At 34.3% G+C, this 66,970-nt stretch overlaps 7 protein-coding genes and 1 pseudogene across 21 annotated transcripts; 2 read left to right on the plus strand and 6 right to left on the minus strand.

Annotated features, from left to right (window-relative positions):
* The first annotated feature begins 504 nt into the window (after positions 1 to 504).
* Positions 505 to 4,549, plus strand: LOC118050071 (uncharacterized; annotated as a pseudogene).
* A 184-nt stretch (positions 4,550 to 4,733) lies between these two features.
* Positions 4,734 to 9,733, minus strand: LOC118050072 (cellulose synthase A catalytic subunit 4 [UDP-forming]). The gene is made up of 12 exons (XM_035060298.2): positions 9,574 to 9,733; positions 9,279 to 9,480; positions 9,072 to 9,196; positions 8,710 to 8,776; positions 8,463 to 8,613; positions 7,771 to 8,383; positions 7,461 to 7,598; positions 7,243 to 7,368; positions 6,942 to 7,154; positions 6,306 to 6,815; positions 5,661 to 6,011; positions 4,734 to 5,528 (listed from the first exon to the last, which is right to left on the minus strand). The coding sequence occupies exons 1-12, from the start codon at positions 9,622 to 9,624 to the stop codon at positions 4,947 to 4,949; spliced, it is 3,129 nt and encodes a 1,042-aa protein (XP_034916189.1). The 5' UTR covers positions 9,625 to 9,733; the 3' UTR covers positions 4,734 to 4,946.
* Positions 9,734 to 11,694: 1,961 nt separating this feature from the next.
* LOC118050010 (protein PHOSPHATE STARVATION RESPONSE 1) lies at positions 11,695 to 18,730 on the minus strand. 4 transcript variants are annotated; one of them, XM_073407480.1, is made up of 9 exons: positions 18,530 to 18,730; positions 16,883 to 16,949; positions 16,140 to 16,798; positions 15,838 to 16,039; positions 15,666 to 15,742; positions 15,503 to 15,542; positions 14,771 to 14,828; positions 13,254 to 13,323; positions 11,695 to 12,349 (listed from the first exon to the last, which is right to left on the minus strand). In XM_073407480.1, exons 2-9 carry the CDS (start codon positions 16,935 to 16,937, stop codon positions 11,981 to 11,983), a joined length of 1,530 nt encoding a protein of 509 aa, XP_073263581.1. In that variant the 5' UTR covers positions 16,938 to 16,949; positions 18,530 to 18,730; the 3' UTR covers positions 11,695 to 11,980. The 4 variants fall into 4 exon arrangements, with proteins under 4 accessions (XP_073263581.1, XP_073263580.1, XP_073263582.1 ...); XM_073407479.1 differs by having other exon boundaries at positions 15,829 to 16,039; positions 18,530 to 18,729; XM_073407481.1 differs by having other exon boundaries at positions 15,829 to 16,039; positions 16,140 to 16,803; positions 18,530 to 18,729.
* A 2,858-nt stretch (positions 18,731 to 21,588) lies between these two features.
* Positions 21,589 to 23,136, minus strand: LOC118050062 (acid phosphatase 1). The gene is made up of 3 exons (XM_035060289.2): positions 22,601 to 23,136; positions 22,017 to 22,226; positions 21,589 to 21,866 (listed from the first exon to the last, which is right to left on the minus strand). The coding sequence occupies exons 1-3, from the start codon at positions 23,089 to 23,091 to the stop codon at positions 21,689 to 21,691; spliced, it is 879 nt and encodes a 292-aa protein (XP_034916180.1). The 5' UTR covers positions 23,092 to 23,136; the 3' UTR covers positions 21,589 to 21,688.
* Positions 23,137 to 27,867: 4,731 nt separating this feature from the next.
* On the minus strand, positions 27,868 to 29,590 carry LOC118050015 (large ribosomal subunit protein uL14). Of its 2 annotated transcripts, XR_012169011.1 has the most exons (5): positions 29,436 to 29,590; positions 29,064 to 29,348; positions 28,940 to 28,981; positions 28,613 to 28,855; positions 27,868 to 28,106 (listed from the first exon to the last, which is right to left on the minus strand). XR_012169011.1 is itself a non-coding variant. In XM_035060215.2 (4 exons), exons 1-4 carry the CDS (start codon positions 29,446 to 29,448, stop codon positions 28,024 to 28,026), a joined length of 423 nt encoding a protein of 140 aa, XP_034916106.1. In that variant the 5' UTR covers positions 29,449 to 29,590; the 3' UTR covers positions 27,868 to 28,023. The 2 variants fall into 2 exon arrangements, 1 of the variants encoding a protein (XP_034916106.1); XM_035060215.2 differs by lacking the exon at positions 28,613 to 28,855.
* Positions 29,591 to 31,424: 1,834 nt separating this feature from the next.
* LOC118049991 (probable inactive histone-lysine N-methyltransferase SUVR2) lies at positions 31,425 to 39,224 on the minus strand. Of its 8 annotated transcripts, none has more exons than XR_012169224.1 (11): positions 39,024 to 39,223; positions 38,597 to 38,786; positions 38,476 to 38,502; positions 37,857 to 38,391; positions 36,404 to 37,632; positions 33,913 to 34,187; positions 33,595 to 33,661; positions 33,443 to 33,493; positions 32,908 to 33,030; positions 31,750 to 32,049; positions 31,425 to 31,644 (listed from the first exon to the last, which is right to left on the minus strand). XR_012169224.1 is itself a non-coding variant. In XM_073407595.1 (11 exons), exons 2-11 carry the CDS (start codon positions 38,777 to 38,779, stop codon positions 32,011 to 32,013), a joined length of 2,442 nt encoding a protein of 813 aa, XP_073263696.1. In that variant the 5' UTR covers positions 38,780 to 38,786; positions 39,024 to 39,223; the 3' UTR covers positions 31,425 to 32,010. The 8 variants fall into 8 exon arrangements, 5 of the variants coding, with proteins under 5 accessions (XP_073263696.1, XP_034916083.1, XP_034916082.1 ...); XM_073407595.1 differs by having other exon boundaries at positions 31,425 to 32,049; positions 36,404 to 37,333; positions 37,421 to 37,632; XM_035060192.2 differs by having other exon boundaries at positions 31,425 to 32,049; positions 36,404 to 37,216; positions 37,421 to 37,632; positions 39,024 to 39,222.
* A 17,876-nt stretch (positions 39,225 to 57,100) lies between these two features.
* LOC118050056 (plasmodesmata-located protein 2) lies at positions 57,101 to 59,398 on the plus strand. Of its 3 annotated transcripts, XR_004687800.2 has the most exons (3): positions 57,111 to 58,202; positions 58,698 to 59,118; positions 59,237 to 59,398. XR_004687800.2 is itself a non-coding variant. In XM_035060283.2 (2 exons), exons 1-2 carry the CDS (start codon positions 57,446 to 57,448, stop codon positions 58,394 to 58,396), a joined length of 780 nt encoding a protein of 259 aa, XP_034916174.1. In that variant the 5' UTR covers positions 57,101 to 57,445; the 3' UTR covers positions 58,397 to 58,682. The 3 variants fall into 3 exon arrangements, 2 of the variants coding, with proteins under 2 accessions (XP_034916174.1, XP_034916173.1); XM_035060283.2 differs by lacking the exons at positions 58,698 to 59,118; positions 59,237 to 59,398 and adding an exon at positions 58,374 to 58,682 and having other exon boundaries at positions 57,101 to 58,202; XM_035060282.2 differs by having other exon boundaries at positions 58,698 to 59,398.
* Positions 59,399 to 60,049: 651 nt separating this feature from the next.
* On the minus strand, positions 60,050 to 64,016 carry LOC118050064 (mitochondrial import receptor subunit TOM9-1). Of its 2 annotated transcripts, XM_073407369.1 has the most exons (3): positions 63,526 to 64,016; positions 60,781 to 60,814; positions 60,050 to 60,366 (listed from the first exon to the last, which is right to left on the minus strand). In XM_073407369.1, exon 1 carries the CDS (start codon positions 63,919 to 63,921, stop codon positions 63,595 to 63,597), a length of 327 nt encoding a protein of 108 aa, XP_073263470.1. In that variant the 5' UTR covers positions 63,922 to 64,016; the 3' UTR covers positions 60,050 to 60,366; positions 60,781 to 60,814; positions 63,526 to 63,594. The 2 variants fall into 2 exon arrangements, with proteins under 2 accessions (XP_073263470.1, XP_034916181.1); XM_035060290.2 differs by lacking the exon at positions 60,781 to 60,814.
* Between the last annotated feature and the right edge of the window lie 2,954 nt (positions 64,017 to 66,970).

Genomic DNA, 66,970 nt, shown 5'->3' on the forward strand with positions numbered 1-66,970 from the left:
CTACATAAGATTTATTTAATCCACATTATTTTTCTTTGTGATTTTTAACAAAGAATCCAAGGCCAAAATATATTCCTCCGAGGCCAAAAAAACATAGAAAATATTTTTAAAAATCATAAAAGAGTGCCTAATAAAGTTTTTGTTCTGCATAACTTGAAATGACAATACCTTTGAAAAAAATTAATAATTTTCTGCAAATGATATACATAAATAGAGGTATTTTACCAATATTTTATAATTTTAAAAAAATCATTCATAAATTAATTTAAGGCGACCATCATCATCAAAGAGAAGTCTTGGTCATCATGTCTGAAAAATCGACGAGCCTTAACTATATTCTCACACATCTACCGGCCCATGGAGGCCTATAATATAGACTTTTCAAAGTCAATTCTTCAGTCTTGAGAAAGTGAAAATAGATATTAATGTGGTTGTTGTTTTTTAAAACATTTTAATTTAAAATATATCTCCGCAGACTTAACTATAAGATCACTGCCCAGATCATGTCCAGCTTGCATAACCCAAGCATGGCAGCTTCTCAAAAGCTTTATGCTGCTCTCTTCCATGTTCTCCTTCTTTCCTTGTTTCCTTTGAATGCCAAATCATCTGCAAGAACTCAAGCTGAAGCTCTCCTCCAATGGAAAAGCACCTTGTCTTTCTCACCTCCTCCTCTTAGTTCATGGTCTCGTTCAAACCTCAACAACCTCTGCAAGTGGACTGCTGTTTCCTGCTGCTCCACCTCTCAAACAGTCTCTCAAATAAACCTCCGCAGCCTAAACATAACTGGAACACTCGCCCATTTCAACTTCACCCCTTTTACTGATCTCACCAGGTTTGACATCCAGAATAACATCGTCAATGGAGCGATACCATCAGCCATTGGCAGCCTCTCCAAGCTCACTCACTTGGACCTCAGTGTCAACCTCTTCGAGGGCAGCATACCTGTGGAGATATCTCAGCTGACAGAGCTTCAGTATCTTAGTCTTTACAACAACAATCTCAACGGTATCATCCCCTTTCAACTTGCTAATCTTCCCAAGGTAAGACACTTGGACCTTGGAGCAAACTACCTGGAAAACCCTGACTGGTCCAAATTTTCCATGCCTTCTTTGGAATATCTTAGTTTTTCTCTCAATGAACTCACTGCAGAATTCCCCCATTTTATAACCAATTGCCGGAACTTGACGTTTCTGGATTTGTCACTCAATAAATTCACAGGCCAAATACCAGAATTGGTCTTTACCAATCTGGGAAAGCTTGAGACCTTGAATCTCTATAACAATTCATTCCAAGGAAATATCCCATCTTCTATAGGCCAACTTAAGCATCTTGAAAAACTTGATCTCCGGAATAATGCCTTGAACTCAACGATCCCTCCTGAGCTTGGTCTCTGTACTAACCTCACCTACTTGGCCTTGGCTGGTAATCATCTAAGTGGGGAATTGCCTTTGTCTTTGTCCAATCTAGCTAAAATAGCAGATATGGGTTTATCTGACAATTCTCTCTCAGGTGAGATCTCACCTACCCTTATATCCAACTGGACTAAATTGATCTCGCTTCAGGTTCAAAACAATTCGTTTTCTGGAAATATTCCTCCAGAAATTGGGAAATTGACAATGCTTCAATACCTTTTTCTGTATAAGAACACATTCTCTGGTTCAATTCCCCCGGAGATAGGAAACTTGAAGGAGTTATTAAGTCTAGACCTTTCAGAAAACCAGCTTTCAGGCCCCCTTCCTCCACCATTATGGAATCTCACAAATCTTCAAACCCTGAATCTTTTCTCAAATAACATCAACGGTAAAATTCCACCAGAAGTTGGAAATTTGACGATGCTGCAAATTCTTGATCTCAACACCAACCAGCTCCATGGGGAGTTGCCACAGACCATTTCAAATATTACTTCTTTAACTTCCATCAATCTGTTTGGCAATAACCTCTCTGGTAGCATTCCGAGTGATTTTGGGAAGTACATGCGTTCTCTGGAGTATGCTAGCTTTTCATACAATAGTTTCTCTGGAGAATTGCCGCCTGAATTGTGTAGAGGTCTGAGTCTTCAACAATTTACTGTCACCAGCAACAGTTTTACAGGGTCACTGCCAACCTGCTTGAGGAATTGTTCGGAGCTAACACGAGTTCGGCTTGAAGAGAACCGATTCACTGGAAACATCACTGATGCATTTGGTGTCCTTCCAAATCTTGTTTTTGTTGCCCTCAGTGACAATCAATTTATTGGTGAAATCTCATCAGATTGGGGAGAATGTAAAAACCTCACCAATTTACAGATGAACGGAAACAGAATTTCTGGTGAAATCCCCGCTGAGCTTGGGAAGTTGCCCCGGCTGCGAGTTCTAAGTCTGGGCTCCAATGACCTGACTGGGAGGATTCCTGCTGAACTGGGAAATCTGAGCATGTTATTCAAGCTCAATTTGAGCAACAATCACTTGACAGGGGAGGTACCTCAGAGTCTAACCAGCTTGAAAGGCCTTGAATATCTCGACTTTTCTGATAACAAGCTGACTGGAAACATATCAAAAGAGCTTGGGAGTTATGAGAAGCTATCAAGCTTGGACTTGAGCCACAACAACCTTGCTGGTGAAATACCTTTTGAACTGGGCAACTTAAACTCGTTGCAGTACCTGTTGGATCTTAGCAGCAACTCACTCTCAGGAGCCATACCTCAAAATTTTGAAAAGCTATCGCGGTTGGAGACTCTGAATGTCTCACATAACCATCTGTCAGGAAGAATCCCAGAGTCGCTGTCTTCCATGGTTAGCCTCACTTAATTTGATTTCTCATACAATGAGTTGACAGGTCCTATACCAACTGGAAGCGTTTTCAAAAATAAATCCGCAAGAGCTTTTGATGGCAATTCAGGATTGTGCGGTGAAGGAGGAGGACTATCACAATGCCCAACAACTGACAGTAGCAAGTCCTCAAAGGATAACAAAAAGGTTCTTATTGGTGTTATCGTTCCGGTTTGTGGCTTATTAGTAATAGCAACTATCTTTGCTGTTCTGCTATGTTTCCGAAAAAACAAACTGCTTGATGAAGAGGCCAAAATTGCCAACAATGGTGAGAGTTCCAAGTCAGTGATATGGGAAAGAGAAAGCAAATTCACATTTGGGGATATTGTCCAGGCCACTGATGACTTCAACGAGAAGTACTGCATTGGAAGAGGAGGATTTGGTAGTGTTTACGAAGCAGTGTTGTCTACAGGTCAAGTAGTTGCAGTCAAGAAACTCAACATGTCAGACTCCAGTGACATCCCAGCAACCAATCGCCAGAGTTTCGAGAATGAGATTAAAATGCTGACAGAAGTTAGGCACCGGAACATCATAAAGCTTTATGGGTTTTGCTCCAGGAGGGGCTGCTTGTACCTGGTTTACGAGCATGTTGAAAGAGGAAGTCTGGGAAAAGTGTTGTATGGGATAGAAGGGGAAGCGGAGCTTGGTTGGGGCAGGAGAGTGAATACAGTGCGAGGAGTTGCTCATGCAATTGCCTACTTGCACCATGACTGTTCTCCGCCCATTGTGCACCGTGACATATCATTGAACAACATTTTGCTAGAGACAGATTTTGAGCCTCGTCTCGCGGATTTTGGCACAGCAAGACTCTTGAATACAGATTCCTCCAACTGGACTGCAGTTGCTGGGTCTTATGGCTACATGGCTCCAGGTAAGACAACAATCCTATGTTCTTGATTTTTGTTCTTGTCATTTGAGTATCTGCTCTAAGATTATAAAAGCTATAACATGTGTAGAACAAGGAAATGGGAAACATGGCATGTTGTTAAAAACTTTCATAGTGGATGTTTCAAATGTTCATTTTGATTGCCTGGTGATTTCAGAACTGGCACAAACAATGCGGGTCACAGACAAATGCGATGTGTATAGCTTTGGGGTGGTGGCTTTGGAAGTCATGATGGGAAGGCACCCGGGAGACCTCTTATCTTCATTGTCATCAACAAAACCACCATTGTCGAGCGATCCAGAGCTGTTTCTAAAGGATGTGCTAGACCCGCGGCTCGAAGCTCCCACAGGCCAAGTAGCAGAGGAAGTTGTTTTCGTAGTTACAGTGGCCTTAGCATGCACACAAACCAAGCCAGAGGCACGACCCACCATGCATTTTGTGGCACAAGAATTATCAGCAAGGACTCAAGCTTACCTGGCTGAGCCACTGAACTCGATAACTATCAGCAAGTTGAGAGGTTTTCAAAAATAGAACAAGATGGGCCTCGTAGGATAGGCTACTTTTGGTTTGACAGAATTCCATGGCTTTCACAAATTACAATTCAAGGAGGTGGGCATTACTTCCTCGTGGCTGTAGTAGTATAAAGATTATAGTACTGAGTTTTATATTTTCTTTGATAATCCTTCTGTGTAATTAGTTGCCAGAGTACGGATGCATGTTCCGTATCATGTATTGCTTTTGGTTAGTGTATAAAGACAAATACAAAAGAGACAGAAACATGTCTGGTTGGTGACGCAAAGATGAGAACATCAAATAAATCTGTCTCTGAGACAGTTTTACAGTGAATTTAATCTAATGTTTTTGTCAAAGATGATGGACACTTCCAATTTCGAAACAATCTACCATGTTTGGTTGACTTCGATCCAGAGGGATAGATTCCTTGCCTTGACCTGGAAAATATATACATATATAGTCTGTGGATGGTACATTTGTAATTGTAAGGATTCCTCCCTCAAGAGGGAACGTTTGGAACAGCATGATTTTTAAGTAATTCTTAATTAATAAAATTCATAAAGTTTGCGTGCATACGCTTGCTTGCTAACAGAAAAATCTCACTGATAATCCATACAATGACCACTCCACTCCCCCACTAAAAAGGAAAAACAACTTAGCAAAAGTGGGATAACCTCTGAAAGACTCAAAAGACAGAACAGAACAGGAGCAGACCTCAAAATTCAAAAGGCATTGACTAGCTAGCACTCCACTCCACATTGTTTGAGAATTGGGCCAGTTTGCTTGGGCAAGAAGGGATCAATTCTAACCCAAATCAATGAGAAAATAGATGCAAGAAGTACAGACCAGAGGACAACAATTGTAGGAGTCCTGTTTTGCCTTCCCATCAGACCTTTGAGGAAAGGATAGAGATGGACAATAACCCAGAAAGCGAAAAATAGCTTCCCAAATAAAGGTCCCCATGATCCATATCCGTTGTTTATTGCATCGGATACTCCTGCTACAACTCCAACCATATTCAAGATGATTAGAGTGGTGGGTGGGATGAGGAGGGTGGTCCATTTGAAGAGGTACAGCTCTCCAAACTCGGCATCGTCTGCTGATTTTGATGTAACAGTGAAGTTAGTGTCAACTCCTCCAAGGACCTTGAGGAGGCCTTGGAAGACAGCAAAAAGATGAGCTGAGACACCGCCGATAACCCAAAATTGCTCATTACGCCACAAGTCCTGGATGCTGACTCCACTCCATCGAAGTTCTAACACAGATGTTGCTATGATTGAGATGAAAAGGGCCAGGAACCATATGCTAGCAAGGTTGTTCAGCTGCAAAGAAAGAAAAATAAATTTGGTTAAAATTAATACTATTGGAAGAAGATAAAAAGGAATAGATGTGGATGGAGGAATGACATTGTTTTCAATGTGTTAGTCTCTGCAATACAATTCAGTATCACTTACAGTAGGAATGATAAATTTTCCTGTCAGAAGGCAGACTGCTGGAATAGTACAGTAGGCAAGTAAGGGAATGGAGGTGAAAGGGTAAACGATGGTGTTGATGTAAGCAAGCCTCTCCAGCAACTTCAACTTTCCCCCATAGCCATACCATAGAGGACAGTGATGACTAAGGAAAATCTCAATAGAGCCTAGTGCCCATCGCAGAACTTGGTGCAACCTATCTGATAGATTAATGGGAGCAGATCCCTTAAAAGCTGGTCTCTGGGGAGAACAGTAGACAGACCTCCACCCTCTACAATGCATCTTGAAGCCTGTCAGGATATCTTCTGTAACAGAACCATAAATCCAACCAACCTGCGATTAAGAAAATTCTTCATTCAGTAATCATTCAACTCACCCAGTTATGATGGTGATATGAACATTGACTTTGCTTGTACATTAATGCTTCAGCCTTTGAGCAGATAAGTAAAAGGAACGTAACTTTGGCCATTTATAAACAAAAACAACAGGAAATTTGTCAAAATGCTGATGCTCTTCAGACTTCATAAGTATACGATTTTTCAATAAATGAAAATTGAAGCCAATGTTGCAAGTCTTGAAAGATTCGTTGAAAACAAAGGGCCTTTCGAAATGCTACTCAGTACTCACCTCTTTACCCCATTCGGTTTTTTCTTCATACCCGCAACTTATAACATGAATGGCTTCCTTGATGTGTGATTGAGAGTTAGTTCCTTCAGGCACGCCACCATTTTCCATGAGGGTAGAGGCAATAAATACCGGTGATTGCCCAAACCGTTTCTCGAAACTTTTTTGTGACATGAGTGATGATTTCTCCAACTCTTCGTAGCCTTCAAGCCCTTCTTCAATCTCTTCAAGATCAAAGACTGGTGCAGATGCTTTCCTTGTGTACTTCTTCCCCATCATTTTCTTTTTCATGGGGTATAGTCCTCCAAGAAGACTTCTTTGCCCCTTCTTCTTGGACTTTTTCCTTGAACCACCACAACAGCAGCAACACCATGAAGGCCAGCAATCGCATGTCATCTTGGGTCTCTTCTCGGACACTGGAGGATCATAGCCATACAAGGACTGCCTGTTGAAGACACATCCAGTACCAACATATACTGGCCCTTGAACCCCATCTAGACCTTTCATGTTTATCTGTCACAGAAAATTAAATGAATGCATCACTCACAAATTCGTTAGATTGAATAATCAGAAATTGCTGCTATGTTATTTTCTTAACATCAGAGAATATGAGATTTTTTTTAATCCAGCACAACTTACATCAAAGAACACAACATTGCGATTAGCATATCTATCATGGCGATCGATACCATCAAACCTCTGCGGAAACTGGACATAGCAGAGCTTCTTCCCAAGTTGGGGATCCATCAAAAAGCACATGGCTTCTCTTACAGCCTTGCTGTTATTGATGTAATGGTCACAATCCAAATTCAACATAAAAGGTGCATTGGTGAGCACTGCTGAGACTCGAATCTAGAAATGGCATACAATGATTAATTCCATTAGTTACTTGAATCTCTCTAGGATCAGAAAACTTGAGATTTAGTCAAGTTTTACTCACCAGAGCATTCATGGCACCTGCTTTCTTGTGGTGGTTATATCCAGGTCGTTTCTCACGGGAAACATACACAAGCCTCGGAAGCTCCTTGCCTTCCACGTCGAGCGCACCCTCACTTCCTAGATATACCTGCAAAGCAAATCAGCTTTCAGTTGTACGGTAATATGATATCAATTCTGAGGCTAAAAACAATGAGACATATACGGATGATGTTGTTAAACCTGAATCATTCCAGGATGATCACGTGTGATGTTTCCAGGCCATGGGGTACCATCCTGCATCACCCATCCTTCTTCTGGTTTCTTTTGGGCCTTTGACACCAAGGCGTTGATCCTTACTTTGAATTCTTCATATTCTCTCTACAATACCACACGATCAATCCCTTAAAACAACATCTAATGATCATAGAACTTCCACTACATGTTTCATGCAGTAGAGTTAAGGAAAGGATTATATCTGTTGGAAGAGTGAAAAGCAACACTAGTTATAGAAATATGCAAAGGCGACTATTTGGAAGTTGGTTCTGCTTACTTTCATAGCTCTGCGCTCCTTCACAAAGTTGGGATGCACTTTGTCTTTCAAGTAGTCAATCTTCTGAGTGAAGTAGAACTCAGGAGCCCTTGGCTCAATGTTATGCTTCTTGCAAAATGGAACCCATCTTCTAGCAAACTCAGCAGTTTCTGCGAGGGAGTCGAAAAGGAGCATGGATGCACCATCATCTGATACATAACAACTGACCTTGTCGACAGGATAATCAACGGATAGGATTGAAAGGACTGTATTTGCAGTTATGATTGGTGGTTCCTTGAGAGGATCCACAGTACTCACAAACACATCTACTGGGCCCAGACGATTAGGCTCACCCTCACGCTCAAACCTCATGGATAGGCGATCGAGATAAGTTTCACGTTCAATGGGGTTCCATTTTGGGAACTGGTCAAGGATCCAGGAGAGGCCAAACCATACCTCACATATTACAGAGATAAGCCACAATGCATAAGCATCAGATGCTGGAGTTAAGATCCGAAAACGGAAAAAGAAGCAAAGAATGATAAGTCGAAGGACAATGACAATTCGATACGGGTTGATTCTGCTTGAGGGAATTGGGATTTTTCTCCATAGTGGTTGCCTGGCTTCAGCCATGCTGTAAAAGTATGTTGTTAGTATCGATAGCAGAATCATCTTAATGCAAAGAAGAAGTTGAGGATGCAAAAAACACTCACAGGTACTCATCTTCTTCTCCTTGATCATTTCCTCCATCATCTTTGCTCACCAAACCTCTCTTTTCTTGCCTAACTTTCCATTTCTCCACCCTCTCTTGCCATTCTGCATTGCTATAACCCTCTTTCTCGCCTTCAAGATCCTTACCAGCAACTGATCAATCCATACGAACATGAATATGAATGAACAAATAAAAAGCTTCTTCCAAAGAGATCCTAATGTGAAATCATATCATCAAAATTCGCATACCACTTCCTGCTGACGAAAAGGCCGGACGAATGGGGTGCATTTCCTGCTCATTGTAGTGCTCAATTTCCTGCAAAACTCACCCCCACAAGCTTAAAGATCTTCCTACTCTATTAACAGATGGTTATTCTTTGAATTCAGTAAGATATCAACGATAAATTAAACAATAATTAGAGTATAAATTAGTTTAATTAATTTATGATTAGGAAGCAAATCACTCAACAGGTTTTGAACATTAGATGGGGACAATAATTCTTGTGGACAGGTTCACCGATAACTCCATTCACTGAACAGACATCAATCAGCTAGAAATTCTAATTTATGCCAACAAATTAAGGAGGTTGGTTTCTGTTGAATTGATTTACCGTGTGGCTAAAAACATTTTTCTGATTGGATTCATCATGATCATGATGCTTAATCTGAAATTCGTCGTCAAAATCATCAAAATTGGCATCCTCATCGTCATTATCTCCAGGAACTCTAGGACAACCTGCACAACACTAACCATAGTTAAGAACTAGATCGACATGACATGTTTACTTGTAACAAACGAAAATGCACCTTTGACAAACCTTTGTGACGCTTATATCGAGTGTTGCACTGAGGACAGGACTGGTTGCCTTCACTCCTCTCATACTCATAACAAGGCCTACAAACAGGAAAGCCACACACATGACAAGCAACAAACACCTCTCCATCTTCCTTAACTCCAATCTCATCCCCACAAACTCTACATTTTTTCGACGTTGCAGACTGGCGAGTTGGAGGCCTCAGCTGCCATGCACGTACGTTACAAGTGTAAAAACAATGCTCATTACAAGATTATGACAAAGAACTAACAGGTAAAACTAAGAAGATGATACGTACCTCATCTTTGGCATGCAAGGTCTGTGAACTGCCCGTGACAAGGCCAGCCATGGACAACAGCAAGAAAAAAACTGATGAAGAGAAAGTGAAAGAAGGATGGTGAGAGGAGAGGGAGGAGGGGTGAGAGGGTATTAAAGAGGAGGTGGTTGGAAGCTGATATCAACTGTGGCTTTGAGTGTGTGTGTAATGCTGCGAGAGATGTACTGCACCAAACTGTGAGTTGAGAAGTCGTGGGTTTGAGTCTAAGAGACGTCAAGTAGAGGGTAGGAGAAGGATAGAGAGAGTTTGCTTGTTCTGTCTTAGCTCGCTTAGACTCAAAGGTGTTTCAGATACCAAACTACTTAATTCAAAAACAAAAAAAAAAACATGCACATGCACATGCATGTAGTGGTAGTTTCTGTTTGTTTTTCAGTAAAAACTGTGATTTACAAAATTTTGATTTTTTTTCCGTTTAAAATTATTTTTTTATTGCTTTGATATGTTAATATGAAAATAATTTTTTTAAAAAATATATATTATTTTCATGCATTTCCGAGTAAAAATTAACCATTACTTTAATGTCAAACACTACATTAATTCAAAATAAATTTTAAATTAAATAAGATTAGAATTGATTTAGATAAATCAACCAATGACCGGCAAAATTCATTTAAAATTTAATTTAATATTTAAATAAATTTAAAATTATATTTTTTTTAATATTTAAAAAAATCAAAACAAAAATTAATTTGATTTACTCTATTCCACTCAGTTAACCAAAATATTTCTTTTTTTCATTAATTTATAGACAGATCATTTTCTTTTACAATAATTGCATTTAAAGTGTCTTATTTTACCAACCCCACCTGGCCGGAGTCATAAAAGAATGGATCAATTTACAGATCGGCAACCTAAATTTATTTATTTATTTTGGAAAAAAAATTAAAAAAATATATTTATTGAATAAATCTCACCAGATCTGTGAGATCAACTCCCTAATTAATTGAAAAACAATCATGACCTAGGCCAGGCTCGGTTTTACAACCAAGTTTGTTTCTTACGCCCTGATTTTGAAGGCTTAAACATCATGCACCTTCCTGCTGTCACACTCCACAGTCTACACCCACCTGTGGATGCTAACTTTCAAAGAAAAGTCTCGACAAAGAAATTGTAGAAAACAAGATAAATTCAGGAATATTCACATCATAAAAATACAACCTGCCATCGATATACCAATAACATCTTTGTTTTTTCCTCCTCTTGTTTTCATTTACTGTAAACTGCTAATCTCAAACAAAACCTGCAAATGCCCTAAAGATCGAATGATCTATGACACCTCCATTCCACTTTCGTAAAATTTGTCGCAATCCATCGATCCTTTGAAGCCCACTTGGGCACAGCCCTCCTTGAGGACAGCAAGGAACACTGTGTATCAGAGTTTCAAGGCCAAGGTGTCATTCTTACAGCTGACATCACCATCAAGAAGCGCTTCAATCAGCTCTGATACCAAGTCTCTGATAAGGTTCTGCTTTCGTCAGCTTTGTGCATGCACAAGAAGCTTGTGCATTTCAGTACTTCATAAAAATGGAGTGTTACTTAGCGAAAAAGGGATCACTTTTCAAGCAACTTCAGCTATTTGATTGGTCATTCTTCTGACACCACTCTTCCCATATGCCTACAACAGAATGCTTCAAACCCAAATGATGAAGATATCATATTGTATGTTAAAAAAGGTTTGTCTGGTCCGTCTCCTATATGGCTATATGTCTGACAACAAGGTTCAAGCTTTGCCTCGGAATCCAATATTTTTAAAGCAACACTGCATGCTTCTGTCAACTGATAGTTACCTATTCGAACTTGCATAACCACGGGTGTTTCAGCATATTGAATGGTTGACCTCCACAGCACAACTCAATTGCGTGAAAGGTCATCTCCTGTGCTTAATCCACATGGTTACTCATCAAGACCAGAACGAGCTTTCCTTTCCTTTCCTTTCCTTTCCTTAGTGCAATGTCGACATTCTACAAATCTATCTAAGCAGTGGCAGGGGTTGTGTGTGCTGAACGTTGGCCAAAACCGACACTGCTCATATCCAAGCTTGAGCTAGAAGATCGTTTATAGCTAAACAATAGGAGACACCAATTCAACACAGAAAGAGGAGTCCATTCTCTGCCATTAATAAAATGGTTTACACAATAATTATACACCCTCTAGCCTCATCACAAAAAGGAGTACAAGACAGGAGGACAGAGATTACGATAAAAAAATCTCCCATCTACCTTGTTTACGGACTAATAGAGTGTGCATGAGGCACATAAACAGAAGCAGAAGAACCTCAAAGTTCTCGAGATCTATTTATATGTCTGTCCTACTCAGGATTAAACTCCTCCATGAATCACTATCAACCTGTTATTTCAATGCTGTTGGCCTAGGCTTCTGTTCTTGGACGTTTTGCAGGCTGCAAACTTGAATCAGTATTGTATGGCTCAGAATTTTCAGGAGTTCCAGTTTGCGATACCTTGTGCTTTCTATTCAGATCCTGTGATCCTCCTTCTAGTGCAGGGTTGGCATAAATTGTGTCAGTTGGTGTCTTGCCACAGTCTACCTGGGCGGTTTCCAGATCATTTTTGGCAGGGGAGTCCTGGATTGCATCTGAGGACAGAGTAGAGGGATTTTCCAAAGCAGATGAAGCTGGCTTCAACTTGTCAACGTCAATACCTGATTTACATTGTTTCTCAAACATCATTTGAAGGTGCCTCCCCTGTTCTTCTATTCGTAACTGTAAATTTCGTTGAATCTGCCAGAAAGATTATAGAATTATAAATGATGCACTGTAAATCATACACACAACCTGAACCATGTCTTCATGTGCGCATGGCATGATTTATACAGTAACAATCATATCTACTGATGTGCAGACTGCATATAGCACTACAATAAACCGAACCAGTTACCATGCCACAAATTATGCAGTCCATGGTCCTGAACCGCTATGCAATGGGTACATTCTATATTAGACAAGTTCACAGCATTGCATCTGTAGGTTGTGTAAGTGTGCGATAACTTGTAAAGCCAAATCCTAAAACATTTCTAACCAAGAAAAATCATTTTTTTAGCTCTCAGTATTATATACTTTGCTGCATTATAGAAAAAGTGAGTGCTTTATAAACAAATTAATTCTTTAAGGAAACAATGCATATGTACATATCTTAAATGCAGGTAACAACATAAGAGAACTTCATGGAGCTGCTTTCCATCATTCAAGTCTTGATACCAAGGAGAATATATGGATAATTGTAAACATTTTCATGGTCTAGCAAATTGAAAAGTTGCAGACATTATTACGTCTATGACATAAATGCATAATGCAACTTCTATGCAGCAAAGTTAACATGCAACAAAGATCCTGCACTTGACCAGAAACTTCTAGTGGAATATCTCTCTCACTCAATCAACATGGAACGAATCCCTCCATTTTCAGATCCTTGCTCCTTTTTTTACAAGTAGTGCCTTCATGACGATGATTTGGTTTTTCAAACAGAATATAGAAGAAAATCAAGACAACTGATTTTCATCATAAAGCAAAAGAACCCTTGTTATAAGCTGCCAAATCAGGTCACGGAACCTAATTTTTTGAGGTTCCAAAGTCAAAGTCACTAATCAAATCAAAACATAGATCCATTTTCATGGAAAATGTATACCTCAAGCTGTTCATGCAGTCGTTTCTGAACTTCCATCTGTAATCGTAGAGCTTCAGTGATTTCAATGCCTCTGTTGTCCAACATAAAATTGAAAGAGTTTAGCAGGATAATTCAAAATGAAATAGAACACAGATTGAATAATTTAAATATGCAGCTCTTTTCCCAAAAAATAAATCCTTCAAGAGGCATTTCTAGGTTATAATCATACCATGGTGCCAGCCAATTTTCTATCTGAGACGCCATATGTAGATTGAAAGGGCATTAAACAAGTTTTTAACCTGACCAAGTTTCTTCTGAAACTACTTGAATCTCCCAGGGAAGTCAAATAACGTACTGAATACCTTCCAAGTTAATTTTGTTGCTAGGTCTTTTCATCAATAAATGACAACCCGTGGTCATTATCATTAGTGATTACAGAAAATGAGACTGTAAACAGAAATTCAACAGATATAGTTTAAAATCCAATCCTTGTATGGTCGGGGAACCACGCTCCTCAGTCAACCTACTTTAAAGGGAGGTAAAGCAGCAAAGGGAAAAACAAGAGAATTATAGTTGTAGCATAATCCATAAGCAAGTTTTGTTATCATGCGGAAAGTTATTCTCCTTACTTTCCACATGCATAAATCTTTAATAAGAAACTGGGAAGCAGGCTAGTAATATAAATTTCACAACTTTAGCATTCCTGCCAAATTCAATTACTGAGGGACAAAGAATGCATCTAGCAGAGTGAAGCCTAACAAAAATATCACATTCATCTGTTTCTACTCAAGTCAACAAGTCAAGAGTTATTTTTTCCCAGACTTGTTGGAATTTCTAGAAATCAGCAGGTCAAGGTTTCTATTTTAAATTTTAGGTTCTCTAAATGATTGAATGATGTTGAAATTCTTTTGTAATTACATGAATAGTTCTGTTCTTATTTACAAGTCTAGATCCTCATTTAAGTAATGATAATAAGAACTCTGTGTATAGCCCTGTAATCTTTCAATGAGAAGGCATTCTTAATTTCAGAAAACGATGATGATTTTTTTATGTATGAATTGTAAGATGCTATTCCTCTCTCTCTCTTCTTTTTTGATAGAAAAAATTAAATTTTAATAAAGGAAGAGGACAAAATGGAGGATAAGACACCCTCCTATCTCTTTGCTTGTCTGCTAAAGTGATGTCTCTACAGGTATCAGTTGTAGAACACCAAAGCGAAGGTAGAAAAACTATTTTATCCAAACACAACAGGAATAGTAGATGCATATCCTGAAATATCCTAAACTCTGCTCGTTCCAAAAGTACAGAAGTAAAGCAAGAATAGCAATTGCCACAATACCTTGCCACCTTGAAAGCTGGTAGTCTCTTATTTCTCATTTATGTGTGTAGACTTTTACAATTAGCCTAATTTTGAAACCATAGATTTTCTTCTCTTTCTTGTCCTTTGTCAAGTTCACAGTTGCTCAAAGCCAAAGAATAAATAACAGCTGACGAAGCAGTAACAAGAGAATCAAAAATAATAAATGGTGTAGACTTACGTTTTCAAGTCAAGAGAAGATATTTCATCAATAGATGTCAATCTTTTCTCAGAGGATCCTGCAAGCAAAATAGAACAGCTCGTTAAAAAATATATAAATAGGAAATCCCTTATACATGTTTTGATCCATGCAGTAAAATAAAGCAAAGAAATCCCGAGCAGCTACAAAAAATTTGAGGGAGTAAAAAGATGGTCACAGGAAATTTAGGTCACACCACAATGACAGTTAGGAGTGACAGGAAAATGGTATTAAAATAGGCAGATAGAAAATTGTAGCATCGACTCCATGCATAAATATAATGTGGTTAAGTTAATTTAGAGAGCTTACATTAAGACAACTCAACTGAAGCCTTGAAAAAAAGTATACTTGAGCCGCAAAAAATAGCAGAAAAATGTTTTTTTCATAGATAGGGCAATTGACTTAAATCACAGAAAGGATTGAATAAACAACATAGCATGCAGATCATGATCATGCTTTTGTGGAAAGACTAGATCGAGGTTGATTCAAATGAAAAGGAGATATTGAACAGGGGTATGTGTCATAAATTAATACATTGTCACAAGTTTGCACAGTGCAGCTTAAGACTCAAGTTCATGAGTGAAGATAAGCAATTCAATGAGTTAAAATGCAATCTCCATCCTCTCATTCAGGTTAAAATTCTAAGGTGGAAGAGCAACAGAAAATTCAGGGATATGTTAAAAGTCTTGGAGTCACTGATTAGTTATTACATACCCTCTGATGACTCTGGTCTGTATCTGGCTGTTCGGTATTTCTGAAATTCAACAAAGAATATTCTCCAATTAAAAACAAAAATAAGAATCCGAAACCATGCCACACAAGAAATGATGCTGACGCATAAAACCAGCCTTGCTTTTAAAGAAACAAAGGTGCATACCTGCAAGTGGCTTTTTACATGATAAATAGTCAAGCTGTCAACTTTCATCAGCTTCAGCACGCCTTTTGGAGTAGCTCCTAAACATAAGAAAAAGGAAATCAATTGAAGCAGAAGCCTAGGAATTTTTGGCTAGCAATCAGTTAAGGCGAAGATAGTTCCACACTTTCACTACCACCAAGGTTGTTGACAGCCTCCACAAAAGCTTCATGAAGTTCTGGTGTCCAACGCATGCGTGGCTTCGTTGGTGCACTGTTTGCTGAGGAAGTGGGGGTGAGAACTGGGCGAATTTCTGCAGATGGGGATGGAAGCTGCAGGTGACCTTGGGAGTGTTGAACTGGAATGTTTGAAGATGGTTTGGAGACCTGGTATGCCATCTGAAGCAACGAGATGAGAACAGGTGAAAGCATAAAAGAATATTTCACCATACTTTTGCAAGGGTATCTTATTTGTTGTGTGTTGTGAGAAGATACCAACCTTTGGTTCCATGTCCACAATGCTGGTGTCAGCCAGAAGGTCATTCCAATTAGTTGTCAAAGCATCATCATCATCAGTAATTAGCTGGTCTGCCCATTCCTGCCAATCATTTCGTTTACCAAATTCTTCTGATGCCATGACACCAGCACAACTATTGCTTTCTATCTGATTATTTTGAACAGTAGTGTTAGTGGGAAAGTCAAGAAAACCCGGAGGTGATTCTGGACACCATGAAGCACTGTTTTCATTTATATAATGACTAGTTGTTGTTGATTGAAGTAATGCTGATGGAGAAGATTGTGACATCAGCAAAGCTCCTGCATTTGCTGATGACTGGGAAATAAATGGAGTATTTCTTGAATGTCTCTCCCGGGGTGTGACAGAAGAGTACTGAAGGTCTGTTGAGAAGCTCGCAGAAGAAGAAAATAAGTGTCCAACTACTCCATTGTTAGAGGGCAAATGACTTGCCTGCACAAGGGGCCTGGTCATAAGCTCCCTTTCCATGGAAACCTGTTGACAGCCTGGTAACTTGGGGTATGTCTCTTCTAGAGGTGTTGGAACCACTGGTAAAGATGAAGACAGTGTTCCAGACACCCCAAGGTTACCAAGCTGCTTTGCACCTGCTCTCTGAATGCTAAAAGCTGGGCGTCCCTCCATTGCTATGCTTCAATCAGCACAAAAATAGGTTGTCGGTTATTCAATCAGTTCACAGCAGTTTCCCATTTTGACAACCAAGTGAATACCTTCTGAAAGCACCCTTCTTATTGGTTCACAATAGCGGGACACTGGAAACGTCATCAATTAAAACATCTGTCAACAGGAATGAATACATAAATACACAATGTCATCAACAGGGAATATAGAGATACTCATAGCAATGATCACCATCCTTTCTAAACCTCATAAGTTCACCTATAAACACCGTAATTTTTTGGTTTTTCTCAGAAGAAAGTTCTAGCCACCCATATCATTACCAAAACTCCCTATTTCTAAACCCTTTAACCCACTTGTAAAGACCAGCTCCTCAAGGCATCAGTCCATCTCCAAACTCAACACTACATTCAGTTACAGGCATGAAATGTTTCTACCAGAGCAGAGTTGAAATGCTCATACTAGGAAAATAGTCAAAAGCATGAAAGCTACGGTGAAACATAATGACTTAAATGTTAATAGCAGGCAGCAAGAACATGTGAGGCTGGTTTTCAGCAAATTCCACAATCCCTAAACAGTTATGCAAAAATTGAAACAAACAAAAAGAAAAGACAAGCCTTACAATAAGAGGACTAACAATAATGATTCAAATTCTCATTCCCAATTCTCATACAAACTTCGTATTAGATAATAGACGCAGGGCAGCCATTGTCTAGCATAATACTAAATTCTTGTAATTGCAACAAAGAGTCAATAGGTTGTCATGTTGAAATTATTGACAGGCTCGATTGTTCAAGGCGTGATAGCATTTAGTTCATTCAAAACTGTTGAGACAGAGTATGATTATAACGAACCATCAGAAGCAAATTCTCCCCTTGTTGGCCGTCACAAATATTCATAGCAAGTACAAGGGTTCTTTAAGTCTAAGGCTCTGCCTATCAGTGCGCCATCCCCAGCCCCCACCAGTGGGTACTCCTTCCAATTGGTATGGAGATAGGAACATTAACTAAGAAGAAGAGTTGTTTTGCAAACCATCATTATAATATTGCGAACCCATTTGCAGAATGTGTTTTTTCTTCAATACCAATTGGTTCCACGAAATTCATATTTTCAGTGTTCAAATCAATTCTCCCCAGCATCGCAAGGCATACCAACTGCATCAAAAAATCGTCCTGACCACTAACACAAAACCCTTAACAAGCTAGATGCTATATATCATTACTCCCAATCATTAACTATCATGAGCTATGCATTGCGCATGGATCCTGACACCCTCATCACCGTGACGTCTAAAAACCGTATGCCTGTCCTTGGTCAGTTAACTCTAGCTAACTTCATTCCATTGATAAATTATTTATTCAACATCCAAGTTTCAACCTTTCAAAGTCCATGTCCTTAGCTTCAATTCAATTGTATCTGGGACCCCCTACTAAACTAGTTTCTTCTCCCCATTTCACAGAGAACTCATGAATTCAGCAATATTAAGCTCAAAAAAACAAAAAAAATCCAAGCGAAAAATTCAAAAAAAAAAAAAAAAGGAGGACATGCACCCTACGATGCAAACCAATTATCATTCAAGACCAACTAAACCAAGTCTGATCACCGACGACGCAATTCAAGAAAAGCACCAAAAATTCAATCAATCGAGTAATTATTACAATCAAAGCAACAAGATTAGCTTCAGATTCCATCAATACAAAACAAAATTACCAAAACGGGGGAACATGTAAATTTCTCACCTACGACTTCACAAAACCTCGCAATATTGAAGGCCCTAAATGGCTAGAAATCAAGTCTTCAGGCACAGAAACAATTATCTAAAGGTGTTATGAAAAATTCGGTCACCGGCGTGTCACCCCGAAGAAGTGAACGGTAACAGAGAGTGCGCTTTGCTCTCTTTAGCCCCTCTCTCCTTTTTGGCTCTGTTAATAAGGAACAGTGAATTCCTCCGGGCCTTAAATATAGCGCGTGTGGAATAAACTCCAGAGAGATGGTGGGGTAACAGTGCGTATCCTGTGGGTGTGCGGGACCAGGTTTGCTATTGGTGAGTAGTGTAATATCTGATGGGGTGCACGTGGGGATTGTGATTAGGTAGGCCCTGATTGGTATACAATTGCGATTTTCAGATTTTTGAAATGTTTTTATTTTAAATTAATTTTTTTATTTTTAAAATATTTTAATGCACTAAAATTAAAAATAAATCAAATATTATTTTAATTTAATTTTAAATAAAAAAAATACTATAAAAACAACTTCTATCATTTTTTCAAACAGGCTCTACTAGATAATTTTGAAAATTTATGTTTTATAATTAAAATAGATATTTATATTAAAATCTATAATTTAAATTTTTCAAAAAAAAAAAATTTTATTAAACAAACTATTCATTTTTTATTCTATGTATTTTCTATTAACAACATGTTTTTTGAATTTAAAATAAAAGCAATTAAAATAAGTTTTCATATAAACTTTATTTAAAAAAAAAGTTATCTAACTATTATTTCTTATTAATGCATTTTTCTATTTTTTTTCATTAAAATATGTTTATTTTATCAGAATCATTTTTTTATAAATAAAAAAATAGCATAGTATAAAAGGCAAGTTTTAATTAAAAAAAATTAAAAATCATGTCTCTAAATTTTGTATGTAATTGAAGAAAAAAATGAATAATTAATATGAAGAAATTGTGTAAAATGATTGATAATAAAGAAATATAAATTTTATATGTATTGAATAGTCATTATTAGAATTTAAAAAAAAAAACATGGTAGGTTTATACATAATAAGTGATGAAAGGATTGTTAAAAGCACCATAGAAAACTATAATTTTATTTAAAAACAAAGGCAAAAACGAATTATATTTAATAAAATAATTGTTTAAATGTAATTTTAATTATTTTATTTATAATTGATTTTAATTAAAACTTAAGAAAAAAGGTTGGGCACCTAAGACTAAAATAATGAGCCAATGCATCTTGCACAATACAAAATAGATTAGGCATACATGGCCTGCAGAGCCAAACTTGCATGTTTAGTATTCTTAACTATTTTTTAATAAAGCAAATAATATGTTTTCTATTTTAAAAAAAATAGATATTACAGTAGTAAATAATATATTATCTAGTTATAAATATTTCATTCATCAAAGGTTAAGATATAAGTTTTTATTTAAAAACTTATTTTTAAATTTTTTTCATATTAGCAACATCATAAGAATCTTAATATATTCATTTATAACCTCGAAACACCATTTTTATGGTTCAAAGAACTCATAAATTAAAAAATTATGATTCAGTAGCACTTTTCTCATTAATATAAACCCATTAATATTATTATCAGGTTTTTTGTTTCTGGATTATTTACTTTTACCACCAAACTACAGATAATAGAGACAATTCATTTGTTTAGTTACTTTCATGACAAGCAATTGCTTTAATTGAGGAGAAGCTATTCATTGTTGAAAGGTATAAGAAAAATTGAGTTCAAGATTACATTATAATATTAAAATAGTTAGGGATGAAAATGAGAAGATTTTTAAAAAGTTTAAGGATTAAAATGACTAGAATTAGTGTTTGAAAAGGTATTTCAAACTTTGTTTTAGAGCATATAGATTTTATTGTTGATTATACATAGAACATCTTGTTTAAGTTCTTGTTTGTTTTTATAATTGCAGTTGAAAAGTGATTTTATAAAAAATAATAATTTTTTTACTTTAAACTAAATTAGAATTCATTTGATATTGTGGTTATTTTTTAAAATACTTTTAATTTAGAAATATATCAAAATAATATATATTTTTTATTTTTTAATTAATTTTTAATACCAACATATCAAAATGATTCAAAAAACTAAAAAAAATTTCAAAAAAAAATAAAATATTTTTATAAACATAAAAACAAACCAACTCTGAAAAATATTGGACCTCTGCCTGCACAAGTAAATTATTGATAAAACTTTAAAATGATATTTTCCCTTGATCCAATTTTTTTTTTCCTTATTGCTTAGGAAAAACAAATATATAGTAAAAAATATCATAAAAAAGAGGAGGGGAATCACAAACACTTTTTTTTATTATGGATCTATTATTAGAAATTCAATGCATAATCTTATCATTTGAAGGAGTCTTATAAATGGATTAATTTTTTTATTTTTACTGGAGATTAGGAATAATGGACTTTCTCCGATTTTACCGGGAGTCTATTCTAGTGTCACAAACTATTTTTTGTTTTCACACCACAAGATTCTTAATACTATTTATATTATTATGAATTACGAAAGAGGACAAAAAAAAGGTTATATTCTTTATTATTATTAATTATTTGTTAAAAAAAAAAAAAGTGCTTGGAGATATGTTAAAATCAAGATTCTGAACTATATGCACTGGCTCATTATTTTAGTCTAAACGATATCTTGGATTCTAAAATTAGTTTATTCATATTCTGTCGTTTAAAAGTCAAGAAATTCATTGATCTTTCCGGCGAAATTACTGAAACATCACGAGTTAACGATCACTCAACGCGGTAAACACAAGTTGTTTTTTAAACAGCATTTCCCTTCACTCAATTCAGACGAAATGCCAACCAAGTTCTTCGAGATTTTCTTGAAACAGAGTCTCATGCATCGCTATCAAGACAACTCTTGATGGCTTTATCTATCAGTGGAGGTGAGACATGAAAACAACTAGACCTGTCCATTGTAGTGTTCGAAGCATCAAAACCTGCTTACTTATTCTGAAGCATATTTCCTTTACTGAGATATTTGAGATATCAGATCGCAGCTGAGATTTTTTTTTTGAAAAAAGAAAAAGAAATCATAGATTAACATGGTTTTCATCAGATAATTAAACAATGACAATGCCCGGTTGAACATATGGAATAATAATGTCGGTAGTGGAAGCTTTAGGAAAGGTAGTACATGGAATTTGGCAACTTGAATGTTCTTTTGGCACCTGGAAGCCCCTCCACACTGCTCCACTGATCTCCTATGATTCCCCATATGCGGTATCCTTCTTTTGTCAATGCTCTCCTTGCCTCGGATTTGTATTGCTGCACTTTCATGAAGTCGTCTTCAAGACCCCTGTATTTATACAGTAAATTAAACCAAGGAGAAGAAATGGTGAATTGCTTGTTTACTCTGGTGCCCTTCTCAGAGCTGCGATCACATTTCCAAACAGGCTAGACTAGGCCGCCATTGGCACGGATATATCAAATAGGTCAAGTCATGTACCTCAATATGAGGCTGGACCATCCATGGTATCCAGCATTGATAAGATTCTCGACAGTGGCTGATCTTAGGGTTTCACTTCTGGAGGAAATAAGAAAGATTTTGACCCCTTTGTCTTTGATCTCATGGAAGAACTTGAGTGTATGGTCTAGAGCAGGCGCTTTGCTTTGCTTCATCCATGATTCGAATAAGGTTGCATTGAGCTTCTCTCCCCTGGTTTTATTTCCATTTCACAACCCAAATTGCATTAGTGACTGGTTGATCAAAACAATGTGAAATTCAAACATAGTCTAGCAGTTGTGTATTCGATAATATCCTTTGATTAAGATAGTTTTTGCAGTTCCGGTTTCAAAAATCAAGTTCTCAAACCCAAGTTTTTACCATAATTTAAAATGATAAACAGGTTTTGAAGTTGTGGTCAACCCAAAAACATCCTCAGCCGCACCAAAACAAAGCTAGATTCGAGTTTCAAGTGGTCGAGTCATCTTAGAGAATAAAACACTGATTTTTCTAAATTTCCAACAACATCAGGATGTCTATAACAAGTGAACAAAAGAATACATGATCTAGTAAACGAACAAGCTTACCCAAAACCATGTTTCTTGTAGAAAGGTATGGTGGACAAGAGAGTGTCATCAACATCAAAAATCCAAGCATCTTTACCATCACCTTGCAAAGAACAGCAACTGCTGAGGTAGAGCCTGACTTCCTCGATCGCCCTCTCGGAGTCTGCTGTGTACTGAGACGAGGTCATGTAATGTTTGACGTGATCTACACATTCTTGTGGCACCACCTCGAAATCCTTGATGTTGTTTAGCTCGACATTGATCCTCCAACTCTCACAATAATTCTTCAAGCTAGAGGCATCCCTGCTTTTCGATTTTTTGTTCAAGATATTCCAGTCTGCGGCTGCTAAGCCAATGTAGAGGCTTGTCAGAGCTAGTATGAACACCAAATTTCTTGCCATTTCTTGCCCGGAGAGAGGAGGGGAGGTGTGATTGAATTTGTAGAGCTGGTGGGGAGATCGTGTCACATGGGCTGTGGGGTATGGGTGGCCTGTTCTAGCTTTGAAAATCATATGGAATATTTATGTTAATGTTTCACAGCCAGCTCATAATCTCAGCTCTCATGTGACCTTGTCTAAACCCTGTATATATATATATATATATAGATCATTTGGAAAAAATAAGAAAAAAAATTGATATATGAGTTGATCCGAAGATAACTGTTGTTATGGGGAGAGAAAACTAGATCATTATATTTATTTCATAAAAACAAAAACATCAATCATTTCGGCCGATGACACATAATTATAACCACCATTAACGCCACCAGACATGGAGTTCTCTTTTCCCTGGTTTCAACATCGAATAATGTCGTCTTCTTTACTCTCTCTCTCTCTCTTTCTCTCTCTCTCTCTCTCGCCCCTTTCCTTATAGCATTGCTGTGTTTACTCTTTCTCCATGGATTGCTATCATCATTGTTCCTGTCTTATCACTCTCATTTTGGAAATTGCTTTTTTCTTTTCGTTTGTTTTCTTCAGTGCCTAAGATTACTTCACGTAGGAAGTCAGTGTCATTACAGTTTTGGGTTGCATTAAACTGCGTGCTGTGGGAGAGAATCTTAAGTTAGTGAAAGACTCGACAGCAATGGCAACAAGCAACAGTAATCATCGATTTTAAAAAAAAAATATGAAATAATATTTTTTATTTTTTAAATTTATATTTCACTCTACTGAAAATATTAAAAAAATTATTTTAAAATAAAAAAAAAATTAATTTAATTTTTTAAAAATATATTTTTAAAATACAAAACAAACAAGTAGCTATGAGAGTTTTATTGAGCGGACTAAGATTAGAAAAAAAATAACAAATTTCAAAATTTAAATTTTACTGGATTTTACTCTAAGATTTGAAGTTATTCCAGGGGAGCCAAGAAAAAAACAATGTATAGACATATCATGCAGAGGTATCTGAAATTGAATGATTAGTTACAAGCCAGCTTGTAGGAAGTAATAATTCCATTTCAAATAGTTTTTTATGAATCTTATTTCAAACAGAATTTTATAAAAATTTAAATATTTTTTGTTTAAAATTAATATCTTTTATATTTTTAGATTTTTTTTAATATGCTGAAATCAAAAATAATACTTTAAAAAATAAAATAAATATTATTTTAATACATTTTCAAATTAAAAATACTCTTAAAAACAACCAATGCAACATTCTCAAACAACCTTTAAATAACATCTCTCAATGATTTTAAAGGCATATTTCTCCCATCTATCTAGATGTTGTATTCATAAAAATTTAATAAATTCTTTCAATTATTGATCTCCAAATCTAAATTTAAGAAATCAAGAAATTGAACTTACCTTCTTAATTAACCATCAAGTCAACTCTTAATTAAGAATTAATTCATTATGGTTTTTTTCTTATAATTTATTATTCTTTGTATTCATTGTTTTACTATGAATAAAGTATATTAATCTCATAAATCTGTTTAGAAATATGGTTGTGATTATTTTTCAAAATGCTTTTCACTTATAAATATATCAAAATAATATTTTTTATTTTTTAAAAATTATTTTTTATATCAACACATCAAAATAATTTGAAAACACTAAAAAATATTAATTTAAAGCAAAGAAAAAAAAAAAAAAAAATTAAATTTTTTTAAAAACTCTTTTAAAATACAAAAACAGGATATTATATTGCTGGGAGAGCGGAAATCAGAGGACCTCCTAATTGTCTCTTTAATTAATTTCTTTGTCAAAGAAGGTAGGATTATTGCTGTTTGGTTGCTGAGCTATCACCTAGCTAATCTTTAAAAGAGAAATATTAAAGTGGTGGTGGACTGATTGCATGATCCATGTTTTGTTTTTGGTTCGACAGAAAGGAGAAGAAATAAGTGGTGGAGTGCCATAATCATGGCCCTACCACTAACTAAGCACTGCCCTTTTTTCTCAAGAATATCACACAGTGCTATGCGAGATTGAAAAAGAAATTCACCATTCTTGTAATTTTTAAGATACTTTTTTACCATGTCTTAGAATTTGTTTGTTTATGATATGTCATGATGCGTGAAAAGTATTAATTTGATGTTTTTTTATATAAAAAGTATAGGCTTGTTAGTGCGCTTTCTTTTGCTTGTAAAAGTATATTTTGAATTTGTCGATTGTTTTAAGTTCGGAGTGCTGGTCGGAGTGCTGTTCTTGGCGATCAAGTCGAATTGAGAAAAGTTATCGGAGTTATTGCCAGCTCTATTTATATCTAGTTGCAAATAAAAAATAAAAAATAAAAAATAAAAAATAAAAAATGGAGTGCTTTTTCTTGCATCAAATATTTTTGCTAAAATAATTTTTCAGGTATTTTTAATTTAAAACTAGGAAGTCAAAATAATCAAAAATATACTTATAAAACATTAATTGCATATTTTTTTAGATAAAAAAAAATATTTAAAAAACATCTATATCATTATATCTGATAGTTTTTCATCTTAAAATACATTAAAATTATTTTTTTATATTTTTATCTAAAAGTAGCTCATCAAAACAATTAAAAAACATCTAAAAATTAAAGAAAATTAAAGCATTTCTTCTTCTTCTTTTTCAAATAATCATAACCATAAACACATGGATATCTAAAGAAGCACTTGAAAAACAAAAAAGTTCTTGCCCACTGGCAGTTTGAAACACGGTTGATCTCTTAATAGACCAGATCACTAACGGGAAACAAATTCAAGATACAATATTTATATCATTCAAATCCAGGGAAATTAAGCTTGATTGTAAGATTGCCTCCCCAGATAATTTAGGGTCTAGAACTACCAGCTGGTACGTAGAGACTTACGCGAGCATGCAGCATGATTTGCACTCGCATTTGGAAACAAAGTTTTACGGAAAATGAAAAGGATAGTTCGAAGCTGCCGGGAGGGATGAAAAGACAGAGCTCAGCTCAAAAATGTTATACAACCTGTCGGAAGACAGGTGTCAACAAGCAAAGAAGCATGAGTACTGAAGCAAAACTACGTACAGCAACTGGAGGATAATATTGGAATGATGAAGAAATACCCCCAGTATCTTATTTCTGTGTGCACAAAACGGCTTCTGAAGCGGCAGCGAAGCGTCCGGCGAGACGTTGCTGGGAGAGAGGATTAATTTATTCAGAAACATTCCGATATAGACTTGGTCAAGGGTCATGGGATCGAGAGACCATCATCAAAGTTCAAAGAGTAGCTGTAAGGATCATAGCTGCACTGTGCACTGCTCCTTTTCCACCCGAAAGCTTGCTTCCATTGAGCCCTGAACCTCGCAGCTAGCTGCATTAAGAAAGATGATTCACAACGTCGACCAAACGGCACTTGTCTTTTCAGGCTAACAAGCTTGACCGCAGACCCAGTGCTTGAGATTCTGCTCCCCCACCTCAAGAACCGGATTCTCTTCATTATTCTTCCCTCCACCTTCAGTACTGTACCAGCTGCACCTGGACACAAGAAGACGACGACCTAGCAAGCAACCAAGAGGGGGTACTGAAACACTTGAAGCAGGACGAGTGAGAGCAAAGCAGGAGTTGAGCTTTAAAGCATTGATTCCCACTAACAGGCATCACTATCAGTGATACACACAGTGTCACCCTCTCACTAGCGGGAGACCATACAATACTGCTTTACCGGCAGTCTTCGGTCAGATTATTCCCAACTTGGAGCAGCGATTGAGACTATTGCAGGTAGTGATGTGATGTTAACAAAGATGATGAGACACTTTTCACATTGGATGTCTTGCAAGAGAACAAGCTACTTAATATTCTTAATTACTGGGTTTCCTTGGGTTCTACTCCTAGTTGGTGAACCTTCCCGGGAAGAATCTGCGACCAAAAAGTGAGATAAGGTTTTCTCTAGCATAAAAGTCCACACCGTCCACACCTAAAGAGTGAGGGGGACACAATGAAATCACATCCGTCCATTTTTTAGAGCTTTAAGGCCATTGTCCATTCATAGTTTTACACGCCGTGTATAAAAATCTTATTTATTTAGCCAAATACGTATCAGTTCTGTCGTAATTTTAATATTTTTAAAATTATCATTTTAAAAAAACATCATTTAATACACATTAATTTTAAAAAATATATTTTGGTTATTATATAAACATGAATCGCTACCGTCCATTACATACCTGTGAAGCACCACCGGGCACCATGCACGGCACGAGATCCAAAAATGTGAAAGGTAGGAAGGCCCCGAAGTGGTGTCCTTTCCTCACTGCCAACAGATGTTTTCAAAATGTTTTAAAATTTATTTTTAATATTAGTAGGTCTAAAAATAATTAAAAATTAATTTTTAGATAAAAAAATAAAAACAATTTTAATCTTACTTTAAATACAATTTCAAAATACAATAATAAACAAGTTCGCGGACATTGCATGGCACTGTTTGAAGAAAACATTAATTTTGTTATGGTTTTTATATGCTGATTTTAATAATAAAAACATATATTATTTTAATACTACCACCAGTAATTCGCTCATCCTCTTTAGAGCATGTTTTTGTGATTTTTACTTGATTATATTATTTAAAAAAAAAAAAAACACAATGAAATCATCCATGCCACACTCCCACGCGCGTGCATATCATGCAGAAAAAATGTTGCTTTGAGAAAAAAATTGGGAGTCCAAAATCAGACATAGTGCAGCAATGATGACAGCATCACCCATGAAATGAATGTAACGCAATCCTTAAAACAAGAACGATTCTCGCTCCCTCCTTGTCATCCATTTGTTCACCTCTCTAACGATCTTGATGGGACAAAAGAGAATAGAGAGGAGAAATAGTTGTGAATGGTGGCAGCAAAGCAATCGATCAAAACTTAAACATCTGCAATTTATCAAAAAACATAGACAGGGCTCATGAAGATCCTCCATTCCATTTAATTCTGTATGAACATAAAGGTGATAACATTCTGAAGACAGCATCAAGTTCTGAAGCCACGAACTATAAAAAAACCAATCTCCATTCAGACGATGGCATTGGCAGCACTGGCAATTCTTGGCCACAAATCAGCACATTCCTTGCCGATGGGTCCAGTGATGGCGGATCCTACAAGCAGCAAAACAACTACAATCAGCAACATGAACCATTGCAGAAACATTACGGCAAAAACTAGAGTAACACCGATCCCTGCTTATGATTCTCATGAGGGTATCATAAACAACAGCCAGGCCCAAGCAAACAACACGTTCCAAAAAATATTGAGCGTATTGATTGGTAATAATTCTCTCTTCGAACATAAAACCATCGTGATACACCGTTTGACAACCTATTAATTGTCAGGAACTAAACAAACAAACCTACAAAAAACTCCAAAACCACATCTAAAATGCCTTTTGCTAAGCAACAATAATCATATACCACCCTCCCTTATTAATAGAGAGCAAAAACAATTCAAATCTAGGGTAACCATTAATGATCAAAAAACTGCACAAAAAGTCGTTGTCCCTAGAGAGTTGTGTTCAATAAATGGGTGAAGGGACCATAATCATCCAAATGCTTTCATAATTGGAGCCTAAAAAATATGGGTTAGACTGATATGAACTCGAGCTTACATGCGCACGTGCTTCCAAGCCATCAGATGGGAATCATAACAAATGGGAAGTCAACATCACCGAGTGGTGGGATTTTCAAACTCATCAAGGGCTAAAAATGAGAGCACCTTAGCCTTTCCCGAAAATCAAAATTCAGGGAAAACGCAACTTATCACATTCATCGAGAATGTCAAAACCACAAGCTATTTAATTTCATCTCAAGCAAACCACGAGAAGTTTCACCACAGCAAGATCACCCATCAGCTACAATAAATGGAGATTTGTAAAACAATCACAAGCTAAAACGCAGCAAACTTAACACACATGAAGTTTAAGAAATAATTTCACCTTTCATTTCTCCCTTGGGATTGACAATAACACCAGCATTATCTGCAAACAAAACAAATAAATTTATATATGTATGGTTTTAAAATCTGAATATCAAAATTGAAAGGAAAATTACTAAACAAACCTTCAAAATACATGAAAACACCGTCCTTTCTGCGCCAAGGCTTTCTCTGCCTAACGATGACAGCAGGCATCACCTTCTTCCTGAGATCAGGTTTTCCTTTCTTCACTGTAGCCATCACCATGTCTCCGACGCAAGCCGACGGCAAACGGTTGAGGCGACCTTTGATTCCTTTCACTGATATGATGTAGAGATTCTTCGCTCCGGTGTTGTCTGCGCAGTTCACCGTCGCCGCCACCGGAAGACCCAGCGACATGCGGAACTTGTTTCCCGCCGATCCTCCCCTTCCTGAAACAGAAGAGAAATATGTTAAAGCGTTTGGTGTGATTGACGTGTCGTTTCATTACTCGGAGAAGGCAGGGTCAGTGGCTTTACCTCGCTTCGACATTTTTTATCGCCTTCTTCGCTTCCGTCTGCGCACCCGCCTTTCCCTTCGGCAACAAATTGTAACGCTCTATCTTATTATTTTTATCACTGAGTTTCTAGGCCTCCTAGGGTTTTGCAATATTTGCAACCGACGCCGTTTTGATCCAACCAATACTAAAAAAAAACTAAATCCTCTAGCAACAGCAAAAACACAATAAAACAACCAGTATATATGTTATTTACTGGAATAGTATTTTATTTGATTTGATTTAACTTAATAGTTAATATTTTAGGCTAGGAATAGGTGTTCAAAATTCTTACCTGATAAATAATTAATAAAATATTAATGTTAATAAATTTAATTAAACTTGTAAAATATTTATATTTTTTAATTCAATATAATACACACACACAATGATATTGGTTTTGAATAAAAATAATGTTACAACAAGTATGTGTGTGTATTATAATACCAATTATTACCCCTAGTTGATCATGTTTAATTTAGTAATATTTTGTTCAAACAACATTTTATTTGTTTCATCAATCTTAATGTACTAATTTTTTTATAAAAGAATAAAATAATTTGTAAATGAATTAAAAACATAGATTAAATATATTAAAATAAACTAAAAAAACTACTAGTTTATGCATATATGACGATACATATAGACTTTATTATCTCTGTAAATTGAAATAGTGAAATGAAGATCTTACCTCGATAAACATAAGATAGTTAGAATGTTTTTGGTAGTGTAATTACGGTTACTTTTTAAATAATTTTTCATGTTAAAATATTTGCTAATATTTTTTTAAAAAAAAAATTATTTTTGACATCAGTACATCAAAATAATTTAAAAACACTAAAAACATATTAATTTAAAGTTAATAAAAAAAAAAATTTTTAAAAAAATTTAAAATTTTTAAAAAAAATTTAAAATACAAAAACAAACAGTTTGTTAGCTGGCCTCTGTAGGGGTTATAAAAAAAATATTCTTGTTATTTACATAATGAAATTATTGACATCCCCTTCCAGACAAAAGTTTAAAACAAGTAGGGTTATTTTTTATCTTTTCATTTTAGTTGTACAATAAAATTATCACCATGCTCTTGAATTAGAACTTTTTTGCTTTGAGTCAAGGGGTTTTTATTCTTTCCATTTTATTTTTTATTGTAATTATTGAGATTAAACAGGAATAATTTAGTATTTGTACATAAATAAAATATTATTTAATCTGAAGAATGACTGTGCATGGGTTCTCTCACGGTATTCGAACAGCTCATACAGTGCCTTTCTATAGCCAAATTCTAACTTCCACGACAGCATTTTAATTCTCACAATGTCACCTCCATTTTTAAGCTACGCACATGGCAAAAATGTCTGGTTTTGCGCCGATAATCGTTTTTTTCTTTCCTTTTTCATTCTTGTTTCTGAAGCTAACCCTGTATATTTTCAAAACAATTCTTTAATTTATTTTAAAAAAATTTAATTTATATTTTTTTATTACTATTTATTTATTTTTAATTTATCTATAAAATTACATTTTTTTTCCTTTCAATTTAACCCTCTTTTGGCTTTTTTCACTTTTTTAATTCTTATTCTTTTTATTATTATTTTTTAAAACATAAATTTTCAATCGCTTCCCTTAACATTTTACATCAATCTTAATTTTTTTTTTTTAATTGTCTCCCACCAATATTTTAGTTAATGATCTTCACTTTTTTAATTGACATTTTTATTTGTTTTTAATCATTTTTATTGAAACTATTCTTTTTAATTCGTTCCCTCTATATTTTATTAATTAGAATTTTATTAACTTTTCATGTCACAAGTTCAACAAAATTTAACCAATTTGGCTATATTTTTTTTAATGTTCTTAATTAAATTTTTCTAATTCCACTAAACTTTTTATTTCAGGTTGAAAAAAGTCTAATCGGACACCCTGAGTTGAGCGCGCCTAATCTAGTAGCATCTAAAATTATTAGGATTAATTAATATGTTTTGATAAACTAAGGAACTAAAATATAATTCACTCCATATAGCAGAGTAAATGCCAAGGCCAAATAGCAGCAGCTTGTGCAAAAACAAGCCATGGTGCGCTGAATGGCATCTTCTGCCCACCCAAATAGCAGCCGGTGGCCGAACCGCGCTGCCCAACATCGACGGGAAGCAGTCAAAAGCAGATAAAACTGATTACAAAGACAGACAGCCATAAACCTGTACAAGAATAGGAATAAACACCACCATACATGACCCAGTTTTTGTTGCCCCTGCTCCACAGAAACACTTCAGCAAAACTTTAAAAAGATGCACAGGAAACACCTGACATAGGGCCCCCTTCCTCCAAACTGCAGCAAAATGTCCGAGATTTAGATGCATAATCCACGGCAGAGACGGTAGATCATGCAATCTGTGCAACCAAAACCAGATTTACAAGGCCGCTGCGGACAAACCCCTTGCTTTACAAAATAATTCCATGACTTTGACAAGATTACAGTAGGACCAAGAAAAACTAAGCATGTCCACTTGAAAGCTTTCTTCCCTTGTCATGGATGGGATTCTAACAAAATATCAGCAGTCTCATCATCCGCGCTCCCAATCATCTTGCTGCTGAATTGGATCCTGCCCCAGTGCAAAAGGTGATCATTAGAAGGAAAAGGAATGCCAAAAGAACAGAAGGCGGGAAGCAACAGGATCACAAGAAAACAATCATCCAAATATCAGCACTCTGTGCTCCCCAAACCTGAGTCTTTATAGGAGAATATTACAGGATATAGGGCAAATAAGCCATGCAAAGAAATTATTTGAAACTAGAAAATCTGACGTATATTATCTTGCCCAGAGCAGCAGATGCGCCACGATATGTGGACATCACCGACACACACCTCTCTGAAATATAATGTAGAGGAGCACCAAGGGTTACCAAAAAAAAATAAAGATTTGTGACGTCAGAGTTCTTAACAATAATAATTTTCTTTTGATAACTTCAATCCACTTGTTCATTAACTGACAACAGCATATATGGGAAAGCAAGAGGAGCAGAAGCCACTTTAAAAATATTCTGGTTGGAGAACAAAACGAATTTTGATTAAGGAAGAAGAGATACAGAAATAAAATTGAAGGAAAAAATAAAATTCTAATAGAAGTGCTATTCCATCCTGGAAAATATCAGCTAAATATATCCCTAAGAAATCTCAAATGCGAACACCAAATGTGATCAGTGAATGGTTTGAAAAAACCTGCATCACTATCTAAACTAAAATTAATTGCCAACTCAAAGATATATGACCAAACACCAGCGCCTATTACTAGGCTATCCTTGAGACCTGAAAACCATAGGTTTTTTTATCATAAACATCACGAACAATACAGCTTCCAAGGAAAGCTTGGAGACATCAAAAGGGCACATGCTCGGAGATTGCATCTCAATATCACTAAAAAGTAAAGAGGTCAAAATAGTTCACATTGCTTAACTCGTGCCTCATAAAGATTTAGAATAAGCTTACTACTTGAACGTTTCATGTTCCTGCAGAACTTGCTGCCACATCGGCACTGGAATAACTCCACAGGTTGATCAGTATCATCAAAGTCAATACCATAATCCTGCAGACATGTCAGACACCAATTTTTAAAACCATAGAAAGATTGCACATGATAAAAAATTTAAAATTGAAGAGCATGGAACACGGCACGATGTGAACTGCTAACTAAGTATAACAAAAACAAGTAGTATATAGAATTTCCAATTGCAAATGTCATAGCTACAATAAATAAAGCTCTAGATCACTAAAGAAAACAAAAATTTAGACATACCATCTTTGTAATTTCAGCAGCAGTAAAGGAACTGATGTTATTTCTCACAAACAACGACTACAATGTTGCAACACAATATAACTGACTGTAAAACAGTGTAATGCCAACCATGCCTCCTCATTGGAAAGCATCAGAGCAACGATGCTTACATAACTAAGCAAAAACATGGAAAAAATTCATAAACTTGAGTGACATTGCTCACCCAGGTTAACTCTTCCGAAGCATTCACTTCTCTAGTCGTGAAGAAAGCAAGCTGCATGAAAATTAATCCTATGAGAGAAGTAGTGTCATTGAGAATATAATCGTATGTTCAATATATACATGGTAATAAGAATCCAAATGAAGCATCAATACATGATAATAATGATGATCAGGGGTCTCAATCTTCACCGGAATCTCGATCATGTTAGCATCGAGACATCTAACAAAAACAAAAAAACATTTATCAGAATGCATCAACTCTCTGATCACCAGCACAGGGAAGATTACTTATGTAGAGCTGAAACTTCGTATCATCCTTTTTCTCTTTTCTTTTTCTGATAGAAATGAAGTATTTTTCCGGTGCATGTGAAATAAGGAAAACCAACTGAAAAGTTCAAAAAGAAAACAACGAAAAAAAGTATATGGGAGATCAACTGCTCAAAGCAATATGCATCAGATATACAGCCTTACCTGTGGTTGATAAACCTAGCAACATTTCCATAAAATGTCGCATCCAAGCACAGAGCTTCTTCATCATTTACAACTCCTTTCAAGCACCAATCTGCATCAAGTACAGCTGGATAGGCATGCTTTTCAGTTTTGTTGCTAGTTGCCCTTTGCATCTTCCTCTCGTAGAACTCCTTGTTGGTTAGGATCTCCCCTACATACTCACATACAAATGTACCTTTTGGTAGCAATTCTAGAGTTCTGAGACCCCACCCCTTTCCTTCAGGAGTAAAGAAAACCTGACGTGCACAAAAAATTAGCAATGAGAAAAAATTGTGAGCAAACAAGACATCGTAAAGAATACTCAAGGAACAATTTACATGATCATATTTCTTATATAAGGAACCATAAATCAATAATTGCATATATAAGTATGAACCCTGTTGAAACACTTGATTTGACTAAAATGCCATTAATCTTTTTTTCTCATATGAAGAATTACATACCCTTTATTTATTTACTTATGATTTTATGACCTCTATTACACTTCTATATTTTTGTGATGGCATTCAATTATTAACTAAACTATAAGACTTAACAAAATACTCATTCAACAAGATTGCTGTTTGTTTCTTTGAGAACAAAAACTACCTTGTAGTTTACCCAGCTAATACAGCCTGTTATAACTAAACAAATTTTACTAATTCATGTATTTACTTTGTGTCTTTTTAAACAATAACATGTCCATTAAATAATTTATCTATATTAAACTTTATTAAACTTTATTGCCCTTCCATATTTAAATTAATAGTGTGTTGTGCGAAACCCTAGCAAACCAAATAATAATACAAAATAAAAGGGCCGCGAATTATAATGTGATTCAACAAAGCCTGCTCCACAAAACTTCACTGTCAAAATAGAGATTACACCTACTAATCAAGCACTATAAAAATACCTCACCATCCAAAATCAGATAACACCAAAGAGATTGCTCACAAGAAAATACCACACTAATTCTTTTTGGCTCAAAATTTTGGCTACTATATTAATTCTTTTGGTTGCCACCACACATTATATTGAAGGCACACATGAACTAGCCTCGATATATTTTATTTATACTAGCTATAAATTCCTTGATTCATTAGAAAACATGCTCAAAGTCCGACCCAACAAGGAAAGTCTATTTTCCTAAAGAGAATATGTTAACACATTCTATACTTGTTTAGGACACCACAACATCCAATTACCAATCTAACCTAAACTAACTCGTCAATTTAAGCCACAACTTAACAGTGTTCACTTTTTATTCTAAAACAAACCAAATAATTGTTTGACATATAAACTCTCTCTCTCTCTCCATTTCTTTATTTTTACATAGAGGACTTTAATATGGAATGATTTTATAAATAAATTTTATTGGCTTACTTGTTTTCACATTTAATATTTAATTAATTTTAATAATTAAATTCTATTGAGTGAAATAACAAATCAAAGGACAAATTTCACTTTTATAGCTTAGACCTTAATAATGGATGTATGTATAATATATTTTCCCAAAAGGGAAATATAATATTCTACTTATTCAATACAAAGTAAACCGTTTAGGGCTTTGTTTTTAACCCATTCTAAGCTATTCTATTTGGTAGTTTGATCATGGAATTTTCTATCCTATTGATAAAAAAACTATATAACACATTATATATTTATTTAAATATTATTTTTAATTATGTTTATACCATAAATGTTAACAGATATTATGTTTAAAGAAGAACGTGTTTTCACAGCAAGGAAGGATAAAAAAAATATTTTGTTTATAGAGGAATATGTTTTCTCGGCAACGAAAGATAAAAAAATTTAATTATGAACCGAAACTTAATTGATATAAGAAATATAATTACCTAAAAATATTTTTATATATAATTATCAAAATAGAATAGTTACAGAAGTTTAAAAACATATAAGCATATGAACATTTATTTTTTTTAACTATCACTAATGATTTACAGCAGTTTTTTCATTAAACATATTTACCCATGCTAATCTTCAAAGTATGAGATACATACTTATTTAAAACAATTACAAAAATAAGAAATAAGAAAAATCATGGTGATGATGTCAAGTTATATTGTGAATAAAAAAATTTAATAGCTGGAGAAACCATAGCTAGAGAAAAAGAAAAAATATACAAAAAAAAAATGCTACTAAAAGGAATCGAGTAGATTTGAGCCCCTTTTTTTTCAAGGATATGTTTTTAGTTATTTAATTAATTAATAGGGATAATGAACTATTTTATTATTCAATAAAAAATTTAAAACAAAAGGTCAACAACATGTAGGTTTAGCTACAACTGGAAGAATGTTTCAAATATTTTTTTTCCAATCATAATTAGCATAATTTGATTAATTATACTTAAACTAAACCTTAACTTTTTCATAATAATATAAATTTCCCACGTGCACAGCCCATGCCATAATAACTAGCTGGCCAAAAATGCAGTAGCATAATCTACTCGTACCTGCAACTTGCACATTATACCTCGCTGCACGACTCTATTTCCACACTGTTTGTGGCAGCCACATTTGCTCCAACATTCTTTAATATATTTCCTCTTCAAGTGACCCTTGCATGGTTCCAACATCTCATCATTTTTTGATCTTTCCAGTGGGCAATCTCTACAGTAAAAAAGAAATTGTCTTTGAGGATTCCGAGTTAGAGAGATACAATCTTCTAAGAAATCCTCTTTGACAAGGCCTTCTAAAGTATATGCAAAACCATGCTCACTGTCGCTGGAGCAAACACAAGGTGTAGATGACGACAAACAATTACCAATACAAGCCGAGCAACAATTTTCAGCCCTAATTTGTGAGAGAGAGAAGTTGACATAAGCATTTTGAAAAATCAAATTTCGGGGTATGTAGTTAAAAACTGGGGGAAACTCGCTGTTTACTTCATTCGACCATGGAATCTCAACCATTTCTTCTCCCTTGGTAATGTCAGAATGGTAATTAAGGAACCTAAACTCATCAGCAGTCAATTGATGCTGTGGAACCACAATCAAACTACCATACTCAGCATCTTCAAATTCCTTTTCTTTGCCACTTCCAGAACACCCATTCGCAATAACCTCTTCACTCGACTGCATGACCTCCAAGCCATTCGAAAGTTGTAGTGGTCTTGGAATTTGAAGAGCAGCCATCCCATCAAAGCAACAGGCATCAACTGATCTGTTTGCAAAATAGGCTTGTATACGGTCATTTTGTTTAATGGCACCAACACCAGCAGATTTCTTCAATAGATCAAGAGCTGGAGTTACATTCAATATCCTTTCCTGCGATTTATGAGAGGAATCAGTTGCCAAGTCCAAGAAGCATTCACACATATCTTTCAGTATTTGCATGATAGAAAAGTTTGGATCGATGATTTTGTAAGATCGAAGACATTTCTCCTGCATTGATTTCAGAAGTTCATCTTGACTAGGCATATGAAAATTTGGTCTTCCAAGCAAAGAGTTGTAGCTCAGAGAAATCTTCACCTCTCCCAATGCTGAGGTGGCGATCTCTAAGTTAGCCTGAGCTTCCTCTGGAATGGTTGCAAGTTCACAGCTGTCTCTTGTCAGACTTGATGGGACTGGAAGGTTCTCTTCCCTACCTTCACCAGCTAAAACTTGGGATGCTGGACGTTCTTGTCGATGCTGTTTGAGTGAAGAAACTCTCTGATTAAAATATTGTTCTTTACTTGCACAATCTGTGAAGGTTGAAGAAACCAAAATCAGCCCACAGGAAAAGCACTAATTGCCATGTCGACATTCAAATCCTTTACATATGAAGAAACAAAATAATAAGAAAGACATTAATTGCAATTTTGATATTCATATTAAAAACCTAGAGAGAAAAAAAAAAAAAACTTCATCATTTATGGTTACAAACAACACTCCCGATTCCTTTGCCCCAATGATTGAATCAATTTACCTGGTCGGATTATTGCGATAGGTTGTGGTGCATCATCAAAAGGCACATCATCAGTAAATGGCTCATCTTTAGGCTTGATAAGAGGCATTTTTTGTTTGGGTAAAAGAACAATGCCTTGCTGAACTATGGGGTCTTTAAGGTGAACTGCTTGTGACGATCCTTTTAAATTAGGTCTTTTTTGTTGTGCAGCAGCCTCGGATAATAAAGGATCTTTTCCCTCATTGGAACGCTGCTTAGAGTGTTCCAGCACTGCCAAACGACGAGGAGAAACAGTTTGTGAACTTGTGTTTCTATTAGGACTCCAAATTGCAATTGGCTTCGGTTGTGAAATTCTCATGTCCGATGACTGCTGCTCCGATGTTTCACAAGCCAGTCCCTTCCCCTCAACTTTACTCTTCTTAAAAGGGCTTCCACCCAATCCAGCCTCAATGTCACTAGGAGATCCAGAAACTTGCCCATCTTGCCCTCTTCGCAACCGCTTTAATGGCAACTCTAGTTCACTAGAGACCAAAGTTTCTTCCTCCAAAGTCCCCTCCTGCAAACCAAAACAGCCAATATCCAATTCAGAAGATACAGGCAAACAACACAACATTACCAGCAAAACAAATAAATCACTCACAGCAGCCTCATCCTTCTCTTCCGGAACCTGAATTCGAAACAAATATCAAACACACAGTCACAATATTAAAAAAAAAACAAAAAAAAAAAAAACAGAGAATAAATAAATAAAAGATATGCACCTTAGCCTCCTCCTCTTCAAAGATAGCATCCGCAAGAGCTCTATAATTTTCCTCCTCTATAAGCTCCCAGTTTTTGTCATAGAGCTTCAGCATCTTCTTCAATACAGGCTTAACCTGCTTCTCTGTTATTCCAATCGCTCTCATCGCCCTGAACGCGTTCACCACTCTCGGATTAGGAGCCATCGGATACCTATAAAAAAATCGCAAGAAAAACTCAATAATTACATTTCTAATTAGGTTTCTTTTTCCTAATTTGATCTAAAACTCAAATGCACATGCAGATACCAAGGAATAGCCAATTTAATTAGTGTAAAAGCAGAAAAACAATCCCCAAAATTTAACGATCATCGAATTCCTCAAACGATGATGATCAAGAAGACGGCGAGCATTATTGATTGATTGGTGAGGTAACGTGACAGCAATGTACCTGATTATGCAAACGGAATACGAAAAACGATAAACCCTAGCTCATTCGGAGAGGAGAGAGTGGAGATAGTGGCTGCTTTGCGTTTTGGCGTTTTTGAAACAGGAAAGCAGAAATGTAAAATGGATATTAGTGATTCACCAGGTAGCTTGCCAGTGTTCGTTGCGGGCGGACCAATTTTTTTTTAAGCGTGAAAAAACAATGTTTAAAGTGGTGCACGAGTATTTTAAAAAAAGCATTAATGACTCTATATAATACAAAAAAAAAAACTCAAAAAAAAATAGTTATCAATTTCTAATAATCAAAATAATAAAAGATAAAATCAAAAAAATTATTGGCCCAATCAAGTGATAAAATTAAAAATAAATTAAAATTTAATAAAAAGATGAACAATAAAAATCAAAAATCAAAACAGGATCAAAATTTTAAATATTATCAAATATTAAATTTAAGAACAAGACTAAAAATTTATTTTGCCACAACTTCACAAAATAATCCAAAACAAAAATAAAAACCAAGTACGTGAGAATTATTTTGAAAAAAAATAAAAATTAAAATACATTATTTTAAAACTATAATTGACCTAAAGAATTAACTCGTGACCCAGAAAACTCGAAGTGTAGGCCAACCTGATTTTTAAATGAAATTGAAACAAAGCACGAAAAACATTCAATGCTTATGTTTAATTGAAAAGTAAAAATTCTTATGAAAAAAATAAATTGGACAACGTATGAAAAAAAATATATTGGTAACACATACTTTTTTCGAAACAAATGGAAAAACCTATAAAAAGTAGAGGGATCTAAGAAAACAGTACAAGGATTGAAAAAAAAAAAAAAAGCTATAAAAGGAGGAGAAACAAAATAAATCCAAGTAATCCTTCTAGACCCAAGTCAATCTTTCAAAATCATAAATTATTAAATTTCACACCTAAGCTCAACTATGAAGCTAAATATAAAACAAGTTTTCATGCTAAAGGGTTAAATGAATTAATTTAATTAAAAAACATTTTTAAAAGAGCAAGATCCAACAAAGAGCACCAAAACAAAATAAAGCAATAACAGGTCAATTCAATTTAATATTGAATAATAAAATAAATAAATTTATTATAATTTAAAAGATTTCCTTTTAAAAGAGGTAGATTTAAAAAAATAAAAAAAAACCAAAACAAAACCTTAATGCAATTCGTGTTACTCTTAAAAGGTTAGAAAAATCTTATCAAAAATGAAAAAATTATTGGATGATAAACCAAAAAAAAAATATTAAAAAATAAATGAAAAAACTAATCAAATCTCGGGAGAACCTCCTAACCACAAATTAATATCTCAAGTTCGCAACTTGTTGAACTCTTTACCTGACTTAGGAATTGTTTGGGAACACGGTTGAAACAACGTTCCTGGAAAATTCAAAAATAAAAAATTTTGCTAAAATTTAATATGGTTTCTATGTTTTGGATCATTTTGATGTGCTGATATCAAAAATAATTTTAAAAAAAATGAAAAAACATCATTGGCATGCATTTCGGCACGAAAAGTTATTTAAAAAACAATTGTTATCACACTACCAAACATACTCTTAGTCAAGAAGTTCAATACAAAACAAATTTAATGTTGAATAATAACATCACAAAATACAATCAAACTATAAAAAAAAAATAAAGTTTAAAGATTCAATAGAGGGAAAAACCCAAGGAGAATTAAAAAAAAAACTAACTAATTATATAAATTATTTTAAATACAATAAATAGAATTAAAAGAATGGAGACCAAATTAAACATATGAAAAAAATTCATGGGATGAAATTAAAAAACAATCTAATTTTTTAAAATTATTTTAAATAAGAAAAATACTAATCAAAATACTAGGGTTGAAATATGAAAAGAAAAAACAAGTAATTGAAGGGTTGCATTGAATTTTGTAAGGATCAAATTTTGAAGATAAAAAAATCACTAGGATGAATTATTTCAAATAAAACAATGCTAATTAAAAGATTAGATATCAAATATGAAGACAAAATTAATTAAAAGGTTTCACATATTTTTTTCATGGACAACAAGTTTTCCTAGGTAAAGAGAGAAAATGAGAGAAAAAAAAAAATGGTCATTGATAACAAACCAAAGGTGGAGAAGAAATATGTGCCGCCTAGTCATGTAGGCACCATTGAGAGGATTCTATCGCTACCTTGGAAGCCACTATTTGGCCTAGTATCTTAGCCACACAAACTACCATAAATTCTTTAAAGCCCCGCACGTGTCTAGCTCAATAATTTAAATAATAATGTATGTCTGGTAAAAGATGCAACAACCCCTCCTTCAATTCGATAATTACTTGAAAAGTTAAGATAAAAATATATGAATGTCCTAGCACACCTATTTATGTTTTTTATCTTTCAGGGATAAGTTTGTGAATTCACTATATAATTATATATGAGATGCCAAAAACACATATTTTTGATAGGTATATGTCATTTTTCTTTAAGGATAAAAAAAATCATTACATTGTGCCAAAATTTTATGTGAAGACCGAAACCCCCCATGAATTCAACAATGCCAAATAAATTTCCATGAAAATAAAAACACCCTTAAAAGCAACATCTTTAATTTTTGTGAAGAAAGGCCTATATGACACAACATTGTTTCAATTCATAGTGATATAAGTCTAAGGCCATAATAAAAGGCCGATGTTTTTTATTTTTTTATAATTGGGCAAACTTCATAAAGGTCTTCAGTCTTTTATATTAAGTTTTGAGCTTATTTGTTATCACGATGAGGTATTGTTTTAAAACCTGACTTGACATGGTAGGTTGACTAGTGACTCTAGTGACCCAGGGACTAAGTTGGGCTAGTTTTCACAAAAATATGAGAAATTAATTATGGATGATAATTAGTGCAAGTTTATTAACTCGCGCTCTACGGTGGGCTTCACCATTTTTTTTTAATTTAAAAAAGAAAACTAAGAGCATGAAGATTTTTTGGTGATGCTATTGAACTTGGAATAATAAATAAATATTGAAATCCCTTGACCTAACTCTTTTTCCAACACGAGTTTCTAGTTAGACCATAAAGGAGTTAACTCGATGTGAATTGTTTGTTTGAATAGGTTTAAAGAAAACTTGGATGATCGGCAAAAATATTAATCAACTTATAAAAAATACATGGAATAATATTTTTTAAAAGTATTGAGACAATGACATATTGGATGATCATAGCTACACATGACTCGGTTCATGAACTTAGATGAGTTTAACAATTTAAAACAAACATTTTTTACCTAAATATATGATAAAAAGAGGTCAACAACTTTTTGCGTTTTTTTTACAAGAATACTACTCTTCTTCGAAGACCTAAACATTGCTAAAAATATTTTGAAATTACAAATCAGCCTCTCAAGTCAAGCTTTTTAAAATTTGAATCCAAGGATAATCATGTAATTATACTTTAGCAAAAAAACATGAAATACCTACAAAGATCCTAGACCATAGTTAAATAGTTATTGGCTTTTAAGATAACAAAGTTATTTTATTTTGCAAAAGAGTAATGAAAAGAAAAAGACACCCTTTAACTAAAAAAGAAGAAGACATGTGAATAGGAGGGAAAAAACTGTTTTACCCCTAAAAATGCATATTATTGAGAGTTTTTAAATGGCGAAGCTATCAATTTACTATTACAATTCACATAAACGAAAACATATACAATTATTTTCCAACATATATTTTTAGCTCTCTCTCTTTAATCATGGAATGCACTTTAGCTTTAAAGAATACAATATTTACTCGTATGATATATTGAAAAAATAATTTATTTTTAATATTGAATACAACAATGGATAATAATTAATTTCATTAAATGCATTGTTAGCTTTAGAGAACGCACTGGCTAGTTATATTTAATATTAATCTCCAATTTTAAATCTAGAAAATTAAAAGAAGGAGCCCACATCATCGAGGAGAAATAAAATAATATAGAATGCAAGTTGTTTAATGCCAAAAGATTGAAATCTGAAGAGACGATGAATAATTTGCAAGCATGGTCGTGGGTGTGGGTCAATAGGTCTAAGGAGATGTCCATAGATTTTGCCATGTTGAAACCATAGTTTTAAAATATGCCATGGGCTGGACCGGTTGCAAGTTCAAGCTCCCGTATAAGGAGGATCAACATAATTATTTTTAAACAAATTAAAATAATATTATTTTAATAAAAAGAATTAATAAATTAATAAGTTGCTTTTGATTGGATTACTTAAATAAATGAATATATAATTTTAATTTTTTTAACTTCAATATATTTAAAATTTCAGCCGTTGAATTTTAAATTAACTAACAGGATGCAGGCCAAGTTCAAAAAAATGGTTGAAAGGTTTTTTTTTGGAAGCAAGAGTGGCCGTGAGTAAAAAGTGGCTTAAACGGGTAGTTATTGGATTGTGTTAGTAGTTGCAATTTAAATTACTTTTTATTAAAATAATATTTTTTATATTTGAAAAGATATTTTTAAGATTAGTACATTAAAACAATTTAAAAAAATATAAAAAAATAATTTTTAATAAAAAACAATGCGTTTCCATTATATTTGACAGTATGATAGTGATTGTTTTTCAAATAACTTTTCGTGCCGAAATGCATGTTAATAATATTTTTTTATTTTTAAAAAATTATTTTTAATATCAGCACATTAAAATAATCTATAATATATAAATTATATTAAATTTTAATTAAAAAAATTAAGTTTTTTAAAAATACAGTTTGCACCTATTTCCATACTGTGCAGACAGAACACGTTATGTGAGCCGATATCTTGGCTAACGTGGAATTGTGTGAGCCGATTTATTCTGCGAATCCGTTGGAAAATGGAGTATCAAGCATTTATGTGGAAGAAAACACAGAGCAATAAACCTCCATCACCTACCGAACACGCATGTGCACGTCTCAACTTTAGTTTTTTATCCCTCGAGTGATTTATTTTTTCAATAACAATATAATCAAAAGTATCGATTAATGTTTATTAAAAAATTGTTTGCGTGCCCGTTAAATAATGATACAAAAAAAATAATTATACGAGAAAGATCTTCAAAGATGTGAACATGAACATTGTATTTTATATATATATATATATATATATATATATAATATATATATATTTCTTATTATTATAGAATACTCTAAAAGATATAGGAAAGTACTATAGTTTTTCCTACGCTTTTTATATATCAGTGTTTTACTATGTACTGTTTTATCGTGAAACTTTTAATTGTTTTTTTTTTGTTTTTAATTTTTGTTTTTTATGCCTTTATGGGTTTTTATTTTTGCTTTTTCTTTTATGTTTTTTTTTTTCCTTTAATGAATTTGTTTTTTGTTTAATTTAGTTTGATAATGTGAATAAAAAAATAATTTAGTTATCAAACTTTCATAGCACGGATCTCGAGTTTGACGAGTTAAACTGGTTTGATGAGTTAACCCAGAATTATTATTTTTTCCTTTTTAATCAATGTTTTTCATTTAGTTTAGTTTGTTAATTTTTTTTCGTTTAACCCATCGATTTTTTTTTCTATTTAGTTATCAAACTTTCATAACGTGAATCCCAGTTTTGACGGATTAACTCAGTTGATTCAGATTTTTTTCTTTTTCCTCATTAGTAACAAGATTATGTCTTTTGTTTGTTTTTTTTTTATTTAATTTTTTTCGTTTAATTTAGGTTGTTAATGTTTAATTTTTTTCTATTTAGTTATCAAACTTTCGTGACACGGATCTTGGGTTTGACAGATAACCTGGTTTGACAGGTTAGCCCAGTTAATTCTGGGTTAACCTGTCAATATTTTTTTTTTCTATTTAGTTATCAAACTTTCACAACATGAATCCAATGTTTGACGAGTTAACCTGGTTTAAAAGATTAACCCAATTAATTCAGATTTTTTTCTTTTTCTTCATTAGTTTTTTTTCTTTTTAATTAATTAATTTAATTATCACACTTTTATGACACGACCTTACAACTATACCTGCATCCAAGGCTATTGGCTCTGGTATTATAGCTAGACCTACTGGGTCATGCAAGTTTAATGTTATTATTAATATTACTTTTAGGTCAGGCGTTACAGCCAAACCCAAGATTCTTGGATATAACTTTGCAGGAAGGCCTAACACTTTTAGATCTTAGATTTTTCTTGGTATTTTTTATACAAAAAAAAAAATTTACCCATGGCATCGCGCATGTCATGTAACTAGTTTATAATTTAAACCATGTAGGGTCAACATTGTCAGATTGTATTATTCACCCTTCATGTGTTTGCTGTGCATGTACTGTTCTTTATATATATATAATTAAGGGGCTAGTGTATGAGGTTAACACTGTATAGCCGTACTATTCATCCTATCATGTTTTACTGTAAATGATATTATTAACTTTTTTTAAGGTTTGTTATAAATTTAAGGGGGGATATCAAACCCGATTGAAATCATGATTCAGATTCACCCTAAATAAACTATAACGTGTGGTGTCAATAGTGTGCACACACATTATCTACCCTCTCATGTTTTATTGTGGATGACACTAGTCATTGCTTTTTCTTTTTTTAGGTTTTTCTATAAATTTAGGGAGAATATGTGTGGAGTGAATATTATGCAACCGTATTGTCCATCCTCTCATGTTTTACCGTGGACGGCATTGTGTGATTTTTTTTAGGTTTGCTATAAATTAAAGGAGAAAAAAAATTAAACTCGGTTGAATTCACGGTCTGGGTTCACCTCACAGGTTTTACCGTGTACAACACTGTTCACTTTTTTTGTTCAAGATATTTTTTTGTTTATATTTTTAAAATATTAATCTTAATCTTATTTTTATTTATATTTATATTTAGATTAATATACCTTGTCTTTTTTATGTTATTTAGAAAGCCTATTTGAAATGAAGATTATTTTTTAATTATGTATTTAATTTTTTAGAAGATTTTTTTTATTAATCTATATTTTTTTAATCTTTTGTATGGATGAACTTTATTTTTGAAAATAAAAAGAAATTTATTTTCAAATAATATTTATAACATGTGAAGCATTGCATATTATTTTTTCCTTTTATTGTATTCAATCAATTCAATGTATGTGTCTATTTTTATTATCATGTGATTGAATAAAAAATTATTTTAATTAACAAATTTAGCGAACATAACCACATAAATGTCACATCTTGTGAAATTAAATATATTGATTTACACCCATCTCTTGATTTTTCTAGTTTTTATTTTTAGTCATTGTTTATGAGTATTTTTTTCACTTATTAACACACATAATTTTCAATTTATTTATTTACATGTATGTATAATTTTTTAATTTTTCACTTATAATTTTTTAAATACAAAAACGTGTTGAAAAAGTCTATATATAAGTTTTTACGTTGAGAAAAAAATATATATAACCCACATTGAAATATGAGTCAAATATCTAGTGAAAAACTAAAATGAAAGGTTGTTTCGAACAATGTTAATCGTTGTTCATAAACCCATAAAGCATAGAAAAGCTAATCTAATGTTGCCTTTGTTGTTATTCATATATATAGCAGATTAGAAGAGTGATTGTCGCATATATACAAGGTAATCTAATCATTCTAAATACAGTATGAAATATTACAGATATCATGGAGAGATTATAGGAGAGCATCATGGCTAATTAATCGTGATGGAATTACACGAATCCTAAGGTTGTTGTCAATATCTCTTTCATAAAGCACTATGAGCATAATCAGAGTCTTTTTTATTTATTTTTTACTTTGGTTTTATAAAGCACTGTGGAACAACCTGCACTTTCCATAGAAGATAATTATTTGAGGTTAGCTTAGTGGAAATATTAGGTAAGCGAGTTTTGGAAGGTGTAAAATCTAGAAAAAGAGCAACGGTTGGAGACAAGATCGAAGTGGTGAGAGATTCCATTGCAAGCTCTGATACCATGTAGAAAAGCTAACCTATTATTGCCTTTGTTGTTAATCTTATATATAGTAGATTACAAGAGTGATTGTCGCATATATACATAGTAATCAAATCATTCTAAATACAGTATGAAATATTACAGATATCATGGAGAGATTATAGGAGAGTATCATGGCTAATTAATCGTGATGGAATTATACGAATCATAAGGCTGCTGTCAATATCTCTTTCATCCCCCCTCAAGCTCAAGGTGGGAGTGAACCAATGAAGAGCTTGTCATGATTGGGAACAAACTTGGCAGAGCAGAGCAGTTTAGTGAAGATATCTGCAGTTTGATCAGAACCAGCAACATGTTCTAACAAAAGATCTCCGCTAACAACCCATTCTCGGACAAAATGGACATCAATTTCAATGTGCTTTGTTCGATGATGAAAAACTGAATTCTTGGCCATAGTCACAGCACTGATATTGTCACAGTACAACTTGGGAGGTGGAAGACAATAGCCAATACTCTGTAGCAAATTCATAAACCACATGAGTTCGACTGTAGTGGATGCTAATGCATGATATTTTGCCTCTGCCGTGGAATAAAACACCGTGGCTGCTTCTTGGCACCCTAGGATAACAGGTTGTTGCCCATATATGTAGGAAAACCAGATGTGGATCGCCAATCATCATGGCAGTCGGCCCATTCTGCATCACAAAAGCCATGAAGAGCAATTAAAGGGGTGTGAACAAGGTGAAGACCAAGATTAAAAGTGCCCTTCAAATATAAATATTTTCTTCATAGCAATGAGATGAGGCTCCTTAAATGCATGCATGTATTGATAAACACGATGAACAAAATAGGAGATGTCAGGTCGTGTGAGAGTAAGATATTGCAAGGATCCAACAAGCTGGTGATAAAAAGTTAGATTAGATATCAGGGCACCATTAGTGGCTATCAATAATGTTCCTGAGGCAAGGGGAGTGGCAATTGGTTTGGCACCAGCTAGACCGAATTTCTGTAGAAAGGACACTAGGTACCGTGTCTGAGTTATAGTGATAGTGGTTGCATCCCTAGCAATTTGAAGACCAAGAAAGTAGTGAATATCACCGAGATCCTTCATGTTAAACACAGAGGAGAGATGAGATATAAATGTAGAAATTTATGAAGGAGAGCTTCCAGTAATAAGTATATCATCAACATAGATTAATAAAGAAGAATATCTGAACCCTGTCGTTGATAAAACAACGACTGATCATAGGGACAGTGGAGAAAACCCATCGATTGGATGTAGTTGCTGAATTTTATATACCAAACACGCAGTGCTTGTTTTAAGCCATACAATGCTTTATGGAGAAGACAAACATGTTGTGGAAGAGCAAGATCCTCATAACCAGGTGGTTGAGCTAAGTACACACGTTCTTGTAAATCACCATAAAGAAAAGCATTGTTGACATCTAACTGTCTAATGGTTCAGCCCTGAGATAAACTGATTATGAGAATGAGTCGAATAATGCTTGCCTTGACAACGGGTCTAAAGGTTTCATCATAGTCCAGCCCTGGAAGTTGTGTAAAACCTCTGGCCACAAGTCTAGCCTTATACCTGTCAAGTGTGCCATTAGACTTTGTTTTAACTTTAAAAACCCATTTATTACTAACTACATTCATATCTGGTTTGCGAGGAACCAAAGTCCATGTGTTATTGGTATGAAGAGCATCCATTTCAGCTTGCATGGCCTGCTTCCATAGAGGATGTTGAAGTGCCTAGCGGTATGAAGTGGGCTCTAGTGGCTGAGCTGCAAGGTCAGCAAGAAAACAAACAGGTATATGATATCTAGAAGAAAGGAAGACTATCAGTTTAAGATTCCCTGTACGTTGTGGAATATTAGAAAGAACAGACATAGGTGATGAAGAATGCAATGCTGATGGTGGTGGAGTGGGAGACAGATAGACTGAGGAGTGGATGTCTTCCATCAGTTGTGTAGGCATAACCTCTACAACAACCATTCCAGCAGATTGGGAATTAGTAGGGGAGTGGTGTAAAGTAGTATTCTGAAGAGATTTGAGAAGTGCTTGTAGTTGAAAAAGTTAACTACGAGAGGAATGAGAGGTTGTAACATTCTTGAATGGAAAATGCTACTCATTAAATCTGACATGTCTGCTAATATAGAGGCGGCCTGAATGTGGTTCAAGGCAACAATATCCCTTATGTTTGGCTGAATATCCAAAGAATACACAGCATATTGATTTGTATTCTAGTTTGGTCTGACCAAAAGGTGAAAGCAATGGATAGCAAAAGCAACCAAAGACCCGTAGAAAGTCATATTTAGGTGAAGAACCAAAAGCAAGCTCATAAGGAGACATGTGATCAAGAACTGAAGATGACAGATGATTAATTAGGAAGACAGTAGTGCTGAAGGATGTTGTCCAATATTTAACTAGGACAGAAGCATGTGCTAGTAGAGTTAAACTTGTCTCGATAATATGTTGATGTCCTCGTTTAGCCAAACCATTTTGTTCAGGTGTCCCTGGACATGAAAGTCTATGAATGATACCATTAACTGCAAAATGAGTCTATAATATTGTGTTAACAAATTCACCACCACCATCACTCTGAATAATTTTCATAGAGTTATTGAATTGTTTTGCCATTTGTTGAAGGAATGCAAGGAAAATTGTGACAACATTAGATTTTCGAGTCATAGGGAAAAGCCATATATAATGTGAATATTCATCAACAATGAGTAAATAAAACCAAAAACCATCATAAGAGGAGACCGATGTAGGCCCCAGATATCAGTATATAGTGTATGTAAAAAAGAAGTTGCATATGTTTGACGAGAATGAAAAGGCAACTTTAAATATTTTCCCAGTATACAACTGTCACAAAACGTTGTCATTTTATTTAAAGATGGTAAACATAATCTGCTAAGAGTTTGAGAATAAGGGTGACCAAGGCGAGCATGCCACAGACTGCCTGGAACTTTATTTGCTAGAAAATTGAGTGAAGGCTTTGAGAGTTGTTGTAGATTGATAGGATATAGACCATTCACCATTGGAGCTTTAAGAATCACTTGATTTGTCTTCATGTCCTTGAGAAGGAATCCCTATGGATAAAAGAGAAAATAACAGTTATTGTCTCTTGTAAACTGAGATACAGACAATAATTTTCCTTTGAAATCAGGAACAACTAGAACATTATTGAGCTAAAGAGTAGTAGTTGGCAAAGTAGTATGTCCAATATCAGTTATAGATAAACCATTACCATTGCCAACCATAACAGTATCAGTACCAGAATAGGGATGAATACCTTGCACCTCATTAGAATTAGGAGTCATGTTCTGGTTTGCACCAGTGTTGAGATACTAGGTGTTCTTTGTAGTGTCTCCAATTTGGATGACAGCAAAAGCCTTGTATTGTTCTGCTTCTTTATTTGAGGTGAAACAACCATCTGCTTTGTGGTTTGGACCGCCACATCGAAAACATATAATGATATCTCGTCCACGACCAAATGTGCAGCTTCCATGAGTAAAGGAGGACAACTTGGCTCCAGAAGAATTGTCAATAGAATGAGAGGAACGCACATCTTTATTGCGTGGCTGGAAAGGCATCTTTTGATAACCGCTAGAACGACCACGAACATTATGATTACTGTCGCACCCGACATCGCAGTGGCCCTAAAAATAATTCTCTTGAATTATTATGGAAAAAGAACAGATTTCTGGCATCCGGTTCTTTTAGAAAAATATGTCTTGTTTGAGGAGTCGCCACCTAGTATTATGGTCATTGGAAACCCTAACTGGTCAACAGAGATTCTATGGCTCGGGATTGGTTACGTAAAAGGGAAGATATTATCACCCCTTGAACGTTCTGCCTAAGGCAGACTGCATTGTTGGTTGTCTTAAATTGCTAAATATTTATTAATTTATGCTATGATGATTTGTTTATAATATTCCTAACTATGGCGTCAGTGAATATTCGAGCTCAAATAATTCCAACTCTAGCGTTGATAAAAATTCGTAGCTAAAAAATAATTAGATCAATATTCATTATTTCCTACTCTAGCACCAGTGAACAAATAAAAATAAATTTATTTTTATGCATGCATATTTTTTATTTTTCTAGCTAAATAAAATAAAATACAACGAATAAAAATAATATAAATTTAAACCGGTATTTTTATTCCTGACTCTGGCGTCAGTGAATAAACCAATAAATTTACATTATTTTTATTCATGATACACATTTTTTATTTTTTTCTACCCTTTTTTATTTTTATGTTTTTATTTTTTATTTTTTTGGTTGGGCTGGGCTGGGCTGGACCCAGCCCATCATACGGTTTTGGGCTGGGCCTAGCTCAGCCCCTTGCGCACGCGTGCTGCTGCACTGTGCAAGTGAATTAAAATTCACTTGCATAGTGCATAAGGTGTTTGAAATAAATGCAGAAGAAGAAACCACTTACTTGGTCTGCTGGAATCGATGGAGACGATGGCGAAGCTCTGGCTGGCCGGCACTGCCTCCTCTCCTCTACTCCTTCTTCTGCTTTCCTTTGCTTTCTCTTCTGGTTATGGAAACGCTGAAAGCAGTGGCAGCGATCTCGTGACTTTCCTCTGCTTGTGTTTTTTTTTTGTCTGTGTTTCTCCTGGGTTTTCCAGTCGAGAGGATGATGAAGAGGCCGGCCTGATGGGAACTTGTTTTTGATTCAGGGTTTTCGTTGTTTGTAGGGACGAAGGAAATGAGGGTCAATACTCGTCTCTATGTTTTGCTGTTCTCTGTGTCTCTGTGTATTTGTTTCTGCGTGTCTCTTTGTTTTTCCCCTGTTTATGCTGGGTTTCCCTCTGGTTTTCTTTTCTTTTCTAGCTCGTTTTCCCCCTGTTTTTCTGGGCTTTCCCCTCTGTTTCCCAGTGTTTTTTTTTTCGTTCAATCTCCTGGGTTTTGCCTCTGTTTATGGGTTTATTCCTCCTTTCCAATCTAAAAATCCTCCCTTGTTGGTTGCGACTCCTTCTCTTTTTATAAGGCTAAAATCGGTGGTAACGGCCAGCCTCCTAAATGCCCTGTAACTGGCCCTTTAAGTGCCTTCAATGCTGAAACTTAAGCGTTGGCTGAAAACCGATGAAACGGAGGAAGAAGACAGTGAACAGTTTTGTCCAAGAAACGGCTATGTTTTCCCATCAACTGCTATTTATGATCTGGTCCTTGAAGTTTTGAAATGTTTGTAAATAAGCCTCTGGATAAACTTTAATTGGATCCTTGCATTCCCGCGCCATTTTCAAGCTGGTCCTTGGATTTTAATGTTTGCAATTTAGACCATAATTAAACCCCAAACTTTGATATTTCTTCAATTAAGTCCCCGGGTTTCATTAATTAAATTAATTCCAAGCAAATTAAGTCCAAACACTTATCAATTCTCCAATTAAACCCTTGATTGGATTAATTAAATTAATTTTCAAGATTAATTAAGTCTCAAAACTTATCAATTCTGCAATTAAACCCTTAATTGGATTAATTAAATTAATTCCAAGCTCAATTAAGTCTCAAAACTTATCAATTCTTCCATTAAGCCCTTGATTGGATTAATTCTAAAGTTTGATTAAACCCCAAAACTTCTAACCATGATGCCCTTAACCCAAATTTTAATTCATTCTTCATTTATTTCATTTTACTGTTTTTTCATCATTATTATTTTTTTATCATCATTTTTTATCCTTTTCAGTAGATAAAATAATAATAATAATAAAAATAAAAATGGTTAAAAATTGGGTTATGACAATTACCTTGAGATCTTGCATGGAAACAATTTTTGTTAGTATAGAAAGCAACACTAGATTGAGACATTCTTGTACCTTGAAGTTGATTTCAAAGTCAGAAAGCTTGCCAATAACCCCTTTTAGAGGAGGGAACATGTCACGAGCATCGAGTGCTGCAACAATAGGATCAAACTCAGATCCTAGCCCAAGTAGGATATAAATAATAAGGTCATCAGCATCCATTGGTTTGCCTGCACCATGAAGAGACAAGGCCAATGACTTGGCTTTGTGCAGATAATCTTCTAAAGAAAAAGTGCTTTTGGTGAGAGTTTGCAACTCCCCCTTCATTTGTTGAATACGATCTTGGGTATGACTTCCATAAAGAGTCTCCAATACAGTCCAAGCATCATTACTAGACTCACTGTTGATGACTTGAGAGAGAGGACCATCTTACAAAGAGTTGTTGATCCATCCAAGGACCAATTAATCAATACGCAGCCAAGTTGTTGCAGTTGGATTGGGTTGCGATGCACCATCACCATCAACAATGGTTAATTCAGGACATGGAACTCCATCTGTCACATATCTAAGACGACCATGTCCTCTTATGATTGGAACAGCCTGCGCTTTCCATAGAAGATAATTATTTGAGGCTAGCTTAGTGGAAATATCAGGTAAACGAGTTTTAGAAGGTGTAAAATCTAGAGAAAGAGCAGCGGCTGGAGACAAGATTAAAGTGGTGAGAGATTCCATTGCAAGCTCTGATACCATGTAGAAAAGTTAACCTACGGTTGCCTTTGTTGTTATTAATATATATAGCAGATTACAAGAGTGATTGTCGCATATATACATGGTAATCTAATCATTCTAAATACAGTATGAAATATTACAGATATCATGGAGAGGTTATAGGAGAGTATCATGGCTAATTAATCGTGATGGAATTACACGAATCCTAAGGTTGTTGTCAATATCTCTTTCATAAAGCACTGTAGACATAATCAGAGTCTTTTTTATTTATTTTTTTACTTTGGTTCCTTAGCTCTCTCTTTTTTTCTGATTATGTTCTTTGGCTGCAAAATTTACACCTGGTTGCTTTAAATTTATTGTTTTGGAGACAAAATTGAAAGACAGAGAAACAGCTAAAAAACAACGATGAAAATGGGTAATGTTTTAGAAGTTGGCATTAAAAACACATTTTAATCCTTTAATATATAATATTAGGCTTTTTTATCCCTTTTGTTTTTCTAAATTCAATTTTGTAACACAATTTTATTTTTGTTATTTTTAAGTCCCTAATTTTGGAAGGAAAGATAAGTTTTTGTTGGATTCCAGTACAAAGAGAGAAAGTCATAATTCTTGCATATTTCGGCCACCAAATTAGTTGATATTAGTGTTCACGAGTTTCATTTGATGAAAAGAATTGAACAATGGTTGTTTCAAATTTGATATTACCTAAAAAAGTAGATCAACATCAAGGAAGAAAACTCTAACCTAGTTTGATTTCATATTTCTGTGATGTTTTTTAAGTTTCTTAAGTTGATTAATTGGTTTTTAAGTGTTTATGAAGGTCTTTATGAGGTGTTTTTATTATTATTATTATTATTATTATTATTATTATTATTATGATTAAAATGGATTGAAAAAAAAAACGATTTTACGACAAGAATACCTCTGCCCTGATTTTCCAGCCACCACTGTTGTGGCCGAATTCCGGGCAGACAGGCGACTCACCTACCATTAATTTATTTTTTTTAAGAATATAAGGCCCAAGTACGCGAGCCTCAACCATCAGGCCTAAGCGTCGAAGCTCTGTTTTTCACAAGCCCGTGCACCTAGGCTCTCTCGAGGGATCTTTTTTTTTTTCAATTCTTTTTAGTCTTTTTATTTATATTCAACATAAATTTATTAAAAAAAATTACTAGATCCGGTTGAGCCTTTGACATAAATTACTGATGCAATGATTTGTGCGCAACATTTACGACTACTTTTAATGCATGCCCCTTATTTTTTTTTTAAATACAATTTAGCCTTGTGCTATCATTGATTTTTTTTTATTTAACTTCAAATAAAAAATGCAATTTAATCATTTTTTATCATTTAGCTCAAAAAAATCATGCCTAACTAGAATCATATTTTGACCTCGGTTCTATTTTGTTTTTATTAAATATGACTAGGATCAATATAATATGACAAACTTTTAAATTTTTTGTTTAAATTCTTTTATTTCACTTTTAGATTTAATTTGATACGTGATAAATTAAGACCAAATGAAGGTCCAATAAAAAAGAAAATAAGAAAAGAAAAAATAAAGACAAATTATCCAGTCGGACTAACTCATCATGGTCGTGTTCATTTTCTAAGTTGTAAATTTCACATGTTAACCCAAGTCGATACAATTTTTCGTTGTTTTTCCATTTAAGTCAAGATCTGACAAGATTAAAATGGTAAAGGTGTTTTTTTTATAAAAAAAAAATTAGATTATCATTTGAGTAACACAACTAGTTTTTTGTTTGCTCGCTTGGTTGAACAAGTGATACTAACTTTTTTTATTTATTCATTAACAATTAATTTATTATGATATATTGGTTTTGGTTTTAAAAAAAAATGGTTTGATATTGTTAATTGAATTTAGATACGTGTTTGATAAAAATTATGGTTGAGATTTATATGCAACAAAAAACATGTATCAAAATATTTTTTTAAATTTTTAAAAATTATTTTTAATATCAGCGCATCAAAATGATCTAAAAATACAAAAATAAAAAAAATTAATTTGAAGTAAAAAAAAATAAATTTAAAAAAAAATGCTTTTGAAACGCAAAAATAGAGTTTTATGAAACGTAGTTTAAAAAACATGTAAAAACTACTTCATAAAAACTACGTTTCAAACTCAATTTTTTGATGGGCCCCACAATATAAAAATGCAATTTGATATATTACCAAATATCTAACTACAATTTGATGTATTATCAAACATCTAACTATATTTTTTACACTCAAAACACAAAAACTAAGACCAAACAAATACACCTTTAAACCAATTGATGACATGATAAATGACATCAATCCTGATAATATTATTATTGTAAGATTTTAGACTCTCATGTATTTTTTAATATTTTTACATCTTCTCATGTTATTTTTTTTAATATAGTTTTAATATAATAAATTCCATGTACAACTATAGTTTTAAAACACGAAGGAGGATCATTTTGGGGCAAGACTATTATCATAAATTGGAAGGGCTCATCCAACTGTTTTTTAGGATAAAAAAAATATCACTTTAGATTAAAAAGGGGGGGCGGGGGGGGTGTTAATGTGTTTTACATTATACCTTATTCTTTTTTAAAATTTGAACTGGTCTAAATTTTAGTTCGTTGATGTTCTAATAAAGTTGATCAAGATATTTGAAAGTATAATAATAATTATTTTTTAAAATAATTTTTGCTTGAAAATACATCAAAATAATATATATTTTTATTTATTTAAAATTATTTTTAACACATGTATATCAAAATAATTTAAAAATATATAAAAAATAAATTTAAAATAAAAATAAATAATTTTTTTAAACACTTTTCAAAAATAAAATCATAAGGTTGTCCAGTTTTATAACAAGTAAAACCAACCATAGTTTTTAGACCCGGTTCGGTCCAAGACTCGAGTTCCAGGTTTTGACTGGGTCGTTCAGGTCAATTTTTTTTAAAAAAATCAAAATGACGTTGTTTTAGTAAAAAAAAAAGTCAATAAGTTGCAACCAGGTTTTTGATTGGATCTTACCGGATTAACTGGGTTGTCGAGTTAGCCGGGTCACACCAGGTTTTTTTTTCTTTTGTTTTTTTTAATCAAATTTAGTTTCAGTCTTGGATCAATCCGCCGAACCGGACAGATTTTAAAACCATGAAACCAACATTTACCATCTGCATTTGTATCCAAAAGCAGCACAACACAGTATCCATGTGATTGTGAGTGCACATTTCGTGTTAGTCAAAAACCAGTGCAGCCGCCCTGGTCAAAATTCTCCTGTGTTCCAAAATCATGCATACACGATCAGATCTTTATGTCTTGTCTTTTTCATTTTACAGTGACATTTAGTTTATATTTGACACTCTTCAAGTTTTTACTTTGCAGTTTAAAGAAATAGATCTTCTTTTAAATTAAAACTTTTTAAAAGAATTTTAATGGAACTTGTATAAAACTGTAAATTATATCAACTAATCCAATATTTTCAAATATATGATTACCTGATTGTGGCAAAACACTATATAAATACATTAAAAGTATCATAAAATATTAATTTTTTTTCAAACTAAAAATACTTTTAAAATCCGTGAAAGCACGAAATCAAACAGCCTCTACACTGTAAAAACAGAAGGAACCTTGTTATTATTAGCAAATATTTAATATATTAACTTCTGTTAATGAACACCTAACCCCTGATTTTACAACTTGAACATGATGTTTGAAAATACTTGTTCATGTCTATCATTATTGTTTAGGTGTCTGTGCAAAGCAATTAAAGCAGGGAAGGAAAGGTAGTGAGTACAAAAGAAAAGAAAAGAAAAGAAAACCAAAACCAACCCAAAAAAGCTACTTCCACCCCAAGTCTAGAGGAAACCTCAGGCTGGCATAGTCAGTCCCTTATATACCAAGCTTCTCTCTTTGTTGATTCTAGCCTAAACCCTGGGAGCTTCCCAATTCTCGCACTCCAAGAGGATCAACCTTTCGTGTATTGAAGGCTTGGACCGAGAAAAAAAAAAAGAAATTAGCCTACAATCTCAGATGGGTTTATTCAGAATACCCTCTTTTCTCCTGTCTAATACCATGTTTGTGATTGCAGTTTTTGGATTTTTAGTGACAGTCGTAGGTGCTGCAGATTATACAACTCTGGTTTTCAAGGGGTGTGCTGACCAAAAATTTCAAGACCCATCGGGGATCGATGCTCAAAACCTCAGGAACCTCTTGAATTCTCTGGTTTCACAATCTTCACAGAAAATTTATTTCACAGCAACATCTGGTGATGGTCAAAATGTCATTACGGGTCTATACCAATGCAGAGGGGACCTCTCTAACGATTCCTGCCATGCTTGTGTTAGTAAAGTCCCGGACTTGATCGACAAGCTTTGTGGCAAAGTGGTAGCTGCCAGGGTCCAACTCAGTGGGTGTTACCTGAAGTACGAGGTTGCTGGTTTTAAGCAGGTATCAGGAACTGAGTTGCTGTACAAGGTTTGTGGGTCAACTAAGGCGAGTGGAACCGGGTTCGAGGAGAGGAGAGATGCGGCTTTTGAAACTATGGTGGATGGTGTTAAAAATGGTAGCAATGGGCTGTTTTACACTGGAGAGTACCAGTCAGTGTTTGTTCTGGGCCAGTGTGAAGGTGAGTTGTCAAGCGGAGATTGTGGGGATTGTGTGAATACTGCTGTACAGAGTGTGAAGAGTGAGTGTGGTGACTCAATTTCTGGGCAAATCTACCTCAACAAGTGCTATCTTAGCTACAGCTATTACCCCAATGGAGTGCCTAGCATTTCTTCAACTTCAGGTAAAGTTAAAAGGACAAAACATCAATCTCTTTGGATCTTGAAGGCTCCTTTCCATTTGTATTACAATATGTATATATCCCTAATAAGTAATCCTATCTTCTACAAGGAGCTTCTTTGTATATTTATTTATTTGCTCCCACTAGGAAGCTTGAAAGGGGTGTTCTTTGCAGAGAAAGGAGAGTGGGAAAAGTGAGATCCTATATCCTTAATATAATAATTTTGATCGATGATGATGGTGAATAAAAGTAAATAGATGTAGATGGAGATGCTTTTTGTGTGATTGAGACAGGTGATTTTTTTGACTGATTACCTGGTCAAAGTTGCATAGTCTTCTTAGCACTGGTTCAAGGGGGCTGGGGATTTTTTTTCCTGTTTTATTAGATTTAGAGATGAAAACCAGCCTTGGTCAAAGAAAAAGAAACCTAGGGTTTTATTTATTGCCTCATAATACAAGACAAGTTTTCTAATGCTGCTGATGTGTGTGTGTTTTATAGATGTAGGGACAAGGCAGCACACACAGAGGACAGTGGCCATTGCAGTTGGAGGAGTGGCAGCTTTGGGGTTTGGAGTTGTTTGTTTGATGTTTGTCAGGTCTATCTTCAAGAAAAGACTTGGTAAGCATGAAGGTTGGAATTGACTTGTTCATCATCCACTCCTTCACCCTTTCCATCACCACCTTGTTTACCACACAACACTTTAGTCCTAGCTGTGTTTGCATGTAAATGTATAATTATTGATTTCAAGTGCAGATTATTAAGAGGAAGATGAGTAGGGTTTGATCTAAGTCTCTGTTTGTTTTTGCTGTTGACTGCGGCCGGGGATGTTTTTTGAGCCTCGTTGAACTCCGCCTTTTCAAATCACAACCGCAAAAACTTCCACAACCCGAAACACAATCTAAGAAATTGCAGAGAAAAGGTAGAAGTTAGGCAAGAGTTTGTATTGGGATTGTGAGGGAAAAAGATACATACATGTCCCCATATATATATTATTGCAATCCTAACTTGAGGAGTTCCTTTTTCATGTACATCCACAGATAGCAGCAGCTAGTCTCCATGCTACTAATCAATCATACACTGTCTCCTTGTAGTTTGCTTCTCTGCTCGCCATATGTATAGCCATTTGCATTTGAAGAATCTCAGAGGACTTCTTAGTATTATATGATATTGTTGGCCAGGCCTGCTGGGTTGTTTTTTAATCTTTTTGATTATTTCGTTTCTTTGTTATTACTTCAGAAAGGTGTTAGCATCAGTATTCCAATTAAAACACTCCACTTTAAAAAATTGGATTAGAATGCATGCAGTGAAAAGTATCACTCGGTGCGTTTCCTTTTGCCTCGCATTGTTAACCACTCGCCACTGACGTTGCTTTCGGCCAGTGTTTTCAACAAACATGATAGTTATAAAACCACTCGGTCTAAGACTCGATTATCATGTATTAAGTGGGTTAATTCTAGTTAATTTTAAAAATTATTGTTTTAAGATTGTATTCTTTAGAAAAGGGTGAAATGTTTATTTAAAAAAAAAAAAATCAAACCAGACAAGCTCGGCCATGTAATGGGTTGATCCATCGGGTTTGACCAGGTTAGTTTTTAACCTGGTGTGATATAAAACCCCGCTCAAATCATGTTATCGGATATTATGAGTGTTTTTTCGTATTAAAATCACCTAAAAATCATAGATTTATATATATATTTTTACCTAAATGTATTTTGAAAAATAATTTCAGCTATAATTTATCATCAAAGACTCGAATCCTAATTGCTTCCAAGGAGACTTCGGTTCACCCCATTTTTCAAAGTAGAAGGGTCACCTCACCTTATCTTTACCTTTCTTCTGTCGACAAGCTCTTTATCATGAAAAAGACATAAATAACGACGATACAGTGTTCAAGAAAAGGAAAATCATACCACAAGAGAGATAGCCATTGTCTCCTCCATGCTTAATCCTTCTCATTCAAGGCTATTTTCAAATTAGCCAATACGCCTAACCCTACTTCCAAATCATGCATAAATCTGTCAATCTTTACCTTTGGTGTTGGTGTTACCGTACCACACTCTCTCTTCGTCACCACAGCATCATTCTTCTATGCAAAATCATCACATTATCAAGCAAAGGCAAATCTTATGGAGGCTTTCACAGGGTCCCTCAAAGTTAAAAGATATCCCTTTTGAAAAAAGAAAAAGAAATATAGAGTTACAAGTTTTAACACAAGCTGAATTAAGCTAAAATCATGAAGTTTTTAAAGAAATGGACACGCATAATCATGGAGTTTTTAATTAAACACTAGTTTCTGTTGCAAAAGTCAACAAAAATAGGTTGTCCAGTTCAGGAAAACATTATGATCAGCAAAAGGACAAGCAAGCACAATATATCTGGAATTGTCTTCTTATGAGATAAGGTTAAAGAGATTTCTATGAAGACAGGGATGCCACTGTCAAAATCTAAAGCTTTCAATGCACAGTCTTATGGGCTTTGGAGCTCCTAAACCCACTACCAAGTCCTAGGGCCTCCCTGTTGCTTTCAATCCTCTTTGTAATTGATACTGTTTCTAATCTCGCGTAAGAAAGATAATGCTCACCTTAGGTCAGCAAGTTCTTTTCTCCGAATTCACTCTTCAAAAAATAAAATAAAATATTTAGTTAGATAACTTAAAATATAATGTTGAAAGAAATGGATGGTGGAACCCATTTGCATAGATATCAAACCAGACCGACCAGTCCAACTAATGAACAGGTGAGCCAAATCTTGGACCAGTTCGGTCTGAGGATATGGTTTGTTTATGCAATTAACCTAGCAAGAATCGACTGAACCGGCAAAAAATTGGCTTTAACCAAACAAAAACCGGTTCATATGCAAGTGCAGCAGACTATTTATTATTTAAATCACTATCTATTCCCGTGAGCAATCTCGACAATATCTGGTATGGGCATGACACTTTTCATTGGGTATTTAGAAGAAATCAAACGGATTTTTCAAAAAAAGAGATAAGGGGGCAAAGAAAAGTAGAGAGAATTCGCATACCCTTTTTTTTTGGTTTGGGAGGGGGGGGTACTTAAAACCTGTAAGCTAGCCAGCAGACTTCACTAATACAAACAAATTAAGAAGTATGAATGGATTCACAGAACCCTAAAAAAATCGCAAGGATTCATAGAACCCTTAAAAAATCCAAGCTAGATTGATTCACTAAGACTGTAAGAAAACCATTTGATAAAAACAACATTTTGATGTGATCTCCTTTTAAAATATGAAAACTCGGGCAAACACAAAGAGAAAAGATGGAAATATGTGCAAATACTAGCATATATTGGGGAACAGGGGGGGGCTTAGCAAATCTGAAAGTAGTTAGATGCTAATAAGAGCAATTTTCATGTTCATGATCTGTGTGTAAAATAAAAGCCATAACCAGAACTTGAAAAATACTAAGCATCATAACATAATCAACATTCAAGATAAGAGCAAAAATATATGTGATTAGTTTGGATGGGGGTAAAGGTCTCTCGCAATGATCATTTTCCATATTAACATATAACGGGAAAATAACATTAAAGATGGCCTATGCGAGCAGAGTCCGCTGACAGCACTATCAACTACTACAAGCAGTGAGGCAGACTTACAAAAACAAACACGGAAACATATTCGAACAGAAGATAGACCAACCACAATGGACTTTTTATCTTCACAATTAAATCCATAAGGTATGTGTGATTCGAATCAGTGCATCACTTTAATGACAGTATTAGTATAAGAAATAACTCAAGTGTGTTTACTCCTTTCATTTGGGTGAATCAGAGTAGCCGTACTAGCAATTCTACAAGTGAACAGTGGAACCCTATGCATGAATGCTATACCAGCATCAAAACAGTTTTAGGTTGAACGTTCCAGAACTGCACAACAAAAGCTAAACCCAGCATTTAAACCAAAAGAAACCAACCAACAAGTAGTCATCTCTACCTGTATAATTTGAAAGCATCACCAGCCACTACCAAATATCCCTTACAGCCCTAACCTTACCTAATTCTATATCCCAATAAACTATAACTTCACCAAGGAAGCCTGGGCTCACACTTAGCTGCCTCCAAGATTTTCAAATCTGAAATTCTTGCATACAAGGAAAAACCAATCTTAGGAGACACTTAAATATCTTATAGTTAACGTTTAATTACTAAAACTGAAAAGACACAAACAATTGAGACAAAGGGGGCATATCTCCTTGTCCATCTTGTTTTGGTAGGATATAAATTCACTCCAAAACTATACCAGAGATGGATTTATTTTGTCTCAGTCTCCATCCTTGCAACCAAACATGTTTCTATCCCTTATGTATTTGTCACTTCTGTCCTAAAACACTAACCAAATGCAACCATAAAATCTCTTAAAAGTAGGAACTAAAGTCACATTCAAGGAAATATGTGAGAAACCAAACACTAGAAAAGCTACTTTACTAACACATCGTGCTTACGGCTTGGCGTCTTAATTGGCTAAATGACCCAAAACTACTTTGAATGCTCGTTTACTTGTGTTTTCTCATATGAATCCCTTGTCTCCAACGATCAAAAGTCCCATTTCCCTACCAACTTGAATTTTGGGTCAAATTGAACTTGGCCCCTAAAATTTATTTTTATTTATTTATTTGAGTAACTCAAACTAATTTTGATAAAAAAAAAAAAAAATAGACCCCTCTGCTCATTTTTCCTGAAGCTAATAGTCTAGAAATACACCAAATATTTGGTAAAAAACAGGCCTTTCTGTTAATTTCGACAGTAAATAACAGTCTAGAAATACAGCAATTGTAGTGAAGGCATGCAATTTGGAGGGGCATATTTTGTACCCAAAAATAATTATAAGCACTCAAATAAAAAAAATATATTAAAGTTTACACCCAAAGTTGGAGATAGTTTTGCATCATTTAGCCTATTCAATCTCAGTTTGGTTTTGCTTTCACTCATAGATCAAAAGGTTTCTTACTTGATTAATTACCAGCTTATTATCCATTCAAACTAGTTACATATCATCAACAAATGACAATAACTATCAAAAGCATCATACAGACATTCAAATCTCACAAAGATAAACCCTAAAAATCACAAAATCCAATCACTAATCACCAAAATCCACTTTAATCATCAATAAAGGACAATAACCATCAATAAAGGACAATAACCATCAAAAGTATCAATTAGACATTCAAATTTCACAAAGATAAACCCTGAAAAGTCACAAAATCTTATCACTGATCACCAAAATCCACTTTGATTATCACTGTAATTGCAAAATCAAGACATTCAATTTCTTTTCCAAGGAGAAAGAGAGAAAATCGCCTTACATCAATTATTATAACAGCTCAAACTCCAGATCGCACAAAAAAATCAAGCACATGATAATGTAACAATCTCTACTTGGGTGGAGGAGGGCCGACGGGCGGGGCTCCGAGAAGGCTTTGCTGCTGGAGATCGAGTTCGTTGAGCTGCTGCTCACGGTCCATCTCGATAATCAAAGGAACAGCGAGGATTAAGAAAGTGGTGCCAGCAATCCAGGCGGCCTTGCCAGTGCTTTTAAGGAGCTTTTTGGCGACGAAAACGGCGTCGCAGGCTGCTTGCTTTCCTGTAGATACGATTTGAGAGTTGTTGATTTTGGCGAGGATGTTTGGTTCCTGCTTTGACGAGCCTCGTCCTCGCCTCTCGGGGAGTGAGATTCCGCCTCTTCGTGACTGCGAAGCCATGGTGGATGACTGATAGTGTAGGGGTTTTGGCTTCCTTTTAAGGGTTTTATTGAAGCGCTCGAGACCCTATTCTTTTCGGTCTAGCGAACGATCCCAATGGATACCTGAATTATTACGTCATTGGGTTAATATATTTATTTTCAAGTCAATTAAATCCATTGTTTTTATAAAAATAATAATTTCTTAATTAATTTTTTTTATGGTGACATGCAGTGTGGTATAGTTAAAGTTAAACTGTTAAACAGGCAGTTAAAAACTTGGTGTGGATAATCAGGTCATGAAAAAAAAACCTTGTTAAGTTAATTAACTTTTACTATATCACTGTATTTTCATATTAAATTTAAAAGTCATGTTGAATTAAGTTTTGAATTATTTTTTTAATTAACCTATTGAATTAGGGTTTAATAATTATATTTTTAAATTCTTATTTTACCAAATTACTTTAAATCTCTCAAAGGTGATCAGGAGATTTAAAAAAAAATAGTAATCAATGGAGAATATTTAGTGAATATTTGGTATTGTAATATAAAATATTTTTAAAAATATTTTATATTTAAAAATATATTATAATAAATTTCTTTTTATACCAATACAACCATTCTTGATGTCACTATTCCAAATGTCCACTACCTTATCTTTTACATCTATTTCACTTTTCATGGCCTATAAGCTTAAAACATTAATAATGTTTAATCTAGGTAAATCAGAGATCAAGATTAGTAAAAACATATAATACAACATGAAAAATACAAAATAAATTCAAATCATAAAAATAAATAGTAAATCATAAAAAAAAATTCATACATAATTCAAGCACCTTAAAATACACAATTCAAATAAAAATTCATATATGATTCAAGTATCTTAAAATCCATGATTCAAATAAAATTTCTTATATAATTCAAGCATTTTAAAATACATCTATAAATATCAATTCAAACTATATGGACAAAGAAATTGGAATCTCAATCAAGAATTACAATTAAAAATCAAGATTGTTTTTTTTTTTTTTAGATAAGCCCATAACAATTGTTTACACATACCTAAACAGCTAACCTAATTATCAGCAAAGTAAGGGAAGAAATACTACTAAAAACCCAACATAAAATTAAGCCAAGTAGCATTTATTGAACCAAGAAACCACATCCTATAAATCTATATGCAATTTGTCCATGTAAAATGTACACATTAAGTTGTGCATACCTATAGGATAATTATTAGAGTGTTTTGACATATTCAACTTACATAGACTACATTTGATTGCAGTAATATAATCCCAACTTGTTCAAATTCTAAGTCTCCATTGTCAAGGCAAAAGGTGTGTGATCTTTCTCAGTCTTAACATAGTCTCCGGGATGAAAACGAGTGCCTCGTTACCGAACTATGATATTTCCAGGTATAACCCTCTGCACAACATGTTAAAGCCATCAAAATGAGAATTCAACATTCTCTAGTTGATATCAGTTATCAGAGAAGAAATAAAACAAGAAAACTTAGTGTCAAACACTAACCTCTCCACCAAATTTCTTGACCCCAGGGTTCAAAATAAACCCATGTTATCCACTGCTAATGAAATAAACTCATGTTATCAAAATATTGCACAACAAACAGAAGTAAACTTAAAATATTACTCCTCAAACACCACCACTTGCATTCTTTGCAGCACCAAATGTGTAATTAATTAATAACACCACATGCATAAAGCATGTGTAACTAATAATACAAGGTAGGTAGGTAGGTAGAATTCACAAGGGTTCTATATAATTAATAGCACCACATGCATAAAGCATGTGTAATTAATAATACAAGGTAGGCAATCAGGACCGGGAAAATCATCATACTAAAATCATTCCATCAAGCAAAACATTACAAAGGGAAAAATTGTTATTCAAAATCATGGGCAATTAAGACCGGGAAAATCAACATTTGTATAGGGGAATATTACATTTTCACATTTTGACTCAATAGATATTATAAATGGAACAACTTACGATGTTGAAGACTGAAGAGAAGAGCGTCGCCACCTGCCGCTATTGATAAAGAGCAAGTCGTGAACCATTGATGATGGGAAAGAAAGGAGAGCGTTGCCGCTTGCTACTTACCGTTGTTGATGAAGAGGAAGTCGTGAGTTGTTGATGATGGGAAAGAAAGGAGATCATTGCCGCTGTTGATGAAGAGGAAGCCTTGAGCTGTTGATGATGGGAAAGAAAGGAGATCGTTGCGTTGGTGAAAAGGAAGCCATGAGATGTTGATCTCACGGTGGCTGGTTAATAGAAAAGGAGATTAGGGATTTAATGTTCAGAGTATTCAGACATTATTCTCATTAAAAAGGATAAAATGAAGCTGTAAGCGATGCATTGAAGTGAGTGAACATTTACCGAATAACAAATAGGTGTTGGATAGTTAGAGCCTGGAGGAAACATATACTTGTGTATTTTGTTGAAATTGTCAAAACGCTCTTGAAATCACGTTTTTAAGCGATTTCATTCGATTTTAACGATTTCACCCATTTTCGAGTTTTTCAAACGATTCTGCACGTTAAGCATATATTGACTAATAAAATCATATAATTTTACGAGTTAAAATGTAATTTTAACAACCTTGTAAAAAAAAAAAATGCTCCCCAAGACACAAGAAAAGGCTTCAAGAGTTCATATACATCATAACAATTTCCAAGTTGCGTGTCATAAAAAGATAAAAATATATATTTGATTATAAACATAATAAATGTAAGATAAATCATTTTTAATAAAATTATATTTTTTCAAAACATAAATATTAATATATGTTTTTATCTCAGTAACTAATAACTATTTTAAATATGGACAGTCAAGTAACAAAAAGTATTAGCTAAGATATAAAGAGTTTATTAATAATAGTTGTTTTTTAAATATATATATATATATATATATATATTAAAGTATATTAAAATAATAATTATTTTTATATTAATAACTTAAAATGATATGAAAACATAATAAAAATAAATAAATTAAAAATATTCAAATTATTTTAAAAAGTATTTTTAAAATAAAAAAATAAAAAGATT

The sequence above is a fragment of the Populus alba genome, chromosome 2 (assembly GCF_005239225.2).
Source record: "Populus alba chromosome 2, ASM523922v2, whole genome shotgun sequence".
Taxonomy (NCBI): domain Eukaryota; kingdom Viridiplantae; phylum Streptophyta; class Magnoliopsida; order Malpighiales; family Salicaceae; genus Populus; species Populus alba.

Excerpts from the sequence above, each read along its gene's own strand:
- LOC118050072 (XM_035060298.2), bottom strand. The coding sequence starts at position 9,624 with ATGGCTGGCCTTGTCACGGGCAGTTCACAGACCTTGCATGCCAAAGAT. Across the intron at positions 8,614-8,709 it reads CTTTTCGTCAGCAGGAAGTG|TTGCTGGTAAGGATCTTGAA; the intron begins GTATGCGAATTT and ends TGGATTGATCAG. Across the intron at positions 7,599-7,770 it reads AGGAGCGCAGAGCTATGAAA|AGAGAATATGAAGAATTCAA; the intron begins GTAAGCAGAACC and ends GTGGTATTGTAG.
- LOC118050010 (XM_073407479.1), bottom strand. The coding sequence starts at position 16,937 with ATGACGTTTCCAGTGTCCCGCTATTGTGAACCAATAAGAAGGGTGCTT. Across the intron at positions 15,743-15,828 it reads CAACCTTGGTGGTAGTGAAA|GAGCTACTCCAAAAGGCGTG; the intron begins GTGTGGAACTAT and ends TCTTATGTTTAG. Across the intron at positions 14,829-15,502 it reads CAGACCAGAGTCATCAGAGG|GATCCTCTGAGAAAAGATTG; the intron begins GTATGTAATAAC and ends TTTTGCTTGCAG.
- LOC118050062 (XM_035060289.2), bottom strand. The coding sequence starts at position 23,091 with ATGATTTTCAAAGCTAGAACAGGCCACCCATACCCCACAGCCCATGTG. Across the intron at positions 22,227-22,600 it reads TACAAGAAACATGGTTTTGG|GGGAGAGAAGCTCAATGCAA; the intron begins GTAAGCTTGTTC and ends AAATAAAACCAG. Across the intron at positions 21,867-22,016 it reads TGGTCCAGCCTCATATTGAG|GGGTCTTGAAGACGACTTCA; the intron begins GTACATGACTTG and ends GTATAAATACAG.
- LOC118050015 (XM_035060215.2), bottom strand. Across the intron at positions 28,982-29,063 it reads TGTTTTCATGTATTTTGAAG|ATAATGCTGGTGTTATTGTC; the intron begins GTTTGTTTAGTA and ends TTTTGTTTGCAG. Across the intron at positions 28,107-28,939 it reads TCCCAAGGGAGAAATGAAAG|GATCCGCCATCACTGGACCC; the intron begins GTGAAATTATTT and ends TGCTGCTTGTAG.
- LOC118049991 (XM_035060189.2), bottom strand. The coding sequence starts at position 38,779 with ATGGCTCCTAATCCGAGAGTGGTGAACGCGTTCAGGGCGATGAGAGCG. Across the intron at positions 38,503-38,596 it reads TTGAAGAGGAGGAGGCTAAG|GTTCCGGAAGAGAAGGATGA; the intron begins GTGCATATCTTT and ends TTTCGAATTCAG. Across the intron at positions 33,494-33,594 it reads CTGATCATCATTATTATCAT|CTTGCTTTCTTCACGACTAG; the intron begins GTATTGATGCTT and ends ATTTTCATGCAG.
- LOC118050056 (XM_035060282.2), top strand. The coding sequence starts at position 57,446 with ATGGGTTTATTCAGAATACCCTCTTTTCTCCTGTCTAATACCATGTTT. Across the intron at positions 58,203-58,697 it reads TAGCATTTCTTCAACTTCAG|ATGTAGGGACAAGGCAGCAC; the intron begins GTAAAGTTAAAA and ends TGTGTTTTATAG.
- LOC118050064 (XM_035060290.2), bottom strand. The coding sequence starts at position 63,921 with ATGGCTTCGCAGTCACGAAGAGGCGGAATCTCACTCCCCGAGAGGCGA.